The sequence below is a fragment of the Hippocampus bargibanti genome, linkage group LG09 (genome assembly GCF_051943395.1).
Source record: "Hippocampus bargibanti isolate YZ-2025 linkage group LG09, ASM5194339v1, whole genome shotgun sequence".
NCBI lineage: Eukaryota > Metazoa > Chordata > Actinopteri > Syngnathiformes > Syngnathidae > Hippocampus > Hippocampus bargibanti.
The window spans coordinates 22432410-22495000 of NC_142742.1; the positions used below are offsets into that span (position 1 = coordinate 22432410).

The window sequence follows — 62591 nt, forward strand, 5'->3', positions numbered from 1 at the left end:
CTGCTAATGGGGACCACGACCACCCGCAACAGTCCAAAATAGGGGAAGTAGGGTGGATTGGGAAGCACGTGTGATGAGGAATGCTTGTGTGTGGGTTGCGAAGCAGTTCTTCACAGCAGACTATTTGAACAGTGAATGAAAAATACAATCAGATTTGAGATTTTTTTTTTTCACCAGGAACTGGCGACCACATCAGCCTGACAGCCGGGACAATGAGCATTGTGGTTATATGCGCAGTGATGGTGTGGGTGATTTGTTGTGCAACAGTCTGCATAGATACATCTGCGAGCGAACCAATCGTGAGTCCATACGGTATTGTTTTTTTTTTTTTTTTTTTGCATTTTGTTGCAATACAGCTGCTGCGGAGTGACAATCAATGTTTCCTCTAAACTGCGCGTGTGCGCAATCGCGCACTGCTTTCACATACTCAGCGACAAGAACATCTATTCAGCGCACATTTCCTCCGGTTTCCTCCCACATTCCAAAAACAGGCGTGGCAGGCAGATTGAACACGTCAAATTGTCCTTAGGTGTGAGTGTGACTGTTGTTTGTCTCTGTGTGCCTTGCTATTGGCTGGCAACCAATTCAGGGTGTCCCCCGCCTTGTGCCCGAAGACAGCTGGGATAGGCTCCAGCACCCCCCTCGACGCTAGTGAGGAATAAGCAGTACGGAAAATGGATAGATGGATGGATATATATATGGAGAGGTAATTGATTATAATGGGCAGAGCTTTCCATCGTTCCTCTTCCACCCATTCCCACTTTCGAATTATGATGGTGCAGCATCTCTGAGGTCATATGAACCCTCTGTGCCTTGTGTATTGTAACTCGCCACAGCTAAGGGAGTAAGTGGACTTAAACGCCTCAAGTCGACAGGGGGCCGGAGACATCTGGAGAACTAGTCAAAACACAATGGCATATGCCATTGTCTTCCCAGCTCAAAACGGAACTGCTTAGCAGAGGAGAAAGAACGAGCCCTTAACGGCTTCAACACACACTTTCCGCCTTTAGTTCTCCAAAACAGGATACAACGTCATGACCATTACTTTCAGAGCCACACTACTTTGCCCTAAACATGTTGCTCTCATTTCGTGAGAAAACTCACAAAGGGTGTCAGGGGAAATTTTTGTGAAGCGCAACTATGCCACTGATCTGTCTCCTGCTTTTCATGACAAATTTAGGACTATTTTGTGGTGTTGAACATGAAATGATGTGCACGTCCAGTGCCTGCTTCACTGTCCATATGGAGAATGTGAGCTTTGCCAAGGCCAGTCAGAGCTGCTTTCACAATGGGGGTTACCTGATGACAGTACGAGACAAAGAAGAAGAAGAGATCCTGCACTCTCTGCTCTCGCTGATCCAGAAGAAAAAGGGCAAAACATTTTGGATTGGATTAAAACTCCACAAAGGTGACTGTGTGTTGGCTGAAAAGCCCCTCAGGGGCTTCAAGTGGGTATCTGGGGAGGAAGATTCCCAGTACTCCAATTGGAAAAAGGAGCCTGTGGACACCTGCACTGAACGCTGTGTGTGGGTCAATTATAATTCCCACGACGACATTCAATTAAAATGGACTGCTGGAGCCTGCAAAGGGCCTTCATTTTCCGTGTGTAAATTTTACTTCACAGGAATGTGCAACGCTCTGCAACTGTTGGGCATCGGGCACGTATCATATACACCTGCTTTCTCCGAGCAGCCATTCCGAAACGGGATGAAATCCTTGCCACTTGGAACATATGCTGAAGTCACATGCAATCAAAAGCGATCACACTTTTCCGTGTGCATCCGGAATGATGACAAATATCAGTGGACTGTACCGGGTCCATTTTGTCGTACAGATCAAGGAAACTGCACGCGCGACAATGGTGGATGCCAACACATGTGTCAGCAGGATTCCGAGCAAGTTAAATGCCTCTGTAAGCAAGGTTACACTCTTGAGGACAACGGACACACATGTAAGATTCAAGATACGTGCAGCGTGGATACTTGTGAGTATCAATGCGTCGTGCAAGAGTGGGGACCAAGTTGTACGTGTCCCGTTGGGTTCACATTGGCAGCAAATCAACGCAACTGTTCAGACATTGATGAGTGCCAACATTCAAATTTATGCAACGGGCACTGGTGCATTAACACACTAGGCAGTTACGTATGCGCATGTCAGGGCGGCTTCGAAATAATCGACGGGAGATGTCACGATCTGGACGAATGCGTACATTCCCAATGCACACAAGGCTGCTTCAATACTGCTGGATCTTTCGCTTGCTACTGTAAAGAAGGATTTATTTTAGCAGAGGACGGCCATGCATGCGTGGACATTGATGAATGCACAACTGAACGCTGTCACTTTAAATGTTTTAATACTGAAGGAAGTTTTGTCTGTGGATGCCCCAGTGGTTTTCGTGTGGATGCCACAGGAAGAAATTGCACGCCGCTTGTGACGAAGGTGTCATTACATGACGGAAACCTCGATGAATTTGTATCCTTGATGCCCCCTCCCACGGATATACCTAGTGTCATGGTTTCCATGCCCCCAAGCAATGCTTCGATGTTTGCAACTGCCATGCTGGTTAACTCCAAAGTGCTCATCTGCGTACTTGGCTCAGTCATTCCTTTGCTGCTCATTGTCATTACGACATTAACAATTGCCATTTTGCGATGTCGTCGATTAAGACAGGAAGCAAAGAAAAGTACGACAGACAGTTATTGTTGGGTTTCCTCTGGTTTCGATCCGCGTTTAGAAAAACTCTATGAATCCATCTTGACTGATGAGCTATGACCTGATGGAGCGTATGGCCTTCCTCGCGTATCTTGTATAATTTATCTCAAAATGTATTTATGTAATTTATCTCTCTCCTCTTTCACTTATAAACGCCACCAATGCACCGTTTGTGTTTCTTACCTTCTTCTTGTTATCTCACACACACATTCCTGTTTCAATGGTTTTGTGAGGTCCGGATAACTCCAGATTAAGGAGTGAGGACCACCATTGCTGATAAGTTTAGAGAAGAACTAGTGTTACATTTGAACACTAAATGTCACCACATTTCCCACTTCAACCTCTTTAAAAACAAAGAAATAAAAAGTGGACTTGAAACTGAAATAATAGCAGGAGTGAGGTTTCTGAATGGGTACATTGAAAGTCGTCATAGCTGTAGTGAATTTGGTTAGAATATTGTTTTACTTTTATGATTTTTTTTTAAGGGCATAACAGTTTGTTTTTTATTTTTTGCAATAATAATAATACTACATTTCATTTATAATCTCTTAAAAAATTCTCAAGGACACTTTACAGTCACAGGATATTTTTTTTCCGCGGGTGAGCGGCTGCAGCCACAAGCGCCAGCAATCACTCAACCCGGAAGTAACAAAGTAAAAAAAACAAAAAACAAATATGACAACACAAAGACACCGAGAGTCATTCATTCTTCAGCACTTTCTGTACCATCGTTGTGACGTGAAGCAGTTCAATGACCTCATCCTGTTGTTATTTCAACTATCATAATTTAATATATACATTATTAAAGTGAATTGTTTTCACTTAGTGCGGTAAGAAGAATCCATGTACATTTTTTTTAAGCTCCACCTTTTTGTTGTTTGTTTTTATAATGAAGTACTGGCTTGGCTAATGTCCTGACCACACCTATTGATGAGGCCTATTTAGTAGTTCAAGATTGTACATGTACTGCTATGTAACACTTAACCAGGCTGGAAGTAGTGATTGATGGCTCCAAACCGCAGCCTGATGAACTTGACTGACTGACTGGTTGGACATGTAGTTTTGACAGCATCCTTTTGAAATTAATATGAACACAGCACTTGATATTCTTATTCTTGGATGACTGTTTTATGTTCTCACTTAACTTCGACTCTGTCCCATCTGATCACATTGCCATGTAAATGACCACTGAGCCTTGAGGAGTGAAGGGTTGTAGAGAATGGATCAATGAGCTGCATTCCGAAAGGGCAAAAGTTGCCAAATATATTCTGTTTTGTGTGTCTGGATAGGAGTGAATAAAAATGTCTCAGAGAACAATGAAGTATTATGACCCGAGAAAACATGGCTCTTCTCATTGTGTAGATAGATCATGTGTATATTTGTAAAATTGAAAATGGCTGTATGAAGTCCGCCGATAGGATTACTAGTTTCTCCAACTTCACCTCCCTATCTTAGGTCCAGGATGAAGTGATGGTGCGGAAAAATGGATTTAAAGGACAACCAACACTATTTTTTGTTTCCTAATTCACATCACAAAAACGTGTTATAGCATCTAAAATACCCAAAACACTGAGGCTGATATTTTTAGTCAAATGCAAAACACCAATAAAAATGACTTAAAGTGTCCCAAAACTACTTCAAAATGACCTCAGAAAGTTTCAGAAGGTCCCGCCCCCTTGTTCGTGACGTCACGCCAGGACGTCTTGCCTTGCTCGAGAATCAAAACAATGGCTTCAGATTTGGAGAAGATGTGTTCTTATGACTCATCCAGTTATGAATATGATTCAAATAGTTCTGAAGAGGAAAGCATAAATGTTTGCAATCGATTAAAGAAGTCCTTCCGTATCAATTAGTGCCGTCAGGACTCCAATGTAGCGTCCCAGAAAATACACAAGATGGCGCCCAAGCTCCGTTGGAAATGGGCTGTATGGCTGCTGGGAATTTGTGTCAACTAGTATCAAATTAGTAGTCTTGGTGCAACACACAACGATTCACCATCACGTTATTTATGTTTTTTCCTTCTAATTTCGCCATCAACATGGATCAACACAAAGTTTTCAGACTAAACAAAGTACCCAAAATACATTGTGTGTCGCTTTTTCGGTCAGGGGCCTTCGAGATGATGTCACGTCAGGCATCGTCATCAACTCGAAAACAAGACTTCCTGAATATTCAGCGCGAGTCTTAAAACGTAAAATATAGCCCTATGCCATGGAATCTTTGTAAAATATGCTCAGTAGAAGTAATTTGAAGTGATTTTATAAATTATGGAGGTGTCGGTTGTCCTTTAAGTATTCAATGTAAAATTAATTGATGCCACTTTTAGTTATTGATGTCACATGCTTAAGGAAAAAGCTGTCATGTTCTATTTATATTCACAATGAAGAAATAAATAGTTGAATGATTAAAAAAAACTGCCTTTTATATTTTGAATAATGTTAATACACTACTTTACAAATAGGTAAATCTGAGAAGCAATGGAAATCCAAATGTGTTTTTTTGTCATAACTTTCTTCTCCGCCTCTGAATATTCACTTATACCATTTTCTTCTTGTGAGGGGTTAAAGCCTGACTTAAATGACAAGTTAGCGTAGCAACCAACTTTGCAAAGTAACACTTACAGATAGCAAGAAAAAGGTGATGCCAATGACAAAAGTTAACAATTAATTAGAACACCGTTAAATGTCAAATTCTAACTACACAAGCTACCAATTCAGGGTGTACTCCCGCCGAGAGAGTTGAATGAATTTCAATCAATCTCACTGTGGATCACTTGATTTTGATTCTACAACCCTAAAAACTATACTGTATCTAAATTTCTTGTCTCACCCCTTGTGTGGTGTCCGTCCTCCATTTTTAGCTCGAGTCCTCTACCAGAGGCCAGGAAGCTTGAGGGTTCTGTGCAGTATCAGAATCAGAAAACCTTTATTTGTCCCACAATGGGGAAATTTGCAGTCCACAGCAGCATTTTGAACAGGAATGTGATGGGGGTGGGGGGGTGAAAGGATAGAAAAACAAGATATTTTAAGCATAGTAAAATAAAAATGTGAAAAGATAGAAAAACAATATATTCTAAGCATAGTGAAAATGAAAATGTCAACTGTATACTGTAAATGTGCAAAACCGTTTTATAAAAAACTACATAGTGCAAGTATCAAGAAAGGTATATTGATATATGTAGCTGTATTGCATCAACCAGTGTTTGAAATAACGTCTGCCTGGAGGCCCGGGGCGTACAACTGTTACGTCGGGCGTACAACTTTCAAAATGTCTCGGCCTGAGTGGCCGACAACTTCTTCAAGAATTTTTTTTTTTTTTTTTTCAAATCAAATGTGTGTTTTATCCAATAAAGCAAAAGCTCCATGCAAATTGCTACAAACCACATAGACTCCTATTTTCTAAGCGCCTTTACAGTCACGGTATAGTCCGAAGCACGAAACGGGCGTCTGATTTGCTGTATGCAAATTGCCAAACGAACGTTCGTTTGGCAATGTAAAAGTTTTGAAAGGCACTGAGAAAGAGGAGCCACGTGGCTTTTAGCAGCAAACTCCACACAGGGAGGCCGGACCGGGACGCGAACCGGCGACCTCTGCACTGTGAAGCCGGTGTGCTAACCACTCGACTACCGGGCCGCCCTGGTCTGGCCGACCATGCCACCGATTCCAACATCATCGCTGTCCCTTTACATAACCCTGGCTGCACAATCCTGTGTGTCCAGTCCGACGGCGTTCCTCGACCACTGGTTCCCGACTCTTTCCGGCGAAAGGTGTTCGACTCTCTGCACAGTCTTTCTCATCCTGGAATTCGTGGCACGACCAAGATGCTGGCGAAAAGGTTTTCCTGGAAGGGACTGCAAAGAGACGTGCGAGACTGGGTGCACGGCTGTCTACGGTGTCAACGCTCAAAGGTCCAGCGCCACACGAAGTCACCCATGGGAATTTTTGACACGCCGGATGCCCGGTTCAGTCACGTCCATATAGATCTTGTCGGACCCCTTTCCCCCTCCCGTGGCTTTCGGTACTTGTTGACTTGCGTTGACCGCTTCACCCGATGGTGCGAAGCCCTTCCCTTGTCCGACTGCGGGTCCGAAGCTGTTGTCTTTGGGTCACCGAAGACCATCACCACCGATCGTGGAGCCCAGTTCGAGTCTGCACTATTTGGCAAGCTGTGCAATTTTCTGGGATGTCAACGGAACCGGACGACTGCCTATCACCCAGCTGCGAACGGCATGGTGGAACGCCTCCATCGTCAACTGAAGGCCTCCCTAATGTCTGCCGACAATGCCGAACACTGGGTGGATAACCTGCCTCTGGTGTTGTTGGGCATCCGCTCCACGCTAAAGCCCGACATCAACTCGACTCCAGCGGAGCTGGTATATGGCACCAGTTTACGCCTGCCTGGTGAGCTGCTCAACCCGACCGACCCTACGACTGCTGACGTCAATGATCTGCTCACCCGCCTCCGGCAGTTTGCGCTGGCTCTGCGGCCCAAGTCACCGCGAACATCGTACCAGCCGACGCACGTTGATCCCGCACTCTTAACATGTACGCATGCCTTCCTGCGGTGTGATCGGGTGCGTAAGCCCCTCCAGCCCCCTTACGATGGCCCGTATCCCGTCCTCTCCCGCGGTGAGAAGACGTTCCGGATTCAAATCAACGGCCGCGAGGATACAGTCTCCATCGACCGACTCAAACCGGCAGTCGTAGAGCACACGTTGCCGTGCTCCCGAACATCGACGTCGGCCACCCCACCAACGACGTCCCCCGTGTCCGGTGATCGACCTTCTTCGTGCCTGGCCTCTCCGTGTGGCCGAATGACCCGGAGCGGCAGACGTGTGCATTTCCCAGAACGTCTCGCCTCCTACCGGCTCTTCTGAGTGCGTCCAGCTCGTTTTTTCCTGCGTCGATTTCCCCGACTTCGGATCCAGGAGGGGAGCCCTGTGGCGTCACCGGTGCGCACCGCAGCTTTAAGCTTTAATGTCTTTCAATTCCTTGATCTCCTTGATGTGCGTCTCACCCTGACGCATATCACAGGCTTGACAATGGTATAAAAGCAGCTGTCGTGGGACAGGGAGATTCAGACTCATCTCGGACTCAGACCCAGACAGACGCACCGCTCGCAGAGACCTGCTCAGCATCGCACGGAGTTTCACAGCACGACTTGCTCGACTCTACGCCACGATCAAGCTCTGCGCATCATCTGCCTGGAAGATCTGACAACGAACCTACTTACAAATAAAGAGAAACATCAAACTCTTTAAGTAATCGCTAGAGAGAGACAGAATGAGAGTAACTGCGAGAGAGAGAGAACGACAGTCTAAACTAAAGCAGGGGTGTCAAACTCATTTCACATGGTGGGCCACATATGGCCTCGGTAGATGTCAAGGACCATTAAAATGATACCATACATGCTATAAATAACCAAATATCATTCCTTCAATACCGAAACTTGTTGAAAATACACCAAGCACAAATGTTTCCCACGCATCTCTGTAAAAAATATGATGTGGTCCATTTTTCATTTCTGTTTGGATAATGACATTTTTGCTAATGAGGGTGTTGAAACCGCAGTTGAAAAAAAAATTGTGGTTCTCTTCTACCGCTCTCTTCTACGTTGATTGAAACAGCACCACTCTGCGGACAATCATTGAATTGCACCTCATTAAAAACTATGAATTTTATGTCATTTTTGCATTTTTTTCCACTTTTAAATTATCCTGCGGGCCTGATCAAACCTCCTTGGGGGCCGTATGTTTGACACCACTGGATATACCACACCAGACAAGACCCAAGCAACACATGGTGTCAGAATTGGTCTGGAAGACAAGAGGACGATAAAAGGACTTGGAACGGAAGATTCCACGGAGGAAGGACATTGAGCACAACCCACGGCAGAAAACGGCAGAAATTGAAGCTTTACGTCCACCCACAGCTCTGCAGCTAACAGGTAACGTGGCTGAAAATTGGAAGAGATTTAAGCAACGTTTTGAACTGTATTTGTCTGCAATTGGAGCTGATGAAAGCCATTCAAAGATGAAAGCATCCATGTTTTTGCACGTTGTGGGAGAGGAAGCTCTAGAGGTCTACAATAACTTCACATTTGATGCTGAGGATGACAAGATGAAGCTTTCAAAAATAATGGAAAAGTTTGAAGCTTACTGCATTCCGAAACGCAATGTGACGTTTGAAAGGCACAGATTCTTCACATGTGTACAGACAGTTGGAGAAACTATTGACCAATATGCAAATGAGCTGAGAAAAAGATCAAAGACATGTAAATTCGGTGGATTAACAGAATCACTGATCAAAGACAGAATAGTGTGTGGCATTACAGATAATAAACTGAGAGAAAGGCTACTCCGAGAATCAGATCTGGACCTGGAAAAAGCCTTAGCACTTTGTAGAGCCGCTGAGACTGTTAAATCACAGGCTAAAGAGTTGCTAAATGATGCTAGCTGCAACGTGCATGCAGTGGAAAGAAATTCACACAGATTCAACAAAAACAAGACTGCTGAGATGAAAGCAAGAGTGAGACAACCCAACAAAAATAGGATATTCAAACAAAAATGTTGTACTCGTGGTGGTATGCAACATCCCCCAAAGCAGTGTCCAGCATATGGGAAAATATGTAAAAACTGCGACAAAGCAAATCACTATGCTCGTTGCTGCAGGAACCAAGACATGAAAGGCAAGGTAGATGCAGTAGATGATCATTATGATGTGGAGGAACTTTATGTGAATGCTGTAAAAGATGAAAGAGAAGAAAAAGATTGGATCACTACGCTGAAAGTGAACAACATTCATCTAAAATTCAAATTGGATACTGGAGCCAATGTGAATGCCATTTCAGAGACTGATTTCATGAAGATCAGGCCGAGGCCAAAAATACATAAAGCAAACATGAAAGTAACAGCTTATGCGGGTTCAGTCATACCAATGAAAGGAAAATGCATTGTGAATGTGACACATAAAGGCCAATTACATAAGCTATCTTTCATCATAGTTCCAAGGGATGTGCAGGGTCTACTAGGATTGTCGGCATGTGAGAGACTACACCTAGTGAACAGAGTTTTTGTCGTGGATAGACAAAAAGAGACAGTATATGATCAACTGATGGAGCAGTACAGAGACTTGTTTCAAGGGTTAGGCTGCCTACCAGGAGAACACAATCAGAGTGGACAAGAGTGTGCCACCAGTCATACATCCATTCAGGAAAGTCCCATTTGCTCTTCAAAAGCAGCTAAAATCAGAATTGGACAACATGGAGAGCAGGCATGTGATAAAGAAAATAGATGAGCCGACTGACTGGATGAGTTCCCTCGTTGTCGTAGAGAAAAAGAACGGAAAACTCAGAATATGCCTGGATCCCAGAGATCTAAACAGAGCCATCAAGGAAAGTTCTGTCAAGACTGTGAAAAGGCTGATGTACAAGGAAACAGACAGTGGAACGGATTTCTACCAGAGCTTGCTGGTGTATCGCACAACGCCGCTTGAGTGTGGTATGTCCCCGGCCCAGCTACTCATGGGACGTGTGCTGAGATCCAACTTACCCATCCCGGAAAACCTGCTAAAGACAAAGGAAGGGGAGAAAGTGAGGAAGATCAAAGAACAACAGAAACAAAAACAAAAGTTCTATCATGACAGAGGAACACGGAACCTACCTGAACTACACACCGGTGATAAAGTCCGGTACAAAGACAAAACAGACACATGGTCACAGAAAGGGACTGTTCTGCGTCAGGTCCAACCAAGGTCATACAACATTCAGACAGAGGAAGGTGCTGTTTTAAGAAGAAACCGCAGAGATCTTCTCAAAGAACCAACGAGTCAACGAACAGAGACTGTAACAGAGACTGTAACAGAGACTGTTGTAACACCTCTAAATCCAGGACATGCTATCCGAAAATCCTCAAGGAAAGTGAAAGCACCTGAGAGACTGATTGAAACCATTTAACATGTTTTTCTACGTGATCATGGTGAAAAAAAATGATGTGAATGTTTCATGTGAATGTTTCATTTATTGTTGCAAAATTTAGAAAGACTTTATTCAAGTTTAAGTTTGCTAATTACTGACATAATTAAATTCATTACATTTGTTAAAAGTAAAGATTCAATTAAGAAAGGGAGATGTAATGATTTGAGCAAATCGTATTTGCATGTTCTACTAGTGATGCCTGGCTTTAGATCAAAGGAGCATGCGCGCTGCTGCAAGTCAGTCTAATGAGAGCCTACGAGAGCCACACATGTCAATTGCCTTCTCCCTCCAACCAACACAGCCGTCCTAATAAAGAACCTCAACTCTATCCAGAAGTTGTATCATTTACCGAACCCGCTTACACAAAGCAACACAGACGATACTTCAAACACTGCTAATGGGGACTGCGACCACCCGCAACAGTCCAAAATAGGGGAAGTAGGGTGGATTGGGAAGCACGTGTGATGAGGAATGCTTGTGTGTGGGTTGCGAAGCAGTTCTTCACAGCAGACTATTTGAACAGTGAATGAAAAATACAATCAGATTTGAGATTTTTTTTTTCACCAGGAACTGGCGACCACATCAGCCTGACAGCCGGGACAATGAGCATTGTGGTTATATGCGCAGTGATGGTGTGGGTGATTTGTTGTGCAACAGTCTGCATAGATACATCTGCGAGCGAACCAATCGTGAGTCCATACGGTATTGGGTTTTTTTTTTTGCATTTTGTTGCAATCCAGCTGCTGCGGAGTGACAATCAATGTTTCCTCTAAACTGCGCGTGTGCGCAATCGCGCACTGCTTTCACATACTCAGCGACAAGAACATCTATTCAGCGCACATTTCCTCTGGTTTCCTCCCATATTCCAAAAACAGGCATGGCAGGCAGATTGAACACGTCAAATTGTCCTTAGGTGTGAGTGTGACTGTTGTTTGTCTCTGTGTGCCTTGCTATTGGCTGGCAACCAATTCAGGGTGTCCCCCGCCTTGTGCCCGAAGACAGCTGGGATAGGCTCCAGCACCCCCCGCGACGCTAGTTAGGAATAAGCAGTATGGAAAATGGATAGATGGATGGATATATATATGGAGAGGTAATTGATTATAATGGGCAGAGCTTTCCATCGTTCCTCTCCCACCCATTCCCACTTTCGAATTATGATGGTGCAGCATCTCTGAGGTCATATGAACCCTCTGTGCCTTGTGTATTGTAACTCGCCACAGCTAAGGGAGTAAGTGGACTTAAACGCCTCAAGTCGACAGGGGGCCGGAGACATCTGGAGAACTAGTCAAAACACAATGGCATATGCCATTGTCTTCCCAGCTCAAAACGGAACTGCTTAGCAGAGGAGAAAGAACGAGCCCTTAACGGCTTCAACACACACTTTCCGCCTTTAGTTCTCCAAAACAGGATACAACGTCATGACCATTACTTTCAGAGCCACACTACTTTGCCCTAAACATGTTGCTCTCATTTCGTGAGAAAACTCACAAAGGGTGTCAGGGGAATTTTTTGTGAAGCGCATGCCACTGATCTGTCTCCTGCTTTTCATGACAAATTTAGGACTATTTTGTGGTGTTGAACATGAAATGATGTGCACGTCCAATGCCTGCTTCACTGTCCATATGGAGAATGTGAGCTTTGCCAAGGCCAGTCAGAGCTGCTTTCACAATGGGGGTTACCTGATGACAGTACGAGACAAAGAAGAAGAAGAGATCCTGCACTCTCTGCTCTCGCTGATCCAGAAGAAAAAGGGCAAAACATTTTGGATTGGATTAAAACTCCACAAAGGTGACTGTGTGTTGGCTGAAAAGCCCCTCAGGGGCTTCAAGTGGGTATCTGGGGAGGAAGATTCCCAGTACTCCAATTGGAAAAAGGAGCCTGTGGACACCTGCACTGAACGCTGTGTGTGGGTCAATTATAATTCCCACGACGACATTCAATTAAAATGGAATGCTGGAGCCTGCAAAGGGCCTTCATTTTCCGTGTGTAAATTTTACTTCACAGGAATGTGCAACGCTCTGCAACTGTTGGGCATCGGGCACGTATCATATACACCTGCTTTCTCCGAGCAGCCATTCCGAAACAGGATGAAATCCTTGCCACTTGGAACATATGCTGAAGTTACATGCAATCAAAAGCGATCACACTTTTCCGTGTGCATCCGGAATGATGACAAATATCAGTGGACTGTACCGGGTCCATTTTGTCGTACAGATCAAGGAAACTGCACGCGCGACAATGGTGGATGCCAACACATGTGTCAGCAGGATTCCGAGCAAGTTAAATGCCTCTGTAAGCAAGGTTACACTCTTGAGGACAACGGACACACATGTAAGATTCAAGATACGTGCAGCGTGGATACTTGTGAGTATCAATGCGTCGTGCAAGAGTGGGGACCAAGTTGTACGTGTCCCGTTGGGTTCACATTGGCAGCAAACCAACGCAACTGGTGCATTAACACACTAGGCAGTTACGTATGCGCATGTCAGGGCGGCTTCGAAATAATCGACGGGAGATGTCACGATCTGGACGAATGCGTACATTCCCAATGCACACAAGGCTGCTTCAATACTGCTGGATCTTTCGCTTGCTACTGTAAAGAAGGATTTATTTTAGCAGAGGACGGCCATGCATGCGTGGACATTGATGAATGCACAACTGAACGCTGTCACTTTAAATATTTTAATACTGAAGGAAGTTTTGTCTGTGGATGCCCCAGTGGTTTTCGTGTGGATGCCACAGGAAGAAATTGCACGCCGCTTGTGACGAAGGTGTCATTACATGACGGAAACCTCGATGAATTTGTATCCTTGATGCCCCCTCCCACGGATATACCTAGTGTCATGGTTTCCATGCCCCCAAGCAATGCTTCGATGTTTGCAACTGCCATGCTGGTCAACTCCAAAGTGCTCATCTGCGTACTTGGCTCAGTCATTCCTTTGCTGCTCATTGTCATTGCGACATTAACAATTGCCATTGTGCGATGTCGTCGATTAAGACAGGAAGCAAAGAAAAGTACGACAGACAGTTATTGTTGGGTTTCCTCTGGTTTCGATCCGCGTTTAGAAAAACTCTATGAATCCATCTTGACTGATGAGCTATGACCTGATGGAGCGTATGGCCTTCCTCGCGTATCTTGTATAATTTATCTCAAAATGTATTTATGTAATTTATCTCTCTCCTCTTTCACTTATAAACGCCACCAATGCACCGCTTGTGTTTCTTACCTTTTTCTTGTTATCTCACACACACATTCCTGTTTCAATGGTTTTGTGAGGTCCGGATAACTCCAGATTAAGGAGTGAGGACCACCGTTGCTGATAAGTTTAGAGAAGAACTAGTGTTACATTTGAACACTAAATGTCACCCCATTTCCCACTTCAACCTCTTTAAAAACAAAGAAATAAAAAGTGGACTTGAAACTGAAATAATAGCAGGAGTGAGGTTTCTGAATGGGTACATTGAAAGTCGTCACAGCTGTAGTGAATTTGGTTAAAATATTGTTTTACTTTTTGTGGTATGAACTTTTTCCTCTTGTTAAACACACACACACACACACACACACACACACACACACACACACACACACACAAACACACACAGTGAGTAAAAAGTGTGTGTATCCAAGTGAAGTGAAAATACACACCAAAAAATCATTTTGGGTGTATTTGTGAGGACCTTTCTGAAACTTTAACAGATGCGTATATAGACCCTGTAGAAGGCTTTAGAATGAAAAACCTGTGAGGACCGGCCAAAAGGTCCTCACTTGTCAAAAATGTGTTCACTACATATGGTATAAAATGTTAGTGGTCCTTCACACGAACACACACATGCACACACTGTCATGTTCAGATTCGGCAGCAGGTGGCGGGTTTGTGTTTCCTAGCTTGTAACACCCAGCTGCCAATCTCCTAATTCAGGGGTGTCAAAGTCATGTTTTGCCGCATTGTAGTTCCGGTTTCCTCTCTGGGGCTATAATGAATTTGGAGAAGTCATTTGAATGTTTCATCCACTCCTCATACTACATATAGAGCGCACAAAAATTGATAAATGACTAGTTTTCAAATTTGAAGTCATAAATAATGACTGCTATTGTGGTTTATATGCGACAATTAATTTTTTTTTGTTGGTACTTTTGCTAGCATCATGGACTTCCAGAAGTTACATTTGCTTTCGCGGGACGAACAAAATGGTGTGGCGGGCCGGGTTTGGCCCTCGGGCCTGTCACATCCTCGTCTGCTCCAGGAGCGTGCCCCTCCCCTCCTGTCTCATCCTCCTCTGTGCCTGCAGCGTGCCCCTCCCCTCACTACTCTCCAGACTCACTCGCCTGTTTGTCATTCCGTTAATTGTGCCTTCTGGCTATTAAAGCTACCCATAGTTCCGTCTGTGCCGGTGTATTTCCTGATGTCCCCCGTCACCCAGCCACACGCAGGTCTGTCTCATTTCCTCGCATTCATTGCATCATTTCTGTTATGCCTTTTGTGTCTCACTAAAGACTCTTATTGAATCCCTGTCTCCACCGTGTATTTCGGATCCGACACTTACTACTTCCCCTCGTCCCTCGAGTACTGTCACTACTCCATGAGCGGACGTGACATAATACACCGGCCAACTATGGATCTCACCGGTGGAGACAAATTCATATCCGCCTTAGCCCATCAGGCAGAGCGTTCAAGCCAGCTGGCGGAAGCTATCAAGGAGAACCGCCTCATCGCGTCTTCGCTAGCTCGACGCCTACAGGAGGTCGAGACACGCCTCGCTACCCTGACGGCACCTTCCTCCCCCCGTGAGTAGTCGCGAGCTCTCCCCGCCGCACCCCTCACGCTACGAAGGCGAACCCGGGCGCTGTGCTCATTCCTGATGCAGTGCTCGCTGGTTTTTGAACAACAACCATCCGCCTTCGTTAGCAACGAGGCTAAAGTGGCCTATCACTAGCCTGCTCACGGGGCAGGCCGAGTCATGGGTGTTGGCCGTCCGTGAGTCCCAGCCCGAACTTACAGTTCCTACCCTGACTTTGTGGCCGAGTTTCGGCAAGTGTTTCACCACCCGATCACAGAGTGTGAGGCTGAGGGACTCCTTCATGACTGTGCAAGGAACGCGTTCGGCCGCTGAGTACTCCATCGACTTCTGCATCCAGGCTGCCCGGAGTGGCTACAACGTTCGGGCGCTGAAAGGAGTGTTTTGTCGCGGATTCAGCGCCGCTCTCAAAGATGAGTTGACCACCCGCGACGCTGGCACCACCGTCAGCGAGATGATCGATGTAGTCATCTCCCTGGACAATCGCCTCCGGGAGCGGCAGCACACCCGACGGTGACAAGCAGGCACGACTCCAGGAGAAGTTTCCCGAGCCGCTGCAGGTGGGGAGCGGGTTTGATCTTGCTAACCCCGGGGGTTGCCGCACTCAAGGGCCCCCGCCTAAGACCTCCAGCACCCGTAAGTCCCGTCGAGGACTGCTAGTGGATTCGGGGGCAGACGGGTGCTTCATCGATCCCCAACTGGCAGAAGCATTGGGCTGCGACGTAGAGAATCTCAAGACTCCCAAAGAGATTCTAGACCTCGACGGTCGACTGCTAGCTAAGGTTACCCGCATCACCGCACCGCTTAAACTCAGGTTATCGGGTAACCATGTTGAACACCGCCAATTCCTCATTATGCCCTCCCGCAACGTGCCACTCGTGCTGGGCCTCCCTTGGCTCAGCACCCATGACCCTTCCATCTCTTGGGAGGGTCCCACCATACAGGGTTGGAGCCCCTTCTGCTATGCCAACTGCCTGCGGTCACGGCAGGGCGAGACCCCTCCCGCGGCGGCGCGCCCAAAGAAATCAGTCTCGAGGGCGTGCCGCATTGTCATCATGATCTGCAGGAAGCGTTCAGCAAGGACAAGGCACAGTCCCTGCCGCTCCACCGACCGTATGACTGCGCCATCGAACTGCAGCCGGGGGCTCCACTACCGGACTCCAGACTTTACCACATCTCACTCCCGGAACAAATATCCCTGAGCACTTATATTGACTCTTCCCTCGCGGCAGGACTTATCCGAACCTTCCCCGCTCGGCGCAGGGTTCTTCTTTATCGAAAAGAAGGATAAATCCCTGCGCCCGTGTGTCAACTATAGGGGTCTGAACGACATCACCATCCGCAATAAGTACCCTCTCGCCCTCATGGACTTGGCCTTCGCGCCTCTCCAATCGGCTACCATCTTCACAAAACTTGATTTGCGTAGCGCATACCACCTGGTTCGCATCAGAGAGGGGGACGAGTGGCAGACCGCGTTCAAAACGCCATTGGGGCATTTTGAATACCTGCTGATGCCGTTCGGACTCACCAACGATCTCACCGTATTCCAAAACCTCATCAACGATGTGCTCAGGGACTTTCTCAACGTTTTTGTATTCGTGTATTTAGAGGAAATCCTAATTTTTTCTAAATCCACAGAAGAACACCGGCAGCATGTCCGACGGGCTCCTGTAAAACCGGCTCTACGTGAAGGCAGAGAAGTGCGAGTTCCACGTCCGCTCTCTGTCTTTTCTGGGGTTCGTCGTGGAGCAGGGGCAACTCCGGGCCGATCCCGCCAAAACCAAAGTGGTGGTGGAATGGCCAACCCCGAAGACGCGCAAACAACTTCAGCGATTTTTGGGGTTTGCCAACCTCTACCGCCGCTTTATCCGCGGTTATAGTCAGAAGGCACTCCCCCTTACTAATCGCATTACCACCAAGGTCCCCTTCAGGTGCACACCCGAAGCAGAGGGGGCATTTAAGCGTCTCCGCCACATCTTCTCCAACTTCCAACAATCTTACGTCACCCCGACCCAGACCTCGCGGTCGAGGTCGATGCATCAGAGTCCAGGGTGGGCGCGGTCCTACCCCAGCGCTTCCCGGTCGAACAGAAGCTCCACCCATACGCCTTCTCCCGCCAGCTCAGTCCCGCGGGAGCCAACTATGACGTGGGGAACCGGGAACTGCTGGCGGTCATCCTGGCGCTGCAGGTATGGAGACTTCAGGGGGCCAAACACCCCTTCACTGTATACACGGACCACAAGAACCTGGCCGCCATTCGGTCCGCCAAGAGACTCAACTCGCAGCAGGCCCGATGGTCACTGTTCCTCACACGGTTTAACTTCACTCTCACCTACTGCCAAGGGTCGCAGAACACCTAGCCCTATCTCGCATCCACGAGCCGGCAGAAATGGAGGAGGTCATCGCCAACATCCTGCCGGCGCAACACATCGTGGGCGCCCTGCAGTGGGAGGTCGAGAGGAGAGTTCAGGAGGCCCTGGGGGGTAACCTCATCCCCAAGGGTTGCCCCCCCAGTCCACACACCAAAGAGCTTCTCTGGGGACACACTTCCAGGGTAGCGTGTCACCCAGGGGTCAACAGGACGATCCAGCTCATCGCCCAACGGTTCTGGTGGCCAGAGTAGAGAAAATATGTCACGGAATTCGTGAAGGCATGCCCTGCCTGTGCTCGTGGGAAGGTCTCCAACCAACCCCCGGCGGGACTTCTCCAGCCGCTACCTATTCCCCCCGACCCTGGTCCCATAACTCCGTTGACTTCATTAAAGGCCTCCCCCCTTACCGTGGCAAGATGGTCGTCCTCACCGTGGTAGACCGCTTCTCGAAGTCGGCCCACCGTTAACCAGGTTGCCGTCCGCTATCGAGACAGCTCAACTCCTGAGAGATTAACTCCTGATCTCCGTCTCCACGGGATTCCAGCGAACATCGTGTCGGACCGGTGACCACAGTTCGTGTCCAAGGTATGGAAACGTTTCTGTGGGTCCCTAGGGGGCATCCGCGAGCCTGTTGTCTGGCTACCATCCCCAGACCAACGGCCAGACAGAGAGAAAGAACCAGGACCTGGAGGCGGAGCTCCGGTGTGTGTGCCTTCACAGTCCCGCGTCGTGGGCCCTCCACTTGCCATGGGTGGAGTACGCCCACAACACCCTGGTCTCCACAGCCACAGGTCGGTCTCCTTTCATGTCCGCCTGTGGTTATCAGCCGCCTCTGTTTCCCACCCAGGAGGGCCAGGTGGAGGTCCCGTCCATCGAAACACCACCTGAGGCGGGCTCATAGAGTGTGGAAGGAGACCAGAGCCGCCCTGTCGCACACGGCATCCCGGAACCAACATATTGCGGACCGCCGTCGCCGCTAGGCTCCCATTTACCAGGTCGGGCAGGAGGTATGTCTGTCCACGAGGGACCTCCGGATGGCCGGGACTTGGTCCACGGTTCGCTGGTCCCTTTCCCATCGAGACCATCCTCAGCCCGGTCTCGGTGAGGCTCCGACTGCCTCCCTCGATGAGGATCCACCCGGTCTTCCATATCTCCCTCCTCAAGCCTGTGGAGACCAGCCCCCTGGCTCCGACACCCGCCCCCCAGCCCCCGGATGGTGGACGGTGGTCCCGTCTACACCGTGCGGGAGATAGTGGACTCCAGGCGCATGGGCAGTGGAGTGCAGTACCTGGTCAATTGGGAGGGCTGCGGTCCCGAAGAATGCCAGTGGGTTCCCCGTTCCTGGATCCCCGACCCATCTCTCACCCGGGCATTCCATTTGGCTCACCCATCCAAACCGGGTGGGCAGCCAGGAGGCGTCTATTGAGGGGAGGGGGGACACTGTCACATCCTCGTCTGCTCCAGGAGCGTGCCCGTCCCCTCCTGTCTCATCCTCCTGGAGCGCGCCCCTCCCTTCCCTACTCTTCCGTTAATTGTGCCTTCTGCCTATAAAAGCCACCCATACAGTTCGGTCTGTGCATCATTTCTGTTATGCCTTTTGTGTCTCAGTAAAGACTCTTATTGAATCCCTGTCTCCACCGTGTATTTCGGATCCGACGCTTACTACTTCCCCTCGTCCCTTGAGTACTGTCACCACCCGCGGACGTGACAGGGCCTTGACTTTGACACCTGTGTACTTATTATTCACCGGGGTACAGACGCTCCTCACGTTATAAATGAGATATGTTCCGAGAGGTCGTTCGTAAGGTGAATTTCTTCCTAAGTTGCTTCAGTGCTATTTTTTTGTATGGAATATGTTTAAAGGACAACCGACGCCTGTGGACAAATTGTGTCCATAATTTGTAAAATCACTCAAGTGACTTCTACTGAGCGTATTTTACAAAGATTCCACGGCATATAGCTATATTTTATGTTGTAAGATTTGTGCTGAATATTCAGGAAGTCTTGTTTTCGAGTTGATAACGATTCCCTAATGACGTCACATTTGGAAGGCCCTGACCGAGAATGCGACACACAATGCATTTTGGGTACTTTGTTCATTCTGAAAACATTGTGTTGGTGAAATTAGAAGGAAAATATATAAATAACGCGGATGGGTGTCGCACCAAGACTACTATTTGATTCTCATTGACACAAATTCCCAGCAGACAAATCGGCCCATTTCCAACGCAGCTTGGGCGCCATCTTGTGTGTTTTCTGGGAACGCTACATTGGAGTCCTGATGGCTCGAATTGATACGCAAGTACTTCTTCAAATCGAGTGCAAACATTTATACTTTCCTCTTCAGAACTATTTGAATCATATTCATAACTGTATGAGTAACAAGAAAGCACCTTCTCCAAATCATTGTTTTGATTCTGGAGCAAGGCAAAGACGTCCTGGCGTGATGTCACGAACAAGGGGGGGGGGCCTTCTGAAACTCGCAATTTCCAGGGTCATTTTGAAGTAGATTTGGGACACTTTAACTCGTTTTTATTGGGGTTTTGCATTTGACTAAAAATATCAACCTTCGTGTTCTGGGTATTTTAGATTCTATAAAACGTTTTCTGATGTCAGTTAGGAAACAAAAAAAAATGTAGGTTGTCCTTTAAGTCAAACACTGAATGGGGAAATATAAAACACTCTAACAGTCGTAAAATAAATTCACAGCCAATTGTAAGTGAACTCGGCGGATCGGGGCCTGAACTCGTTGGCAACACTTTGCTGATTGGTGGCTTGGTGTCAGTCGCGTAAATATCCAGCCCTTAAAACCTCCAATGTGTCTGTGTGTGTGCGTGTGAATAAAAGATGCGCAATACAAAATGTAACTCACATCATCTCTTTCCAAACATTTTTCAACATACCCACAAAAATGTTCGTATGTACAGTTTTTCGTAACTCGAATGTTCGTAAATTGGGGAGCGTCTATATTTAAGGGGTGTCATTCTGTCATTTGTTTGCCGGTGATTTTTTCCCCCTGCTAGTGCTCGTGCCCCAGGTTTGGTGTCTCGAGATCTGTCATAATTGTTCTTCCAGCTCTTGGTGCGATATGTTTAGGATTCTTATTCTGGTTATTCACGTGATATGCATTTGTGAATTGTGTAAATCTAATTTCATTTTGTAGACCCTTGTTTGTTTTTTTCTTCTCACCTTTGTGCTAGTGCTTTTTGTTTTCACGTAGTTTGTATTTCCTGGTCCTTACTTGACCAGTGCTTTGAGTTGATTTTTATCTGTGCGTATTTACATACCAGATTAAACGTTTTTGGTCTGTATGCCAGTCTCCCTCTGATATTTTGGGATGCAGCTACTTACGTCGGCCCAAGCGAACCGAGACTTTATTTGCGCTTTGTTGGGACGTGACAGAATTTACTGTCCGACATATATCCCGCAGACCGAGACAGGATTTGGCCGCTCTGGCCACCGATGAAGTCAACAGGACCGAGCAATCACGGAGCTCTGTCAAGCCATATCCATGTTGGCTCACTGGTTAGATGAAGTAGGAACTTGCCAAGCTACCGTGCAAGAACCCTCTCCTCTCCAGACGGTTAGTCGGGAACCAAATTTACTCCTCCCCCTGCGTTATGGGGGTGAACGCGGTCGATGCAGGGAATTCCTCCATCAGTCATGATTGGTATTCGACCAACAACCCTCGGCTTATGTCAGTGACAAATCAAAAATTGCGTATACCAAGTGTTGGGGTAATTTGCTGTACGAACATCTTTAAACATCTTTTTGCATTGTTTGTTTTTGTCTTGGACTTCCTGATACGTCATATCCTGCCTGCCTTTACATGATGTCACACCCCATGACGTCACATCCTATTGTGTGACACCCTGTCTTATAAATGCTCTCCCAGTTCATCTTTCTCTCTTCCTCTTCTTTCTGCCCCTCCTCGGCCGACCTCCCACAATGCCCCTGCTGTTGTAACCGGCCTTAGGCCTAGAGGACACCTGGGGTCGGTCCAAAGGAGTCACAGGCAGGTAGCACTGCGAACGACGAGGAAAAGACGACACGAGACGAACGAGTTTGTTAGGGTAATTCGCCATACAAACATCTCTAAACATCGCTCTGTAATCTTTGTTTACATTTTGAACTTCCTCGTATGTCATATCCTGCCTTCCTTTACACGATGTCGCATTTTTATGACGTCACATCCTGTCGCGTCATTACTATGCGCCGCATAAATACTCCTGCAGCCCGTTCGTCTCTCTCTCTCTCCATGCTCGCTCCTCCGTCCACACCCCAATGCCCGTGCTCTCCCAATTAAATCAACTTTCTGTTCAAGACCTGGCTCCCCGATGATTTAACCATCGATCTCCATCTACACCCGTCGAAGCAATGAACCAACGGCGAACGATAAAAAATAACCCAACATTCTGGTGCCAAGAAACCCGCGCCGGTTGGGTCTGAAGGGGTTGGGGGGTGCGTGATGGAAGCGCCTCTTCATTCTGACCTGACCACACGGTTGAGTTTTCACGGGTGAGTGCCGCTAGCATGCTGCTATGTTGGGTGAACGAATGTGGAATCCTTTGTGGCCAGAAGGATTTCTTTGCGCGTAATCCACGTATCGAGGCTACTAACGCGACTTTATTGGAAGATATCGTCCGATTATAGCCCATGTTCAAACTATGGGTTCTATTTCTGATGATCGGGCCAAGGCGGGTCCCCATTTGAGTCGGGCCTGGAGGTGTATTAACGGAAATATATACGCGACAAATCGATCCTAATATTTATCGAGATGTCTGGTTTACCGCGCCCTGGCTAACATACTGTAAAACCAGAATAATTCTAATTATAATATTCACAAGGGGTGGATTTTTGGAATTTACTGTGCGCGAGGGCCGGAAGTGAAATTGGGAAATTGAGAGATATTTTAATTTCACTCCGGAGGTTTATTGTTTTAAATAGCTGCAGCTATAATGGTTGTCGACAAGAGACAAGAAGCTCTTAGCTTTTGGTGGTCGTCTGCTTGTATCCACAAGAGCTACGAGGGACCGTTCCCTCGGCGAGGCCTGCTTGTTGACGGGATATTGTGGATTACCGTAATTTCAATTCATTCAATTCATTCACCAACACTAGCACATGGTCAACAATGCTAGCCATTGCTACGGGGTTTCCCAGGGAGTTTCATTGTCCAGGGGGCAGAGGGTGGTCGGCTGGAGGAGGGGGGTGTTAGGGGGAGCAGTCTTTGTGTGTGTTCAAGACAGCATGCAGATGCTAATTTATCTCCTGGCTGCCTTTGCGTACAGTGATGACATTTGTCAGTTCAAAAGTAAGTTGTAGTTACGACAAAAAGTGCAAGATAAACTGTTAAGATTGGTATGCGAATTATTATCATTATTATTATGAATTGGTTGCAGTGCACATTAAAGGAATTTCTCGCCGGTAAGAATGAAATTGGCAAATGAGTTGAGTGGGCACCGATGTCAGGTAGAGATTCAGGCGAAATCAGATATATTGTGTAGAGCTTCCGTGCTAACCAGCTTCTTTCAGAATGGGGAGAAGGAGATCCTTCAGAAGGGGAGGAGACTCCTGCGGAATCCGTGCCAGGGTGGCCGCAGATGAAGCTGGGTTGTGCACATGGATGTCCTATGTAGGAGCAAATCTGACTGTCAACTGGTGCCCTCCAACTGAATGACAAAAGGCGAGTACGAGATGACCATTTACACAGATCGCCATAATGTTGACGACCATGTCAACTTGTGCAAATTGTAGAAGGCTGTCCTCCACCCATACAATTTGGTGACATGCAAATGTCCACCAAAAACACATTTTTGCAGAGATGATTTGCCTGGGGGCCAGCAGAGGAGTAACAGCAGAAGTAGCTGTGCTCAATGTACAAAAATTCCGTGGTACACGCTACATGAATTAGTTCTCATGCAGGTGTTGAGAGACATGCCAAAATTTGGACTCCAAATTTTTGACCAATGATTGACAAGCAGTTTTATGCAAATTGATGTCTGTGTAGGCTCTCAGTCGTACAGGAGTGATCCATCGATGAGAAGGTTTCTTCAGCCGTCATCTGTACAAATTTGAAGGTTTCGGACGTTTCGCCTCCTATCCAAGAGGCTTCGTCAGCGAACTAGGGTCTGACTGGTCGTATTGATGATCTGTGCAATGTCCAAGAGGGATCGTGTTCCGCGCAAACACGTTCCCAATCTGCAAATTGAGACTTTTCATGTCTCAACAGGGGGGAATGGCAATAGCCTAGATCATCATTGCCAAAATTTTCACTTTTGGTGTTGAGTGATGTTAGCTGCAATATCATTCCCACAAGAAAGTGGTGCCCTCCAGAAATGCAGACTCACTAACAACTAACATACACTAACAAACTAAAATCTAACAATAACAATGTCTGCCATTTCTGTGAGAGAATGCATTACAGAGCCTAAACGATGAGACAGATTTTGATAGGGAAAGAAACCCCAAGAAAGTGATGTGCAGAATGAAACCATCCTTTCGACATGTGACCTGGCACAAGTCTTCTTTTAGTCTCCACAGGACAGAGCTGCGGTTTGAAGAAGATGACGTGGGCCACGCCAAAGTGGGATGGACCGGTTGCGGAGCTGCTAGCCGTCTTAGCAGCTACAAGCTTCGCCTGGACTCGCGAGGACACCACACCGTTCGTCAAGAAGATTCCCGATGCACAACTGGAGCCGAAGATCACACACCTTTTCCCATTCACTAGCTCGTCTGTACCACACCCTGGGGCCTGCTTGCGACAAATGCTACAAACAATTTTGTTCCTACTCGTCATCCTGGTGATCACCATCCAGGATCCCATGAAGATTTGACTATTGTAGGTAGAGAATGACATGACTTTGATTTGAGAATGTTTCCATTATGATTTTCTTTTCTGTTCACCTCGACCGATGTTAAAAATGTTCGTCAGGGGGGAGATGTTAGGGTAATTCGCCATACAAACATCTCTAAACATCGCTCTGTAATCTTTGTTTACATTTTGAACTTCCTCGTATGTCATATCCTGCCTTCCTTTACACGATGTCGCATTTTTATTATGTCACATCCTGTCGCGTCATTACTATGCGCCGCATAAATACTCCTGCAGCCCGTTCGTCTCTCTCTCTCTCTCCATGCTCGCTCCTCCGTCCACACCGCAATGCCCGTGCTCTCCCAATTAAATCAACTTTCTGTTCAAGACCTGGCTCCCCGATGATTTAACCATCGATCTCCATCTACACCCGTCGAAGCAATGAACCAAGGGCGAACGATAAAAAATAACCCAACAGTGTTAATCAGCTTCACACAGCGGCATTTATCACTGACTTATTTACTCATCAAAACATCAATTCTGCAATTTCAATATCAGAATACATCAATGTGTAGATCTGTACATTCAACATCTATTCATTGTATATATCCTCCACATTTGCACGTGCGTATGCACGTCTGCACGCTCGTGTGTGTTGTGCTGGGAACTACAATTGACATCCCAAAATCCAAATTCATCAAAGCCACAAAACATTAATCAAAGCCACAAAACTACGGTTTCATATATAGTATCGCCCAACAAGTCCCCAATTACTTTAACATCTTGAGGATGTCTAAAAATTATTATTTTGAATACCTGTGAACGACGAGGAAAAGACGACACGGGACGAACGTTTTAATCAGCTTCACACAGCGGCATTTATGACTGACTGCGCATGCGTGAGCTGAGCCTACATCGTCTTCCTCTGTTCCATTCACAGGCGCGTAGTGCCCTCTCCTGACTTGGTAGTCTAATTGAATAACATACAGTAACGGAGGTCGTTTCTAACCCCTGTGATGTCACGAGAGGCTGTGTCCTGGAGGGGAAATACATCCCCCTAAGATGGCTCCACCCAGAGAGAGTCTTGGCCCCAGCTGGTGGAAGACAGCAATTCAAACCACACACCTGCGGCTGATCACGGCTTGATTGGCAAGCGAGGCTCTTCAGGCAGAGAGCCTCTGAGTGTGGAGCTTGGGGGAAGGACAAGCTCGATTGCTGTGCTCGGTGAAGAAGTTGATTGCTGCGTGGAACTCATTGCTAGTTGGGACCACACGACTGGACACTGGATTAGAACCTAGCTAAGGTGGCTAGGCTACATGAGGAGGACGTTAAGAGGGGTTAGGCCTAGAGACTCTTGTAAAAGAACTCCGTCTTCAGTTTTACCTCAGAAGAGACTTTATTTGGATTTAAGTAGCAGAAGAGACTTTATTTGGATTTAAGTATCAGAAGAGACTATTTGGATTTAAGTAGCAGAAGAGACTTTATTTTGATTTAAGTATCAGAAGAGACTTTATTTTGATAGGTATTGGAAGAGACACTATTCAAACCTTTGTTGCTTGTGAATTCCCCCTGGAACCCTTGATTAAAACCTTTTGTTTGTATCCAAACCTGTCGTCCATTGCACTTCTTGTCCTGTCCCGATGAGAGCCAGCCTCTCATGGTATCACACCCCCTACACTCTCCCCTGCTTTAAGAGATGTCCCCCGACATCTTGACTACACCAACAAGTAGTCAAGTACCAGTAAAAGCACAGTCATCTGTCTGGTCTCCGTAGGGTGGTATCAGTCACATTCAAATGCAAGTCTGCTGTCTAATAAGTCCATACCGTCGGGGTAGGGTAATAATAGGGTTCAGGTCGCACTAGATAATGAGTCGTGGGGTAAGGCATGCAAGTATACAAGACATTTGCCCCAGGTCTCCAGGGCTGGTATGATGGATGACCCAAGTGTTCATATGTGAATATCTCTCTGGGTCTTAGAGTACGAGTAGACCTTCTTGCCAGCGATTCCATTCCACTTTCTGACTCGGTGTCTGCTTCCACCAACTCCGCCGGCGCTCCTGCATCACCCTCATTATCATCCATTACAGGTTGTTCCGGGCTTCCCTCAGCAGGCAGGGTGTCAGCTGGTGTTGGGTTTCGTAATGATGCTGGCATGACCAATGGAAAAGCATCCTCTAGCTGCTGCCCATCCTCTGGTTCCGTAGTTTGTGCCTGGGGGTGGAATTCTGATGCTACAGCTCTGACATTGTGCGGTTTAGGTTGAGACGCCTGATGACTGACTGTCTTCCTTGTATACACAGGTAACCGTCGGAGATTGTATGAACATCCCTCCTCTTCCTCTGAATATCCAGACTCCTGCCCAACTGCTTCCCTGCTATATAAACCTGTCTGTCTAGCTGTTTTTTCTGTTTATTTTTCACCCTACCGGGCTGTTCATCTGGCAAATCATTGACAGACAGCAGGAGATTACGGTGCAACACACGGGTAGTTTTGTCTCCGTTTTCTGCCTTAACCTTGTACACTGGTACATCTCCCACTCTTTCAATGACCCTGTGGACTCTTTCCTCCCAGTAAGCCCGGAGCTTGCCAGGTCCACCCCTCTCAGATAGGTTCCTGACAAGTACACGATCCCCTGGCTGGAGTGCAACGCCTTTAACACACGGTCATAGTATTTCTTTCTTTTTTCAGAGCTCTTTTGACTGTTCTCTGAGGCAATTCTGTAAGCATTTTGCATTCGACAGGCCCACTACGTGCATATTCGTGTCGGCTTTTTACTTCTTCGTCAGCTGTCAGACCAAAAAACTAAGTCGATGGGCAACCGGGGAGACCTTCCATAGAGGAGGAAGAACGGTAAATAGCCAGTGGACTCATGTCTTGTACAGTTGTACGCATGAACTACATGAGGCAAATAGTCTTTCCACTCAGCTTTCCTTTCTTCTTTGAGAGTGCATAGCATCTGTAACAGTGTTCTATTCAGACGTTCTACAGGGTTGTTCTGCGGATGGTATGGGGTGGTTCGGGAATGCGCAATGCCAGACAACTGTTGAAGCCGCTGGAATAGACTGTTTTCAAACTCCCGACCTTGATCATGATGTAGTCTCTCTGGATAAGAGAACCGTGGAATAAAATCACTAAAGATTTTCTCAGCAGCAACCTTGCCTGACTTATATTTGTCGGGTAGACTTGTGCGAAACGAGTAAAGTGGTCTACCAGGACTAGAATATACTCATAACCTCCTTTACTTGGCTCAAGATGGAGATAATGAATAGAAATGAGCTCAAAAGGGGCACTAGTAGTGATGTTGCCCATAGGTGCTTTTTCCGGAATGTTGGGTCGTTTCTGTTTAATGCAGGAACACTGGCGAATTACGTAGTTTTCTATTTCGTGTTGCATGAATGGCCAATAGAACCTCTGCCTTGCAAGGTTGATCACCTTGTCAGCTCCAACATGACCTATGTCATCATGCAGGTGTTTGAGCACAGTCGACTTCAGCTTACTAGGCAGAACGAGCTGTTTCCATTTCCCCGCCTGTCTGTTAAAATTCCCTTGTCCAGTTTCAGTCTATTCCATTCGTGTACTAGTCTCCTTGCCTCTGGTCCCATTTGTCTTTTATCTTTGTCATTGGGGTTCCATCCCCTCCTCTTCAGTGTCATTACCTCAGAGATTGACGCATCCTCTTCCTGAGCAGCTCTGATATCATCTGGAGTGATAACGGGGACTGTCACCGGAAGAAAATCCTCACCATCAGAGGTGAGTTGCAACACAGCCATCCATGGCACATCCTCCTCAGCCACAGCCTTGTCCCCCTGCCATATGGTGGAATCACGTCTGGGGGCAAAGTTTCAGTGTACTCCTCTGTGTGCCCCTCCATCTTAACTGGATATCGTGACAGTGTGTCGGCATCAGCATTCGCCTTGCCTGGGCTGTACTTTATTGTGAAGTGGAAATCCGCCAATTCACCCACCCAGCGATGTCCGGTAGCATTGAGTTTGGCCGTGCTTAAGACGTACGCGAGGGGGAATATTATCCGTGTACACAGTGAATGTGGGTGCATAGTAGAGATAATCTCGAAATTTGTCGCAGATTGCCCACTTCAACTCCAGAAACTCAAGCTTCCCAGAATGGAGATGTGCAGTGTTGTTAACTGGCCTCTGGTCAGGCTGAGTGGCCCCCTCTACCAGTTTAAACAGCCGCCGTGCAATCTTGGCAAAGTCCTGTACGAAGGATCTATAGTAGCCCAATAACCCCAATAGAGCTCTGACTTCCCCCACATTGCGTGGTTCTCTCTCTTTTAACTGCAAAACGGCTTCCAGGTCTTTAGGGTCTATGCGGACACCATCACTTGACACGAGACGACCTAAGTACCTCACTTGTCGTCTGAACAGTTCACATTTATTCAGACGTAGCTTTATGCCATGCTCCCGCAGGCGGTGAAGCACTTTCCTCAGGTCCTTTACGTGTTCATGAAATGATTTTGAAAAGCAGAGCACGTCATCCAGATAAGGAGAGCCACATTCGTCCCTCAGGCCATCAAGAACGCCCTCCATACATCTTTGAAAGGCTGCTGGGGCATTAGTTAGTCCAAATGGGAGGCGGAGACACTCGTACACCCCCCAAGGGGTGCTGAAAGCCGTTAGATGCCTGGAACTGTCATCAACAAAGCCCTGGTGGTAAGTGCTGCCTTGGTCGAGTATTGAGAACCAAGAGTAGCCCCCCAGGTTATCTAGCAGGTCTTCAATGCGTGGGAGTGGGAGATGATCGGGGACAGTTTTGCGATTTAGCTGCCTAAAGTCAACGCACAGGCACAAGCTTTTATCTTTTTTTCTAACACAGACGACAGGGGATGAGTATTCTGAAGTGGATTTTCTTATCCAACCATGGTGAAGTAGGTTTTGCACATAGTCTTTGACCTCTTGGTAAAGGGGTTTTCGAATGGCATTGTAACGCTTTTGCACTGGCGTTTTGTCAGTGAGTTGGATCTTGAGTTGCAGGTTTGGAATGCAACCTATATCAGCATCACCTCTTGCAAAGACATCTGACTCTTCATACAACATGTCTCTGGCAATCCCCTGTTCTTCCGCTTTGAGATGTGACTGTTCAACTGGAGGATGCCACTTGTCTGTGGTCAGAGCCGAGCAGATTTGAACGGTGGGACTGTTTAGCGGCTTTGGATTGTCGAAGCACTCCTTAAAGGGCATGACCCCAGTAACTTCCTCAATTGAGCCCAGAATTGTTCTCTGTGAAAGATGAATGTCATGTTTACTAACATTCTGAATGGGAATTTTTACCATTTTTGTCGGCCCACTGGTTACATGTACTAACGAAGAGAATGGCTCTAGCCCCTCAGGGCAGTTGTTCCCTATACTGGGCTCAAATAGCATTGTTCCACCCTTGGGCCATGCTCTGACTCTGCACTTCACCTCCCATGTCTTCCCCGCAGGAATAATGAGTCCCGTCTTTCCAACACACACAGGGTACTGGAGGAATGGCTCATCAGGGCCCAATATCTGAAGAACAGAAATCAAGGTCTCTACTGTGCGTTCGCTGACACTCATGGCTTCTTTCAGTATGGCTCCAATGTCCAACTGTTCATTGTTCTCTTTTATCATTTCTGCAATCACATTGCTTCCGATGAGAGGACAGTTAACACAACTCGTAGTGATTAGTATGGGAACTTGTATGTTGGCATGTCCATGGCTTCCACTCCGTATCTGCAACCCAACATTAGCCCATCCATCAAAGGGAGCCGCTTTGCCATTCGCTGCAGATACCTCAAACGGTTGGTCCGGGAATAGGGATGAAAGTGGCTGAATGATTACGTTGGGCAGTGCTTCCTCTACCCACGCCCTACTCACCACGGTCACTTGAGACTCTGAGTCAAGCAGCATTTGGAGTGGGACCCCATTGAGTGCACATGAAACCATACAACGCTTGCCAATTAGTTGTGCTACATATTTTTTTTGATGTTGACTGACACTGCGTCGTCAGACTTATGGATGTTACTGGTTCAACCGAGTTGATTTGTACTGGAGGCTTGTCATTGGCATTAATCACTGGAAGCCTAACTCCAGTGACCTTCCCCCATTTCCCGGTGCCTTTTTTCGCAGACAGCCCACAGGTCTACGTCCTTCCTGACCACAAATGAAACAGTGAGGGCAGCTCTTAATGTTCTTTCGCATACAGGCCTGACACCTGCCCCTAGTCTCATTCGTTGGTGTTTGGGGTCGCGTCGAGGATCGAGTCAGGGCCGGACATGGATCTCCCTGAGCCGCCAATTCTGGAGGTTTAACAACCTGGGCAAAGTGTTTGGTCATTGCGGTCACTTGAGCAGTCAGCTCGAGAATGGCAGCACGGTTAGCCTGTAATTCAGAGTCAACTTTGGTCTGGTTAATCTGGTCAGTTTGATTAGTTTGAGCAGCATGGACATTCACAGATCGATTTTTAGTCACAGTACCAAGGCGTTTCACCCTCTCAGCCTCTTCACTTGTGGACTTTGTAAGTTGTTCACGAACCTGTAAATCTGTAAGGAATGGTTTAGTTGTTCACGAACCTGTAAATCTGTAAGGAATGGTTTGAGATCACATCTGACATGATAATTCTTCTCATTTAGCCCTTGATAGAGTGTGTGCAGATTTGTATCTTGGACCAGTTTTTTATCGTAACCAAAATCTGCACCTGTTTGTTGTGACTCAAACATAATTCTCTGCTTCAAACCCCTCAGTCTATATAAAAATAGTTGTGGAAACTCATTGTGTCGCTGCTGAGCGGTACTGAGCTCGTAAAAGAGCTCAGAGCTGCTCTTATCTCTGATATGTGATCGTAAAATTGTGTTTAACTGTGACATTGTAAGACCCTCTGTATCATTTAGCATGTCTCTGAATGTCCCAGGTTTAGTTATCTTCGACACAATGCGGAAAAAATAAGACTCGCTAAACCTTCTTGTAGTCCCTCATCCATTTGTTTACACACACAGACAGTTCAGACCTGGTGTCAGAAATCTGACCACCATAAATTTTGAACTCCCTACGTGGAAACAGAGCAGCTACATCCGTGTACTTCACCACCTGCTCCCCCATACCGGAGGATAAGCCGACATGTTCAGGAGGAGCACCACCTGAACTGTTGGCGATGATCCTGAATGGCGATGGAGTGGTGACGTTCCTGACCGGTGTGTGGATGTCTCTTAGTGGAAGAGGTGTGACCTTAAGTCCTCCTCTCAGGTCAGCTCCTTCCCCAGTAGGTTCCTCCGGGGCATCTAGGAGCTCGCTGATCATGTCATCGAGGTGAAGGAGTTGAGACATGCCTTCATCTTCTATGTGTCTTAATTTGTCACCTCTGACATAGTCAATAATAACATCAAACAGTTCTGGTTCACCAAGGGCCGCAAGGTCCTCAGTATCACCCTCATCCACTGCGCTGGCAACAGTTTGTAGCTGATTGGCATTCAAGGCTAATAGTCTCTTTTGGATCTTGAAAATCAATACCCGTCGTGGAGTTGTGGAAGCTATCGTTAGCCTCTACTCTCTGGAGAACGGACAGCACCACCGTCTTCCCTGAAGCTTTAGGCACAGGTTCTCTTCGTAGCAGTTCCCACTCTGCCCACTAGCGGCATGTATATCGGATGAGCCCCCAATTGTAACCGGCCTCAGGCCTAGGGGATACCTGGGGTCGGTCCAAAGGAGTCACAGGCAGGTAGCACTGTGAACGACGAGGAAAAGACGACACGAGACGAACGTGTTAATCAGCTTCACACAGCGGCATTTATCACTGACTTATTTACTCATCAAAACATCAATTCGGCAATTTCATTATCAGAATACATCAATGTGTCGATCTATACATTCAACATCTATTCATTGTATATATCCTCCACATTCGCACATGCGTATGCACGTCTGCACGCTCGTGTGTGTTGTGCTGGGAACTTCAATTGACATCCCAAAATCCAAATTCATCAAAGCCACAAAACATTCATCAAAGCCACAAAACTACGGTTTCATATATAGCATCGCCCAACAAGTCCCCAATTACTTTAACATCTTGAGGATGTCTAAAAATTATTATTTTGAATACCTGTGAACGACGAGGAAAAGACGACACGAGACGAAGACGTTCGTCTCGTGTCGTCAGCTTCACACAGCGGCATTTATGACTGACTGCGCATGCGTGAGCTGAGCCTACATCGTCTTCCTCTGTTCCATTCACAGGCGCGTAGCGCCCTCTCCTGACTTGGTAGTCTAATAGAATAACATACAGTAACGGAGGTCGTTTCTAACCCCCTACATTGTCTACAAGATTAAACTAACTTATTGTGTTCAACACCTGGCTTCCTGCTGATTTCACCATCCCACTTCCAACACCCTGAGAAGCCATGAACCAGGAACGAACGATCACTTTTAACCCATCATTGATGGATGTCCTATGCTGAAGCGAGACTGACTGTCAATGGTGCCCTCCGCCTGAATGACAAAAGGCGAGTATGATGCCCATTTATACAGATTGCCATAATGTTTGCTGAACATGCCAACTCGTGCTAAAGAATTGTAGAAGGCTGTCCTCCACCCAAAGAATGTGGCGACATGCAAATGTCTACCCCACACAGAATTTGCAGATATGATTTGCTTGGGTACCAGCAGAGGAGTAGCAGCAGGAGAAGCAGTGCTCAACGTACAAAATTTTCGTGGTAAATGCCACATGAATCGGTGCCCATGCAAGTGTTGAGAGACATGTCAAAATTTGGCCTCCAAATTCAAGGGCAGTGATTGACAAATGGTGCTTTGCAAATTGATACACGTTCCCATTTGGCAAATTGAGACATTTCATGTCTCAACAAGGGGGAGTGACGATAAATAGCTCAAATCCCCATTACCAACATTTTCACTTTTGGTAATGAGTGATGTTGGCTGCAACGTCATTCCCCAAGAAGGTTTGTGCCCTCCAAGAAATGCAGACTCACTAACCACTAACTTTTACTAACCAACTAACACTGACTTACTGCCATTTCTGTGAGAGAATGCATTGCAGAGCCTTAACGATGAGACAGACTTTGACAATGAAAGAAATGCCCAGAAAATGTGTTGTGTAGAATGAAACCATCCTGTCGACATGTAACCTGGCACAAGTCTCTTTTTGTTCCCCACAGAACGAGGTTGCAGTCTGAAGAGAAGGACGTGGGCCAGACCAACGTGGGATGGACTGTTCGCGGAGCTGCTAGCTGTTTTAGCAGCCACAAGCTTCATCTGGATTCGCGAGGACATCGTTCGTCAAGGAGATTCCCGATGCATGTCACTGGAGCCGCCTCGACAGATCACACACTTTTCCCAGTCACCCGCTTATCCGTATCACACCTTGGGGCTTGCTTGCGATTAATTCTACAAACAATTTCGTTCCCCCTCGTCGTCCTGGTGATCACCATCCGGGATGCCATGAAGATTTGACTGTTGTAGCGAATGACATGACTTTAATTAGTCAATTCGAGATTGTTTTAATTGTGATTATTTTACTTTGTGATTTTCTTTTCTTTTTTCTTTCTTCTTTCTATTCAACTCCACCGATGTTCGTCAGGGGGGATATGTTGGGGTAATTCGCTTTACGAACATCTTTAAACATCTTTTTCCATCATTTGTTTTTGTCTTGGACTTCCTGATACGTCATATCCTGCCTGCCTTTACATGATGTCACACCCCATTACGTTACATCCTATTGCGTCGCACCCTGTCCGTCTTATCAATGCTCTCCCAGTTCGTCTTTCTCTCTTCCTCTTCTTTCCTTTCTGCCCCTCCTCAGCCGACCTCCCACGATGCCCCTGCTGTCTACAAGATTAAACTAATTTATTCTGTTCAACACCTGGCTTCCTGCCGATTTCTCCCTCCCACTCCCAACACCCTGAGAAGCCATTAACCAGGAACGAACGATCACTTTTAACCCATCAGAAGGGAGGCCGGAGGACAGTTATGATATTGTCAACAAGGAATGCAGTCAGTGGCAGACTATTCGATTACTTTTCATATTTAGCCACCGAGAGTGGTTATGAAAACCGAGCACTTTGTGGACTGTTTCGCCGCGGTTTAAACTCCTCCCTCAAGGAAGACCTGGCCGTCCAAGATGACAGCTCTAACTTGAATGATCTTGGGAACCTTGCCCTTAGGCTGGACAACCGCATGGAGGAGTGGAGTCGTGAACGCGGGTGGCAAAGAATTTCCAACAAACCTGTTGGATACCGGGGGGCCTGCCACGAAACATCTACGCTCGGGCTCAGGGGCCTCAACAATGGACGGTACTCATACTCGGAAAATGAACCAATGCAGCTGGTAAGCGAACATTTGAGTCGGGAAGAGAGTCAGTGTCGGATCCACGACCAGCCCTGCTTCTACTGCGGTCAACAGGGACATCGAGTCGCAAAGTGCCCGATGAGGAAGCGACCATCTAACCCCCCGGCTCCTTTATTTCAAGGACCGAGATTGAACATCCGGCACAGAGGAGAGTTGAGACTAGGGCCGCACTCTGGAGACTGGAATTGGATGGAGATTTTTGGACCTGCCCAGGTTTTCTCCATCAAGGCCCTGGTGGACAACGACTGTTTCATTGACCCTCGCATCGGGGGCCAACGACTGTTTTATTGACCCTTGTATCTGAAATACGCTGTTTAATAGAGGAGCTAGACGTGGCTAAACATGTTCATGATCTCAATGGGCGACTCTTGGCGGAGGCCCAACATATTACGGCTCCCCTCCAAATTGAAATATCAGGCAATCATGATGAATACCAAAGGTACTACCTTATGCAAGCCCATGCCATTCCCTTGAATCTTAGTTTGCCTTGGTTAAAGACCCATAATCCAGTCATTTCGTGGGACCATCCCGCTATACAGAGTTGGAGTCTCTTTTACTACGCACATTGTCTCAGGTCGGCAGCAGGAGGGCGTCATCTTCCAGGAGGGCGTCATCTTCCTCATTGCGAGGCACCTGAATCGATTTGGTTAGACAGAGTACCTTGCTGCTGTCACTATTTACAACAGGTTTTTAATAAGAACAGCACCCAATCTCTGCCACCGCATCAACCATATGACTGTGCAATCGACCTACAGGTTAACACCCGCTGCCAAACTCCTTGTTATATCAGGTTTCTCATCCTGAATAGGAAGCACTGAGGGAGTATATAAATCAGACCATCCCGATGCCCGTTCTGGACCTTTTTTTTCTAGAACAAGATCACTATAAAGAATAAATACCCACTTCCCTTGATAGATTCGGCTTTCATCCCTCTTCAATCAGCTACCATCTTTTCTAAGTTAGACCTGCATAGTGCTTATCATGTAGTCCGCATACTGGAACAACTGGAAAACCACCGTCCTTCCTGGGTTTTATTGTGGAGCAGGGTCTGCTTCAAGTGAGCCCCGCCAAGGTTAAGGCAGTGGTAGATTGGCCGACACCTACTACCTGTCAGCAGTTTCAACGCTTTTTGGGTTTTGAAAACCTTTACCACCGCTTTATTCGCAACTACAGCCAAAAAGCGCTTCCGTTAACTCGGTTGACCTCCACCAAGGTTCATTTTAAGTGGGTTCCTGACACAGACATCACATTCCGCACCATCCTAACCCTGACTGTTCTTTTTTTGTAGAGGTGGATGCGCCGGACTCAGGAGTAGGGTGGGGATATTTTCCCAACACTCCCCAATCGGTCAAAGACTCCACCCTTGCGCCTTTTTCGGCCGTCACATCAGCCCTGCGGAAACTAACTACGACGTGGGGAATTGGGAGCTGTTGGATGTTATCTTGGCAGACACTGGTTCCAGGGGGCAAAGGAGCCATTCACAGTGTACACAAATAACAAGATGGACAACAATCCCTCAGCCAAGGGATTGAACTCCTGTCAGGCTCGGTGGGGACTAATGTTAACACTGATGTTAACACGCTTCAATTTTACTCTCATCTATCATCCCGGGTCAAAGAATACAAAGCCAGATACTCTTTCCTGTATTCATGACCCTGCAGAGAAGGAGGCCGCCTTTCGGAGCATTCTTTCCCGCCCAACGTATCCTGGGAGCACTGAGGTGGAATATCAAGAAGAACATCACGGACGCCCAAGAGGGAACCCTGGTTCCGGGAGGCTGTCTTATACAGAAACTGTTTGTCCCCCCAACTTTGTGCTCAGAGGTGTTTCAATGGGGACACACCTCCAAGGTGGCCTGTCAAGGTGGCACTTTTAATCTAATCTCTCAGCAGTTTTGGAGGCCGGACCTTTAAAGAGACATTATAGCGTTCATCAAGGCCTGCCAAGCCTGTGCCTGCAGCAAGCTCTCACACCAGCCTCCGGCAGAATTGCTTCAACCCTCACCAGTTTCTCATCGACCTTGGTCTCACTTCTCCATGGACTTTGTCACGGGCCTTCCTCCTTCCAGAGGAAAGTCAGTCATCCTCTCGGTGGTGGACTGATTTTCCAAGTCGGCTCACTTTATCCGCTATTCAAGTTGCAGTCTGCCCTGGACTTTGTGCTGGACTCCATCATCAGCCCAGTCACTGTCAATCTCCGGCTGCCTTCTCCAATGAAGGTTGACCCAGTGTTCCACGTGTTCCTGCTTAAACTGGTGGAGACCAGGACCTTGGCTCCTCCTTCCACCCCGCCTCCTCCGCAGAGGATTGTGTACACTGTGAGGGAGATCTTGGACTCACGACAGGGTGTCCAATACTTGGTCGACCATGAAGGCTACGGCACTGAGGATCGCCAATGGGTCCCCCGTTCCTGGATCCCGGACCCGTCCAACTCTATGAGTCAGATCTTTCAATGACCTCGCTACTCCTTTCCTATCCCAGCTCATCCACCCATACACACCTTCCGAATCCCTCAGGTCTGTTAACCAGACATTATTAGATGTGCTAAAAAACTAAACGGAGGCTCAGAGGGGATCAAGCCTTTTCCATTGCTCGTGCCACACTCTGTATTGACCTGCCACTAAACATTTGGCAAGACCCCTCGCTGCCCATCTTTAAAACCTGTCTCAAAACTCACTTGTACTCTTTGGCATTCGAATCAGCATGACTCAGATTTGATTTTAGTTTTACTTCCTGCTGCTTTCTACAATCTGTGTCACTGCTTTATTTCCTGTATATGATAGCTGTCCATATTAAGCACTGTGTTACAGCTTTAGATGTTGTTAAAGCGCGATATAAATCAATTTGTATTGTATTGATATACATGGTACAGTAAAGTCTCGTTATATCGATATTCTCGGGAGTCGGAAAAAATATCGTTATAACCGGACTATCGATATATCCGATCCTGGGGCGGGGGGATGCGTAAATGGAGAATCTTTGTTATGGCATGTAATTTCATCATTGGGTTCATGGATTGCGTATCTAACATGTTTTTTTGTACAGTAGTGAAGTGAAAATAACGTTGTGCATAAAATAAAAACGTCTTTACACTTTTTAATGACTATTTCCTTTCAAAAATGCAACCAACCAATGCTAAATCGTCAAGTTCTATTCACACGAATGCCAGCATATACAATCATATGAAAAACAGTGATTGTTGCAAGCAATAAAGATATCTGGATGCAACACAATTAAATACTGTACATGGATGAAAAACCAAACTACAACGTTGACATAACTTACGTGACAGTTCGAGAGTGCCTGAATAGAATGCCGGCGCGCAGGTGTGACGTAACAACAGCTTTTTGTCTGAGAACAGTGTTGCATCCTGAAGCCGCCAGTAGAATCAGAATTAGAATCAGAATCATCTTTATTGCCAAGTATGTAGAACACACAAGGAATTTGTTTCCGGTAGAACACGCTGCACTAGTATCGTCGTCAAAAAAAAACTGCTAAGTGGCACTATACAGTTCCATTTTGGCTACTGTTGAAAGAGTTCAAAGAGTTAATGGCTTGGGGGAAGAAGCTCTTTAAATGTCTGCTGGATTTGGTGCGCATGGATCGGTAGCGCCTGCCTGAGGGAGTAGCTGGAAAAGGTGGTGGGCAGGGTGCGGAGGGTCCAGTAGGATTTTCCGCGCCCTAGTTTGGATTCTTGCAGTGTGCAAGTCCTCGAGAGTGGGTAGGGCGGTGCCAATGATTTTTTCCGCCGTCCTAACTGTCCGTTGAAGTCGGATTTTGTCCATTTTTGTGGCGGCCCCGAACCAAACGCTGATGGAAGAACACAGGATGGATTCGATGACAGCCGTGTAGAAATGTTGCAGCACCTCCTGTGGCAGGCCATGCTTCTTTAGCAGCCTCAGGAAGTACATTCTCTGTTGGGCCTTTTTCAGGATAGAGTTGGTGTTTACCTCCCACTTCATGTCCTGGGAGACTGTGATTCCCAGGAACTTGAAGGTCTCAACGGTTGACACCAGGCAGTTGGATAGTGTGAGGGGTAGCTGTGGTGATGGATGTTTCCTGAAGTCCACCATCATCTCAACTGTCTTGAGCGTGTTCAGCTCCAGGTTGTGACGGCTGCACCAGAGCTCCAGCTACTCCACTTGTTGTCGGTACGCAGACTCGTCGCCGTCTTTGATGAGACCGATGACCGTGATGTCGTCTGCGAACTTTATGAATTTGACAGCCGGGTGCGTTGAGGTGCAGTCGTTCGTGTAGAGAGAGAAGAGCAATGGAGAGAAGACGCATCCCTGCGGGGCTCCAGTGCTCGTGGTTCGTGTTGTGGATGATATATTTCCCAGTCTGACCTGTTGTGTCCGTCCTGTCAGTAAGCTGAGGGTCCACCGGCAGATCGTGGGGGACACACCAAGCTGGAGAAGTTTGGGGATGAGGAGTTCTGGGATGATGGTATTGAACGCAGAGCTGTAGTCCACAAACAGGATCCTTGCATAGGTTCCTGTGTTGTCAAGGTGGTCGAGGATGTGGTGCAGTCCGATGTTGACTGCATCCTCCACAGACCTGTTTGCCCGGTAGGCAAACTGAAGAGGATCTAGCAGAGGTCCGGTGATGTTCTTTAGATGGTTCACCGGACCTCTGCTCCATAGGATACAGTATACAGTAAATCTTTAATCGATTGCAAACATGTATGCTTTACTCTTTCTCTTCTGTATTTGAATCATATGCATGAATGGATGTGTAACAAGAAAGCATATTCTCCGAATCTGAAGCCATTACAGTAAAGTCTCGTTATATCGATATCGGATATATCGATAGTCCCGGTTATATCGATACTATTTCTATGCACGCACGGAGAAAATTACATGCAAACAGGGTCGGATTCTTGCACACTGCAAGAATCCACACTAGGGCGCGGAAAATCCTACTGGACCCTCCGCACCCTGCCCACCACCTTTTCCAGCTACTCCCCTCAGGCAGGCGCTACCGATCCATGCGCACCAAATCCAGCAGACATTTAAACAGCTTCTTCCCCCAAGCCATTAACTCTTTGAACTCTTTCAACAGTAGCCAAAATGGAACTGTATAGTGCCACTTAGCAGTTTTTTTGACAACGATACTAGTGCAGTGTGTTCTACCGGAAACAAATTCCTTGTGTGTCCTACATACTTGGCAATAAAGATGATTCTGATTCTGATTCTGATAACCGATATCGATATAACGAGACTTTACTGTATATATATATGTAACGGAGTTGTACACTTAGGTTATTAAATTATGAAGGAAGTGACGCAACGGCGCACAGTGTGGCACTATGTCCCGCCCATAGTTTCCAGAACAATCTCGAGGAGATTCAGGGTGAGTCGCAATTTTCTGTTGGTCTCGATTAACGCGCATTTTCATGACAATATCTTATTTTGTTTCCCCTTTTGTACTGTCTAGTGTTATCTAATTAGTTCCCTTATTCATTTCGAGTCCAGATTACTTTTTGTGTCATTATTTACTTCACGTTTTGTCGAGTGGAACTTTGGAGCGCATGTGCTTCATAGTGCTTTTCTATTGCGCAGTTAATCACAAGACGAAACCCATGCGACTTCACCCATCCCTTCTGCCATACTGTGTTGCAGGTAATAATTGTTTCATTTCGTTTTTATTGAACAATATTTAGTTTCTTGTGTCGTGTTTCATTTGCCCGTGAGTGTCCGTGGCGGGTTGAACTGCGCGCCAGCCATTACAAGCGCACCGCGTGTTCTGCCGAGTCTCCGCCCATGATGCGTTCAGGGACATGTTGTAAATAACAGTGAACTTGTGTTGTATTCTCTTTTTCTGTAAATAACCACTATACGATCACACGTTGTTAATTCTGTTTTGTTATCTACAATGTTTTGCATTTGAGAACAATCTCGAGGAGATTCGGGTTAATCACAAGACGAAACCCATGCGACTTCACCCATCCCTTCTGCCATACTGTGTTGCAGAAATAAAAGAAATAAAAAGACACATCCACGCGTCTCGCCTTCATTAATACGGCAGCATCGTGGAGATGAAGACAGTCACTGTTGTGACACCCGTCACATATATATATATTCATAACTGGATGAGTAACAAGAAAGCATCTTCTCCGAATCATCCTGGCGTGACCTTCTGAAACTCGCCATTTCTGAGGTCATTTTGAAGTAGTTTTGGGACACTCCAAGTCATTTTATTGGTGGTTTGCATTTCACTAAAAATATCAGCCTGCGTGTATTGGGTACTTTAGATCAGAGGTCCCAAACCCCGGGCCGCGGACCGGTACTGGTCCGTGGGTCATTTGGTACCGGGCCGCGCAGAAAGAATAAATAATTTACATAAAATGAAAAATTACCAGATTACATCCATCTATGATTTACTCTTGACGCATGTCAAAACACTTGTCTAGGTCACGTGATACATACCGCTAAAATTAGCCCACCGTAACCTAGCAAAATTAGTCAAAAACAAATGTCTTTGGAAAGTTTCTTTATCCGCCGGTCCGTGAAAATATTGTCTGACATTAAACCGTGTCGCAAAAAAGGTTGGGGACCACTGTTTTAGCTGCTATAAAACATTTTTCTGATGTCAGTTAGGAAACAAAAAATGGTGTTGTTCGGTTAAAATTTCGTTTGTCTTTCCTGGTTCGCGTATTGTCTGGAGTTCTCTTGATAAAAATATCAGCAAGTACAATAGATGGTGAACAAAAAACTACTTTATTCTAATGAGACAGAGAAAGCACTTCTCGTCTCAGTGGGACGAAGACATGAGCACAGAGAACAAAGAGACAAAGAGCAAAAGAGCAAAAAGAGAACGAGCTCCCGCTCCGACAAGTTTTTAAACATACAGAGTGGCGATCTGTTGTCCAATCAGTTGCGAACAAGTCGACCTTTCCCGTCCAATCGGTTACGAACAACTCAGTGTTGGGCGGGTCTCAGATTGAAGTTGGAGCCGCTGCTTTTTCTCCAACGGCTATTGAACTAATAAGACTGATAGTTTTATTTAACTAAATTAGACTGAAATTAAACGTGCACAATTCATAATATATCCTAAGCTAAACATGAAAAAACATATGTTTACTTAATCTAAACATGAAATAACGTAATATGTTTACTAATGTGCATAAACACTCTATCATTCCCTCCTGTTGTACATTTAAACATCAGTTCATACATTTCCAAAAGATTTCATGCATGCACGTCATACTAATTGCACAGGGAACCATTCTAATCTCATCTATCCAACGTCTAATATTATTTAACTTACCATGGAGAAGGCGAAAAACCTCTATCACAATTTTGCTGCTGTGATATATAACCTCTCCATTTTTGAGGGTTTTTAATGAGGAAAACTCCTTCTCGGCTCTCCGTTTCCTTTTTTGCTTTTGTTCTTTGGAGCAACCACTCTCTGGCCATGGTGTACTATCCCTAGCTACAACACTGGGTCCCCTTCACGCATTTGTTGATACAAAACCTTTGCACCTGGGAATTAGTTATCATATTCATTAGCATTGTTCTTAAGCATTGAATAATACAACCAATGACTAAGAAAATAAGTACAATCACAATTGCGAATGGGATAAACATTCTGAGCAAAGTCTTATACCAAGAGCCCCCAAAGAGTCCGTCAAAGATCCACGGTTGATCAGGCCGGTGATCTTTGGCCATGGCATCTCTGAGATCCCTGACAACAGACAGAGCATCAGTCATGTTTATGGAATTCGCTTCTTCGGGTATGTACGTACAACAAGTATCACCCACCATAGCACAGACGCCCCCTTGTGGGGCTGTCAAAAGGTCCAAAACCATTCTATTTTGCAGCACCATTTGTCTAATTGCTGCAATTTCAGTGTTTTGCATTTCATCTACTTCCAAACTGGCATTTACAAACACTTGAAACCTGTAGTCAATTGTTTCAATTCGTAGCATGTTTTTAGCTACTCCAATTTGTGGAAAAAGAGCTAACATTACCTTACTTCCCGTGCTATGGTGTTTGAATTGTTCTGGAACATCAGTTCCCCAGATCGAATCGTGGGGCTTAAACGACACTCTTCTTTTCACATGATGGTGTGCTGGACGACTGGTAACGATGAAAGTATTGTCAGTCACAGTAACAGGTGCGCACATACCGTAGGCTTTCGGAGGAATAAAAGAATATACTTTCCAACCACATAACCACCAAAGATGTGAAGATACAGGTAAAATGGTGACATTGGTGTTTAACGGTAGCACGTATAAACATCTATTCTCATCTATAAAACCTAGATTTTGACCTGTACCGTACATTGCAACGCATACTGGTAATCGCAATCCGCTCTCGGTCATAACCTGATTTTCAGTTTCCAAAATGGTATCCAAACTTGGAACAGTCTCTCCTCTCGAAGCATTGCGAAGAACTGGAAAATGTTGATCAGGTTTATGCGAAGATATTAACATATACGCAGCTCGAGCCATTTTATCTCCAAATACCTTTGAATGCACTCTTTGTTGCGTTACAGAATGTGGCATAAAAGAACAAACAAAGCAATTACTTTTCCTATTTTGTTTAGCAATTAATGTAGCATAACGATACCACGTGTTTGATAACAACGGATTCCAGTCATGTTTTTCTCCTGCAAATGGTTGATATAATGCGTCCATGACACCTGAATTTTGGGCTTTTTTGTCAGGTGTTTCCATCCAGGCTGTCGGTTTGATGTGTGGTTTGCGCTGGAAAGGCGATGTCACGACTGGTGTTGTCAAAGATGACAACATGCATATAGTTACAGGAAAACCAGTGTGATGTTCACGAAAATCAGGACAGAGTCTCAAGTCCATGCATCCTGCAATCTTGTGGGTTACGATAACGAGTTGAATATCTGTCATTGTGCCAGTTCCAGTTCCTAACCAGTTCCCTCGAGTTATCTTTCTGACAATTCGTTTTGCTTCTTGGGCACAGCTATTTTGAACCCATTTTGTTTTGGGCTCAGAATGGACCACAACGGAGTCCCAACCAGTGGTCCAAGTCTTCCCTGACTTGATACGAGCGTACCAAGAACCATGAGGGTAATCACTTCCAGTTTGTCGTGCTTCGTTCATGAGGATGTTAAGAGGAAATGAGATGATTCCTGCATCTTGTAGTGGCAAGCAGGCTACAGGATGTGCCATGCTAGGGCACTTTTCTGTCATCGTTGGTTGCAATGGTGGAGTTTGGCAGGCTGATGGAATGGGAGGCTTTACGTGCGTCATCTGGATTGCCTCCACTAATTCATACAGCAAGATGATGTGGACCAAACCCATGGCTATTGAGTGGTTTGGCTCCGTCTCTCTTCCACCTGCTCCGGATCTGGTTGGTGAACGATTTTGCAGTGGCTTTGATGCACCCAGGTGGATCTCTCTGTGATTTTGATGGCAGTTGGCGTGGTTATCAGCACGGTGAATGGCCCCTCCGACTTTGGTGCAGACCTTGATCAGCGCCTTCGGGGAGCCCAGCAGCCTCTCTGTTCCTGTAAAGGGAACACAGGACTGCGGCAGTACACGTGCTGTGGACCTCTTTGTTGTTGTAAAAAATTTTTACACAATTTTGCCAACAAAATGCTTGGATCCGATTCATTCTTTTAGAATAAAATGCAACTGGTCTCAGCTTTTGTCCATGCTTTTGTAACAGGACTGAAGTCATGTATTTGTCTTTGCAGTCAACTGTTTGAACAAAAGGTTTGTCATAGTCAGGTAAGGCTAAGACGCTAGTGTTTGCTATCAATTTTTTTAATTCTGTAAATGCTTTACTGCCCTCTTCGGTCCACTGAATAGAGTCTTTCAGTGCCATTTCGTCTTGGTATATAAGTGTCAATAATGGTTGGGTAACTTGTGCATAATGCGGAATCCAAGTTCTGCAATAATTGCACAGTCCCAAAAACGTCATCATCTGTTTTTTCGTCTTAGGTCGAGGAACCTGCAAAATTGTCTGTTTTCTCTTAGTTGTCAACTCTCTTCCCTTTGTTGACAAAAGATGTCCTAAGAAAACTACTTCTTCTTGGCAGAACTGCAATTTATCCAAAGAAGCTTTGTTACCTGTATTCGCTAAATATTGGAACAAAGCTATTGATACAGTCTTGTTCTCATCTTCAGTCGGTGAAGCAATTAAGATGTCGTCAACATACAAAAGAATCTGAGAAGATTCAGGATGTTTAAAATCAGCAATACACGAAGACATTTCCTGTGAAAAAATTGTAGGACTATCTGTAAACCCTTGTGGTAATCTTGTATATGTATATTTTTTTCCATTAAATGTAAATCCGAACCAATGACGTGAATTTTTGTGTAACGGAATGGAGAAAAAGGCATTGCTCAAATCAATCACTGTAAACCATTTTTTGTCAGGTTTTAAACTGTTCAATAATGTGTGCGGGTCTGGCACACACGGAGCACGTGATTGTATGGATTTATTTACCTGTCGTAAATCATGCACCATTCTCCAAACTCCAGATTCCACTTTTTTAACAGGAAATATCGGTGTATTACATTCACAAGTTGGGTCTTCAATCAAAATACCAGCTTTCACCATATCCCGTATTACAGGGGTGATGCCAATAATAGCGTCCTGTTTTAATGGATATTGTTTAAGTCTTGGTCGATAAGTCGTTTTAGGCAATACTTCAACTGGTTTCGCTGTTTTAAGTAAGCCCACATCAGTTTTTCCCGATGACCAAAGGGTGGCAGGGACGTCTGGAAAGTCCTCCGCCCCTAAAGTGGCCATCAGTCATAATTCTAGTGAATCGACCTTTACTGGGTCCCCCATAGCGTCAACTACGAAGGACTCCAGAAAATTCACTTTTTTGGGTTTATACCCTTCTTCTGTTGGTATTAAAGCTATTTGCAATTTTTGTAACAGGTCTCTCCCCAACAAATTTATAGGACACTCTCCACTCAAGACCATAGTGACCTTGTATGGAGTTAGTCCCTCATCTAAAATTTTTATTGGTTTGGAAATCGGTAACAATGTCACTTTCCCATCTGCAGATACCACAGAAATTTGTTGTCGACTCGGAGTGACACCTGGAATGGTGTCTCTTAACACTGATCTGCATGCACCACTATCGCAAAGAAATTTGACATCCTTTTTCCCGATTTTTAGCCAATAATAAGGTTTTTCGTTTTCCGGTAAGGTTAAGGCAAACACATTAGTCAAATCCAAGATTTCAACTGGTTTTATTGATTCCCATTTCTCACTGTTGTGATTGTTGTCATCAGTGTTGAAATGGGGTTCCTCGCGTCAATCTGAATGTTTTGTTTTCTGTCCTTCACCATATCGCGTATTATATGGTGGAGGTCTGTATGATTTCCCATGTTTCCTTTTCGGTATAGGTTTCTTTTTGCAGTGGCGAGCAATATGCCCTACACTGCCACAATTGTCGCATTGATCATTGTGCGGCATCCGTCTCTTCATCCGATCCTGGTATAACACTTTCTCCATTATGTTACCCATGGTAGATGCCATCACATGTTCCATCGGCGAATCTGCACCATTTCCCCACTTTTTTCTCACCACTTCTTGGGCGTGTATTGCCCACTCCATGAGATCAACCAACCTTCCAGTCCGGTGTTGGACATAATGTTTGCGAATGAAATCTCCAATTTCCGGCGTCAAATTCTGCAAAAATGTTTGCTTGAATTGGTTGACATATATGGAATTCTCATCAGCAGATTCAGGAATACAGCAGTGGTTTCGAAAAACATTTTCCAAGCGTCCCCGAAAAATGTTACTATCTTCCCCACGTAACTGTCTACAATTCTGAATCAAGCCAAAGTTTGGTGTTTTTTTTCCATAATGTTCGGATGTTTTCACAAACCAATCTCCGTTGGGTTGTCGCTTCCTCGTACGTCATGTTTGTTCCCATCGATGTTTTCCCAGTAAAGTCACCTTTCACCCGATTCCAATGGTGTCCCAAGCATCTCCTGAGAACCTTAAGTGTTTCTTGTCCATTCAACTGATAAGAAGCACATAATTCCTCAAAATTCTCAGTCCAACTTTCTGCATTTTCCACAACATTACCTAGTCCTTTACACGCCTCTGCAACATCACTGTCGCCCCATGGCCGATAAACCAAGATAGTTTGATCATGTATGCTTGAAGAATTAGGATTTGCTACCTGAATGAGTGGCAAAGCGTCACAGTCGCTTCCATTAGTCATTTCAATTCCATTCAACTCTTCAAACGGATACAATTGTCCAGAACAATTTGCTTTGCTCCTCGTACGCGAAGAGACACAATCAGCAGCAATCTGATTTGCCATATCAGGTTGTAATCCTCGTATTCCTCCAGTAGGGGTCATAAGCGCCCCATTCTGCTGGTCTGCCCAACAGACATTTGGAGTCATCACCGGGGGGGCCCACCCAGGGGGGCCCACCCGCCCCACAGGGGTTGAACAAATGGCGTCCTCCCCTTTCTTCAGCCCCGCGGAGGAGGGGTAGAAGGAGGAGGGGGAAGAGAAGGAGTGGTAGGAGGGGGGTCGTGGCGCCTGCCCCGCCTCTCCCCCTCGCCTCCCGTGGGGGAGCTCTGGGGATTGAAACAATGGCTGCTTTCCATTTTCCACCAACTTTTCATTGGGACGTGCAACCGACGAAGCCACAGTCTCATTGTCAGAGCTCACTTTGGAAGACATTGCAACTATCGCTTTCTCCTCTTTTTTCATCCGTTTGGCTTCCATTTCTCTCTCCCTGATCTTTGCTTGCGCAATCCAAGCTTCGCAGGCAATTATCTCGGCACGTATCTTTCCAAGAGATTTTTTCATCGCGGATGCTTCCTGAAGTTTCAGTCGAAACATGATTTCTTCAAAGGTTGTAGTTGCAACGCACCAGAGATCGTACTACAGTCCATCCACTTCTTGCAATAAAGTTCGCTACCTGGGAACTTTTTGGACATAAACTCTACGTCCCTATGAATTGGGGTCTTTTTAGAAAAAATAGCACCCATTTTCACGATTGCAACAACAAATTCCTTCTTTAACTATCACCAGAAAGGAAGCACACCTCGCGATGTTGATTCAAACCCAAGAACAAAGGGCGTGATTCGCGCCAATCCTCAGCCAGGATGCGCGTTCACGGACACACACAAGGAATGCTCTTACGCACACACGCACACACACACACCAACGGCTCAAATGACTTCGCCCCCACCCTTTTGTCTCTCCGAGACAAAGAACTTTCTCTGTGCCACTATGCTAGCATAGACAAACCAAGTTAAGAATCTATCTTTGATCTTATTTCTTTCCTCTCGACTCAGTACTATAGCAGCTGCCCTAAAACACTTCCGCTCTTCAGAATAAAAGCGGTCCACCACACAAACTGAATCCCAGCTATCACCACCTTGTGAACAATATTCTTTCGCTGGAAAACTTCCGATTCACAATTCGGCGTGTGGATATTTCGTGCACATTAATATGCACTCCTCCGCCGGCATACGTATTCTCATTTGGCCACCTTGCCTAACGACTCTATCAGGTGTCAGTTGTCCTTTAATACTTTGCAACAATGTCACACACCTTTATCATTATCGGAGTTCATGTTGATATAAAAATTGCTAGGAGGAGGGAGTAGACGGGGGGTTAGTAGTACAGTACGTCTGATTTGTCTTAAAGAACAACCGACACCATTTTTTTGTTTCCTAACTGACATCAGAAAAACGTTTTATAACATCTGAAATACCCAAAACACGCAGGCTGATGGTTTTAGTCAAATGTAAAACACCAATAAAAATGACTTAAAGTGTCCCAAAACTACTTCAAAATGACCTCGGAGACGCCGAGTTTCAGAAGGTCCCTCACCCTTGTTCGTGACATCACGCCAGGACGTCTTGCCTTGCTCTAGAATCAAAACAATGGCTTCAGATTCGGAGAAGATGCTTTCTTGTTACTCATCCAGTTATGAAAATGATTCAAATAGTCCTGAAGAGGAAAGTATAAATGTTTGCAATTGATTAAAGAAGTCCTTCCGTACCAATTCGAGCCGTCAGGACTCCAATATAGAAAATGCACAAGATGGCGCCCAAGCTCCGTTGAAATGGGCTGATTTGTCTGCTGGGAATTTGTGTCAACTAGTATCAAATAGTAGTCTTGGTGCAACACACGACGATTCACCATTGCGTTATTTATGTGTTGTCCTTCTAATTTCGCCATCAACACGGATCAACACGAAGTTTTCAGAGCAAACAAAGTACCCAAAATGCATTGTGTCAGGGGCGTTCCTGACGTGACTCGAAAACAAGACTTCCTGAATATTCAGTGCGAGTCTTAAAACATAAAATACATGTATATCCAAACTAGGGCGCGGAAAATCCTACTGGACCCTCCGCACCCTGCCCACCACCTTTTCCAGCTACTCCCCTCCGGCAGGCGCTACCGATCCATGCGCACCAAATCCACAATACATTTAAACAGCTTCTTCCCCGAAGCCATTAACTCTTTGAACTCTTTGAACTCTTTCAACAGTAGCCAAAATGGAACTGTACAGTGCCACTTAGCAGTTTTTTTGACGACGATACTAGTGCAGCGTGTTCTACCGGAAACAAATTCCTTGTGTGTTCTACATACTTGGCAATAAAAGATGATTCTGATTCTGATGTATAGCTATATGCCGTGGAAACTTTGTAAAATACGCTCAGTAGAAGTCATTTGAAGTGATTTTACAAATTATGGACACAACTTGTCCGGCGGCGTCGGTTGTCCTTTAGACAAGAATAGTTTATTTTGTTCTGAACGTAAATGTGTCATGGCCCCTGTGCTTCACGCTGGAAAAAAACACAAGCTTTATCTCGTTTCCTTCCTGCCTTCGCTTTCCTTCCGCAGTAGCCTGCAGAGCTCTGAATTTGCCGTGAGCCACCCAACATTTGAAGATGAACTACTGCACAGCGACATGGCCTGCTTGAATCTCCAGGTACTTGTGACTTTGTCACTTTTTTCTCTGTCCTCTATCAGCAGATGCTTTTGTATGCGCCATGTTGGCACATGTCAGCCTTTCTGCATCGGGACAAACTGCTTGTTTATCAGCCAAGAGAAAGCGGATTTTACAACAGCCGAAGAAAGATGTCAAGCCAGGAAAGGAGGGCTCATGACACTGCAGTCACCAGAAGATAAGAGATTACTAGAAATTGTGACGCAAGGACTAGATGGAAACTTTTGGCTTGGACTTTATTTACCACTAAATGCCTGCACCAACCTTTCACTTTATATGAGAGGCTATCAATGGTCAGCTGGTAAAGGGCGCAGCAACTTTGTTCCGTCTCACATCACCTGGAAAGATGGAGTAGGAGTCTGTTCGCCAAGCTGTGTCTCACTTTCAAAAGACCAAAAGCTCAAAGAGCAGGCGTGCTCAGATAAAATCGACGGATTCCTGTGCAGAACCTCCCACAGAGATGCTTGTCGGATGCAAAAATTATCTGATGCAACATTTTTTCCCAGTACAAAGGGATGCTCGGATTGGCCGTGTGAGCAAAACTGCACTCCGGTCAAAGATGGCTTCAAATGCTCTTGTTTCCATGGATATGCACCGGACAGCACGGATCTCAGGCGTTGTAAAATCCATTGCGCACAGGAGAGATGCCCCGCCATCTGTGAGAAAAACACTGACAGTGGTTGCTATTGCCCTGATGGCTTCATCATCAATGACAAATTCTGCGAAGACATCAATGAGTGTTTCATGAACGAATGTGACCAAGTGTGTAAAAACACATTTGGAAGTTTTGTCTGTGCCTGTAAAGCAGGCTATGTACTGAGACATCAAGTGAAATGTGTAAAAGCAGCCGAGGAATATTTTGTTATCACCACTCCCTCTGTCAGAGAGTACGCAAAGCCTGACAATGACACAGTGAACGGTTCCTCACTTTCCACGGGCACATTTATTTGGCTGTGGATTTTTGTTGCTTTGGCTGTGGTCGGTTTTATTTGTGTTGGACGATTTTATTCGGTTAATCGCCAGAAGCACAGAGAGCATAATTCCAACTGAGTGGAAACTATTTTGTTTTACTCGCACACACGCACACACACACGCACACACACACACACACACACACACACACACACACACACACACACACACACACACACACACACACACACACACGCACACGCACACGCACACATACACGCACACGCACACACACGCACACATACACACACACACACACACACACACACACACACACACACACACACACACACACACGCACACACCGAGGGACGTTTGAGCTTTTATTTATTCCGTGACTAGAGTAAGAAGTTATTTAGCCAACTGAACTGTACACTTAAAATTAAATGAAATTGTAACAATTACGCATTTTAATTGCACATCGTTTCTTGAATATCATACGTTTTTGGAAACATGTTTAGCCCTGCCGTTATAATTGTTTTTCATCTTGATACGTTTGGTGTATCTATGCCACCTAGTGGCGGTTTTAGGCCGGAACTAAATGTGGTGTTGAAGGTTTCTGTCTCACACTTGTTCACATGCGCACTCGTGATGGTAATTCCGGCTCTTTTCAGAGAGTCGGTTCTTATGGCTCGGCTCACTTTTGGTTCCCAAATGGCTCCTCATTGTTTTTAAATTACTTAACGACCAAAAATCACGTAAAATTATGTGAGAAACGAATTACTCGTGTAAAAAATACACTATATCAAATATTTTTATTTATATGGCTTTATTCATAGGTGCACAGAGTTAGTGGAGGCTAACGTTCACTTTCACTGTACCCCCCCCAGCTCCTGTGCTAAATTCTCAGAAATGTGTCTTTCATTGAACTCAAAATAATCCAGCAGACAGGTGGAATGTTCAATAAAGTGGCATGTAACTGACATGTAGGATGTCGTGGTTCAGAATGTCCAGCAGTCAGTTGTTAGACAAACAGCTATGGTTTTTAAGACCCGTTCTTGGACTGCAGCACATTCTTTATCATATATGATTCTGGTATGATTCTTTGAGAAAGTCTTTTCAGAATCAGAATCAGAAAGCCATTTCCAGTTGAATGTGCTACTCACAATGTGCTTCTGTTTCTCTAACCAAGACTGGGGGCAGGGGAATAGAGGGGGGGAAGTATGCTCCCTTTCCGGCTCTTTGTTAGGAGCCGGTAATTTTCGTTCACTTTAGAGATCCGGCTCATTCTCGAACGACACATCACAAGTTTACACTTTACGGCAGTGGCGACGGTCGCGGATAGTTGTTCTCAGCAGGTAAGTGGACATGACACGCATTAAGAAACCAAACCAATAAATATAAACGTTTCATATCGAGTTATGATATTTCTATATTTTAAAATTCGACTCAAAGGCCGTAAGGAGCCCTCGTGGCTAAGGTTCGCTCAGCTGTCATTTACATCAAGAAGACGGCGGGTGAGTGACAGACGTTCAAACTAAATTGACTACGCGACATTTTGAAAAGTATTAAGCTGTGTTTATTTCCATTTTAAGTTTAAAATATGACAACAAATACGCTAGAGCAACGTAACCGAACGACGCGTCAACATCAGTGACACTCTGATGAAGGCTGAAGTAGCGCCGAAACATATCTATCTTTGACTATCTATTAACTAACTATTAGCTGGCTAGCTAGCTAGCTTTCTATCTATTTACTTCCAGGTAGAGTGAACGCTGGCGCGTGTGGCCGCCGCTGCTCACCCACAGAACAACTTATCCTGTGACTTGAGAGTTTTGAAAGGCGCTTATAAATAAAATGTATTATTATTATTGTTATTATAATTATTATTATTATATATTTTTATTATTATAAAACACCACTCACTGTAATAAAAGAATGCGCTATAAATTAGCAATGTAACCACTTTCAGTGGCCAACTAATATCAAGTTATTTATGACATTTTGTATGTCTCAAGGTGCTTGTGTCCTTTCCCAACTCGATTAATTTGTGGCATGCGTATTGGACTTCCCTGCCTTGAGCCCCTGCTGCGAGGAGGATCTTGCCGAGGTTGGCTTCTGGTTAGTCTGTACAAGCTTTGTCATGCATCTGATATCCATTCATTTGTGTAATTATGGTTCTTTGGCAACCGATTGGATTGGATATGCCTTTATTAGTCTCACAGTGGAGACATTTACATTTCACAGCAGCAAAGTGATGAAAGGAATGAAAGTAGAAAAACAAAATACATGAGCTGCTGGAAAGCATTTTGCAGAGAAAGCACATTGATACCTCGGCTTACGAACACTTTAGCTAACGAACTTTTCGCTTTACGAACGTTTAATTCGCGAGAATATAATCTTGGAATACAAACTATTTTTCGGGAAACACGTGGAGCACCACAATGAGTAATGTGTCGTTCGCGAACGAGCCCGTTCTCCTAACAAGGAAATGGCACCCGACTTTATTTTGTCCTCTATTCTCTGCCTCCAGTCTTCAGTTAAAGGTGTACGTGATTGGTCAAGAACATAGCAGTGGGGCGGGGGTGACAGAAACACAAATGCAAATTAAAAAAAGATAGGCATATTAAATTGCAAATTAAAATAGATAGGCAGACGACAGAGAGACTGAGAAAATGGATAGAAAACACAGTGAAATTTGGACTTGTTTCAACTTTATTGATGGTTCAAAGGCAGGGGATAGACTGCAAAGTTAAAATATCCCATCAATCAGGCTCCACAAATAACCCGCACAAGCCATCTGTACAATTTGAAGAGCAAGGACATGCAAGAGAATGCATTATTAATTACAGTAAAGTCTCGTTATATCGATATTCTCGGGAGTCGGAAAAAATATCGTTATAACCGCATTATCGATATATCCGATCCTGGGGGGCGGGGAGGTGCGTAAATGGAGAATCTTTGTTATGGCATGTAATTTCATCATTGGTTTCATGGATTGCATATCTAACATGTTTTTTTGTACAGTAGTGAAGTGAAAAATAAAGTTGTGCATAAAATAAAAACGTCTTTACACTTTTTAATGACTATTTCCTTTCAAAAATGCAACCAACCAATGCTAAATCGTCAAGTTCTATTCACACGAAGCCACGAACGCCAGCATGTACAATCATATGAAAAACAGTGATTGTTACAAGCAATAAAGATATCTGGATGCAACACAATTAAATACTGTACATGAATGAAAAACCAAAACGTTTACATAACTTACGTGACAGTTCGAGAGTGCCTGAATAGAATGCCGGCGCGCAGCTGTGACGTAACAACAGCTTTTTGTCTGAGAACCGTGTTGCATCCTGAAGCCGCCAGTAGAGGGCCCCCAGGCTCCATAGGATACATCCATCCATCCATCCATCCATCTTCTGCCGCTTATCCGGGGTCGGGTCGCGGGGGCAGCAGCTTCAGTAGGGAAGCCCAGACTTCCCTCTCCCCAGCCACTTCTTCCCGCTCGTCCTGGCTGATCCCGAGGCGTTCTCATGCCAGCTGGGAGACATAGTCTCTCCAGCGTGTTCTGGGTCGTCCCCGGGGTCTCCTGCCAGTGGGGCATGCCCGGAACACCTCGCGAGGGAGACGTCCCGGGGGCATCCTAATCAGATGCCCGAGCCACCTCATCTGGCTCCTCTCGATGTGGAGGAGAAGCGGCTCGACTTTGAGCCCCTCCCGGATGACCGAGCTTCTCACCTTATCTCTAAGGGAGAGCCCGGACACCCGACGGAGAAAGCTCATTTCGGCCGCTTGCATCCGGGATCTCGTTCTTTCGGACACAACCCATAGCTCGTGACCATAGATGAGGGTTGGGACGTAGATCGACCGGTAGATTGAGAGCTTTGCTTTTTGGCTCAGCTCCTTCTTCACCACGACAGATCGGTACAAAGTCCGCATCACGGCAGATGCCGCACCGATCCGCCTGTCGACCTCTCGATCCCTTTCACCCTCACTCGTGAACAAGACACCCAGATACTTAAACTCCTCCACTTGAGGCAAAATCTTCTCCCCGACCCGGAGAGGGCACTCCACCCTTTTCCGACTGAGAACCATTGTCTCAGATTTGGAGGTGCTGATTCTCATCCCAGCCGCTTCACATTCGGCTGCGAAACGCTCCAGCGAGAGTTGGAGAGCTCCACTTGAAGGCCCCAACAGTACAACATCATCTGCAAAAAGCAGAGATGCTATACTGAGGCTACCAAAACGGAAACCTTCAACGCTTCGGCTGCGCCTAGAAATTCTGTCCATAAAGGTTATGAACAGAATCGGTGACAAAGGGCAGCCTTGGCGGAGCCCAACCCTCACTGGAAACGATTCCGACTTACTGCCGGCAATGCGAACCAGACTCTGACATCGGTCATATAGGGACCGAACGGCCCGTATCAGCCGCTCCTGTACCCCATACGCCCGAAGTACCCTCCACAGAACTCCACGGGGGACACGGTCAAACGCTTTCTCCAAGTCCACAAAACACATGTAGAGTGGTTGGGCGAATTCCCATGCGCCCTCGAGGACCCTGCTAAGGGTGTAGAGCTGGTCCACTGTTCCGCGGCTGGGACGAAAACCACACTGTTCCTCCTCAATCTGAGGCTCGACTTTCCGACGGACCCGCCCCTCTAGGACCCCTGAATAGACCTTTCCAGGGAGGCTGAGGAGTGTGATCCCTCTGTAGTTGGAACACACCCTCCGGTCCCCCTTTTTAAAAAGGGGGACCACCACCCCGGTCTACCAATACAGAGGCACTCTCCCCGATGACCACGCAATGTTGCAGAGGCGTGTCAGCCAGGACAGCCCCACAAAATCCAGAGCCTTTAGGAACTCCGGTCGGATCTCATCCACCCCCGGGGCCTTGCCACCGAGGAGCTTTTTAACCACCTCGGTGACTTCAGTCACAAGGATCGGAGGGCCCACCTCGGAGTCCCCAGACACTGCTTCCTCCAAGGAAGGCGTGTTGGTGGAGTTGAGGAGGTCTTCGAAGTACTCTGCCCACCGGTTCACGACGTCTCGAGTCGAAGTCAGCAGCGCCCCACCCTCACTGTACACAGTGTTAGTGGTGCACTGCTTTCCCCTCCCGAGACGCCGGATGGTGGACCAGAATTTCCTCGAAGCGGTCCGGAAGTCGGCTTCCATGGCCTCACCGAACTCTTCCCATGCCCGTGTTTTTGCCTCGGCGACCACAGAGGCTGCATTCCGCTTGGCTAGTCGATACGTGTCAGCTGTCTCAGGAGTCCCACAGGCTATATAAGCCGGTAGGACTCCTTCAGCTTTACGGCATCCCTTACTACTGGTGTCCACCAGCGAGTACGGGGATTGCCTCCACGACAGGCACCAACCACCTTACGGCCGCAACTCTGATTTGCCGCCTCAGCAAGGGAGGTACGGAACATGGTCCATTCGGACTCAATGTCCCCCACCTCCCTCGGGACATGTGTATAGTTCTGCCGGAGGTGGGAGTTGAAACTCCTTCTGACAGGGGATTCTGCCAGACGTTCCCAACAAACCCTCACAACACGTTTGGGTCTTCCAGGTCGGACTGGCATCTTCCCCCACCAACGGAGCCTACTCACCACCAGGTGGTGATCAGTTGACAGCTCCGCCCCTCTCTTCACTCGAGTGTCCAAAACATGAGGCCGCAAATCCGATGATACAACTATAAAGTCAATCATCGAACTGCGACCAAGGGTGTCCTGGTGCCACGTGCACATATGGATACCCTTATGTTTGAATAAAGTGTTTGTTATAGACAATCCGTGTTGAGCACAGAAGTCTAATAACAAGACACCACTCCTCTTCTGATCGGGGGGGCCATTCCTCCCAATCACGCCCCTCCAGGTCCCACTGTCATTGCCCACATGAGCATTGAAATCGCCCAGCAGAACAAGGGAGTCCCCAGGGGGAGCGCTCTCCAGCACACCCCCTAAGGTCTCCAAAAAGGATGGGTACACTGAACTGCTGTTTGGTGCATATGCACAGACAACAGTCAGAACCCGTCCCCCCACCTGAAGGCGGAGGGAAGCAACCCTTTCGTCTACTGGGGTGAATCCCAATGTACAGGCGGCGAGTCGGGGGGAAATAAGTATGCCGACACCTGCTCTACGCCTCTCACCGTGGGCAACTCCAGAGTGGAAGAGAGTCCAACCCCTCTCGAGAGGGCTGGTACCGGAACCCAGGCTGTGTGTGGAGACAAGCTAACTATGTCTAGTTGGAACTTTTCAACCTCGTGCACCAGCTCAGGCTCCTTCCCTGTAAGAGAGGTGACATTCCACGTCCCCAGAGCTAGCTTCTGCAGTCGGGGGTCGGACCGCCAGGGTCCCCGCCTTTGGCTGCTGCCCAGCTCACATTGCACCCGACCCCTCTGGCCCCTCCCATGGGTGGTGAGCCCTTGAGAAGGGGGACCCACGTTTCCTCTTCGGGCTGAGCCCGACCGGGCCCCATGGGTGTAGGCCCGGCCACCAGGCGCTCGCCATCGAGCCCCATCTCCAGGCCTGGCTCCAGAGAGAGGCCCCGGTGACCCGCGTCCGGGCAAGGGAAAACTAGATCCATTTGTCTTTCTCATCATACGGGGTCTTCTGAGTCGTACTTTGTCTGGTCCCTCACCCAGGACCTGTTTGCCATAGGATACAGTATACAGTAAATATTTAATCGATTGCAAACATGTATGCTTTACTCTCTCTTCTGTATTTGAATCATATCCATGAATGGATGTGTAACAAGAAAGCATATTCTCCGAATCTGAAGCCATTATTTGGATTCTCCAGCAATGCAAGACGTCTTGCCGTGACTTGAAGTCATTTTTATTGGTGTTTTATTATACTGCGTGTTTTGGGTATTGTAGATGCTATAAAACCTTTTTCTGATGTCAGTCAAGAAACACAAAAAGTGATGTTGGTTACCCTTTAATGCACAGTATGGAATGTACAGTCATTTTCAAAATCATCACGCTTCAGCAGACAAAACAACAAACGTTGTAAAAAACGCTTGCATTCATATAACAGTATATGTACATAACACTGCAATTAGTACGTATGCATGCTGTTTAAAAAAGTCATCAATCTTCTTCTGCTTCCCATTTTTATATTTTAATATAAACAACGCTTTTGTCGATGTTGCAAAAGGTGTGCATTCAGTCGGTTCTTCTTCATCATCATTATCATCATCACGGGAATCTTGGCTTTGACCTCTGCTGCGATATCCGCATCTGATGAGCTTGGGAATGTCGCAATGTCTTTGTCGACTGCAACATACGATGCAATGTCGGCACCTTGTTTTTTTTTTGATTTCCCGATAACAATATGTAAGTTGTAATTTATCGGTACCCATCATGTTAGCGCACGGCATGATTGTAAGTCTTTCTTTTGAACGTTTACCCCCGCGGCAATCCTCATCCTTGTAGATGTAGGATTTCTCTGGCTGCAGCTTGTAAAATAAACCAGTTTCGTCAGCATTGTATATGTTGTCCGTATATGTTGAAGACACACAGCTGCCGTCTGATACACACGAGCTGCTGTCTGAAAATGGCGTCTGCCCGCGAGAGCTGGTCACGTAACGAAGACACGTGACCAAGTTGACCAATGGTGCGACCGATGGCGTGTCACGTGACAAAGTCACACGGCCAAATCGACCAATAGCGCGACCGATGGCGGCTCACGTGACCGAGTCGACCAATGGCGCGACCGATGGCGGCTCACGTAACCAAGACACGTGACCAAGTCGACCAATGGCGCGACAAATATATCGATATAAACAACAAAAATGGCCGACGGGGGATGAAAAGGAGCACCGTAATAACCGGATTATTGTAATAACCGGGTATCGTACTAAACGGTACTAATTATACATAAAAAGACTATAAATGTGCAAGGGAAATGAAAATAGTATCGTAATAAGCGGTACTATCGATATAACCGATATCGATATAACGAGACTTTACTGTATTATTATATTAATGCAGTTTCTCGTGTGTCTGCCTGCATCTGTTGCTTTTGCAATATCACAACTTCCAATATGTACAACTTAGAGCTCCCTGAGACACTTGATGCAAAAAGCTATCAACCCAGTTAAACAGAACACACTTGATGAGGAACTCGGTAAAATTATCGCAGAGAAAGCACGGCAACTTCACTCGGATATCGTCAAGAGGCAACCTGGAAGTTCGTCATCCATTGATGATTTCAAGGCTAGCAACGGATGGTTCGCAAACTTTAAGCGTCGTACAGGGATTCATAGTGTCATTCGTCATGGTGAGGCAGCCAATTCTGACGATAAAGCTTCCAAAGCTCACAAGGAATCATTCCTCAAGATGGTGGAAGAAGAAGGCTACTTTCCTCATCAAGTGTTTAATGCTGATGAAACCGGCCACTCCATTCCATCTAGCCATCAACGGCCATCACAAAGGTCAATAAAACGACTTTATTATATAGTACAGTTAATTTCTTTAATAAAATACCATTGCACATTTATTATACATAAAATAACGTATATTTTGTGTAGTTTAAAGGCTTAGAAAACAAGAAAGTAGAAAATTATATTTTATGGGGATCTGGGAACGGTTTATTCTCATTTTAATGTTTTTTTATGGTAAATTAATGTTTGTAATACACATTTTTCGCCTTACACACTTTCTGGGAACCAATTAAGTTTGTAAGCCAAGGCATCACTGTATCTTGTACTCAAATGTTGTTGAGACTAGAAGGTTGTGCATTTTGTTCTTCTATCAACTGTCGGTCTCAAAAAGGCTTGGATCGTGTCACCCCATTTCTTCCTCTTCCCGTTTAGACGCTCCTGCTGAGTGTGTTGATGATCCAACTGCTGAGGAGCGTGGGACCCAGGGCGTTCTCCATGGCTTCCGAGACGTACGCGTCGGGCGCACACTCGGCCGCCTTCGTCACCTGCCCCAACGACACCGTGGCCAAAGACTTGGCCAGGTTGACTTTTTATCGTTTGATTCCATGCGGGAGGATTGCTGTCACTTTCAACAGGCCGGACGGCGTTCGTTCTTATTAGCCGCTTGTCTTTGTGATTGTTGTGGCAGTTTGCTCACCCTCAAGAATCAAATGCAAATCTATGGGGAAAAAATTAATTAAAAATCAGAGAGAGAGTTAACAGACAACCGACACCAATTTTTTGTTTCCTAACTGACATCAGAAAAACGTTTTATAGCATCTAAAATACCCAAAACACACAGACCGATATTTTTAGTCAAATGCAAAACACCTATAAAAATAACTCCGTCCAAAAACTGCCACAAAATGAGCTTGAAAACTGGACAGATTCAAAAAGTCCCGCCCCCTTGTTCGTGACATCACTATTGGTCACACACTATCTTGCTCTAGAATCAAAACAATGGCTTGAGAGAGTTCAGATTCGGAGAAGATGCTTTCCTGTTACTCATCCAGTTATGAATATGATTCAAATAGTTCTGAAGAGGAAAGCATAAATGTTTACAATCAATGAAAGTCCTTCCGTATCAATTCGAGCCATCTGGACTCCAATGTAGCTCTCAGAAAATGCGCAAGATGGCGCCCAAGCTCCGTTGGAAATGGGTTGATTTGTCTGTTGGGAATTTGTGTCAACTAGTATCAAATAGTAGTCTTGGTGCAACACACAACGATTCTCCATCGTGTTATTTTTGTGTTTTCCTTCTAATTTCGCCATCAACGCGGATCAACATGATGTTTTCAGACCAAACAAAGTACCCAAAATGCATTGTGTGTCGCTTTCTCGCTCACGGGCGTTCCCTCCGTGACGTCACGTAGGGTATTGTCATCAACTCAAAAACAAGACTTCCTGAATATTTAGCGCGAGTCTTAAAACGTAAAATATGGCTATATGCTGTGGAATCTTTGTAAAATGCGATCAGTAGAAGTCATTTGAAGTGATTTTACAAATTATGGACGCAACTTGTCCGGAGGTGTCGGTTGTCCTTTGAGTTACAAAGCAATTGTGGTTTGAATGTTTTTTTTTTTAAACATGATTTGTTAGAGCGTTATTTTTAAGTCTTTTTTTTTCAAAAGCTTAGATTTAAAATATTTCAGCAGCATGACTGAAATTTTACATGACTTTTTTTGTTTTTGTTTTTTAGGTGATATGTTTTAGCTATAAGTCTTGGTTTTATTTCTCCTTTTATACATTTTAAATTAGTGCTGTCGGCACTGTATGAATGCCAAAATAAAATAATACATGAAAAATACATATTTTAAAAATGTTTGTTTTTTTCCTTAGATTTTTAAATACATTATGTCAAAAGTGTTGAACTATCTAACTGGCTATCTGGGTATCTAGCTAGCAATATAGCTGGCTACCTAGCTAGCTATCTATTAGCTATCTATTTGCTGGCTACCTAGCTAGCTACATATTTGCTATCTATAAGCTATCTAACTAGCTAGCTATCTATTAGTTATCTATTAGCTAGCTAGCTAACGTTCTATCTAGTTATTCCCGGTTGAGTGAACGCTGCCGCATGTGGCTGTCGCATGTGGCTGTCGCTGCTCACCCACAGAAAAACTGATCCTGTGACTAAGGTGACCGTGAGAGTTTTGAAAGGCGCTTATAAATGAAATGTATTATTATATATTTTTACATTTTTTGCAACTTTTCAACCAGGACCACAAATGCACTAAATATAAAAGGAAAATACTGTTTAAGGCAAATCTGGCGGCAATGAGATATATCAAGCTCAGTGTGTACAAAACACGAGCGAATGAGAGAACTTGAATCCACCTTTAATGCTCTCATCTTTGCAATGGTGTTCATTTGTTACATTTTGTGTATGTCCCACAGAGGTATCGTGCAGCAGAAGCTGGCAGCCTGTGTCAACATTGTACCCGCCATCACATCAGTGTAGGTCTCTCTCTCTCTCTCTCTCTCTCTCTCTCTCTCTCTCTCTCTCTCTCTCTCTCTCTCTCTCTCTCTCTCTCTCTCTCTCTCTCTCTCTCTCTCTCTCTCTCTCTCTCTCTCTCTCTCTCTCTCTCTCTCTCTCTCTCTCTCGATGTGTGTCTCTCTCTGTCTCTGTCTCTCTCTGTATCTCTCTGATTCTCTACCTGCCTCTCTGTCTATCTGTCTCTCTGTCCCTCTCTCTGTCTCTCTCTCTCTGACTCTCTCTCTCTCTGACTCGCTCTCTCTCTGACTCTCTCTGTCTGACGCCCTCTCTCTGACTCTCTCTCTTACTCTCTCTCTGTCTGATTCTCTCTCTACCTGTCTCTCCTGACTCTCTTTCTCTCTCTGACTATCTTTCTCACCCTCTCTCTCGCTCTCTCTTGCTCTCGCTCTCTCTCTCTCTCGATCGATGTGTGTGTCTCTCTCTGTCTGTCTGTCTCTCTCTGACTCTCTGTATCTCTCTCTGTCTGTCTGATTCTCTACCTGTCTCTCTGTCTGACTATCTGTCTCTCTCTGTCCCTCTCTCTGACTCTCTCTTTGTCTGACTATCTTTCTCACCCACTCTCTGTCTCTCTCTCTGACTCTCTCTCTCTGACTCCCTCTACTCTCTGACTCCCTTTCTCTGTCTGACTCGCTCTCTCTGTCTGTCTGATTCTCTACCTGTCTCTCTGTCTGACTATCTGTCTCTCTCTGTCCCTCTCCCTGACTCTCTCTTTCTCTGTCTGACTATCTTTCTCACCCTCTCTCTGCCTCTCTCTCTGACTCTCTCTGTCTGACGCTCTCTCTGACTCTCTCTGACTCCCTCTGTCTCTGACTCTCTCTCTCTCTTTCCA

The 62591-nt window shown here is 46.0% G+C and overlaps 4 protein-coding genes across 10 annotated transcripts in view; all 4 read left to right on the forward strand.

Annotated features, from left to right (window-relative positions):
• Positions 1-960: 960 nt before the first annotated feature.
• On the forward strand, positions 961-6018 carry cd93 (CD93 molecule). Its single transcript, XM_089005135.1, has one exon. The coding sequence runs from the start codon at positions 1141-1143 to the stop codon at positions 2770-2772; it is 1632 nt and encodes a 543-aa protein (XP_088861261.1). The 5' UTR covers positions 961-1140; the 3' UTR covers positions 2773-6018.
• Positions 6019-11902: 5884 nt separating this feature from the next.
• LOC148893979 (complement component C1q receptor-like) lies at positions 11903-26217 on the forward strand. 2 transcript variants are annotated; one of them, XM_089004559.1, is made up of 3 exons: positions 11903-13050; positions 24386-24692; positions 25606-26217. In XM_089004559.1, exons 1-2 carry the CDS (start codon positions 12207-12209, stop codon positions 24685-24687), a joined length of 1146 nt encoding a protein of 381 aa, XP_088860685.1. In that variant the 5' UTR covers positions 11903-12206; the 3' UTR covers positions 24688-24692; positions 25606-26217. The 2 variants fall into 2 exon arrangements, with proteins under 2 accessions (XP_088860685.1, XP_088860686.1); XM_089004560.1 differs by lacking the exons at positions 24386-24692; positions 25606-26217 and adding an exon at positions 21831-23016.
• Positions 26218-48529: 22312 nt separating this feature from the next.
• On the forward strand, positions 48530-51306 carry LOC148893980 (thrombomodulin). The gene has a single exon (XM_089004561.1). The coding sequence runs from the start codon at positions 49744-49746 to the stop codon at positions 50974-50976; it is 1233 nt and encodes a 410-aa protein (XP_088860687.1). The 5' UTR covers positions 48530-49743; the 3' UTR covers positions 50977-51306.
• An 806-nt stretch (positions 51307-52112) lies between these two features.
• Positions 52113-62591, forward strand: part of LOC148893981 (protein CutA homolog) — a 35577-nt gene continuing 25098 nt past the window's right edge. Inside the window, exons 1-5 of one of the 6 annotated variants that reach the window (XM_089004562.1) lie at positions 52131-52196; positions 52294-52355; positions 52857-52948; positions 59659-59807; positions 61663-61722. In XM_089004562.1, the coding sequence (XP_088860688.1) occupies positions 52894-52948; positions 59659-59807; positions 61663-61722 (264 nt within the window). In that variant the 5' untranslated portion in view covers positions 52131-52196; positions 52294-52355; positions 52857-52893. Of the gene's footprint in view, positions 52197-52293; positions 52356-52856; positions 52960-59658; positions 59808-61662; positions 61723-62591 lie in introns of those variants that run through there. The other 5 variants (XM_089004564.1, XM_089004563.1, XM_089004565.1 and 2 more) reach the window with 5 other exon arrangements.

Bases quoted from the DNA above. Each gene is read 5' to 3' on its own strand.
- cd93 (XM_089005135.1), top strand. From the start codon at position 1,141: ATGCCACTGATCTGTCTCCTGCTTTTCATGACAAATTTAGGACTATTT.
- LOC148893979 (XM_089004559.1), top strand. From the start codon at position 12,207: ATGCCACTGATCTGTCTCCTGCTTTTCATGACAAATTTAGGACTATTT. The intron at 13,051-24,385 runs GTGAGTATCAAT...GTCTTCTTTTAG, and splicing joins TACGTGCAGCGTGGATACTT to TCTCCACAGGACAGAGCTGC.
- LOC148893980 (XM_089004561.1), top strand. From the start codon at position 49,744: ATGGCCCCTGTGCTTCACGCTGGAAAAAAACACAAGCTTTATCTCGTT.